Source organism: Chenopodium album, chromosome 21 (genome assembly GCF_948465745.1).
Source record: "Chenopodium album chromosome 21, dcCheAlbu1.1, whole genome shotgun sequence".
Classification (NCBI taxonomy): domain Eukaryota; kingdom Viridiplantae; phylum Streptophyta; class Magnoliopsida; order Caryophyllales; family Amaranthaceae; genus Chenopodium; species Chenopodium album.
Window position 1 is genome coordinate 25,870,220 of NC_137854.1, and position 72,089 is coordinate 25,942,308.

The following is a 72,089-nucleotide window of genomic DNA, read 5'->3' on the forward strand; positions in this document are numbered from 1 at the left end:
CTCATCAAAACAAAAATATGATCAAGAACAAATACTTCTCAAACCCACCCAAATTGTGCGAATAATGTGCACACTACAAACTCCCTCACCTCACTTACTAATAGCTCCCCCAAGCCAAGCTTGGGACTAGTAACCAATGGGGCAAACATGGCTTGTAATGTGGCTAAAAACAATAAAAGGGCACAAGCAACAACATGGGTAGCAAGAAGGGAACAATGTATCTAAAATCATCTGAAGGCTACCTAAAGAACAAATGCCTTCGTCCTCCACATGTGCATAATAGTGAGTTATAAAACACTACTCATAGTTGCAAACCAATACTCAAATTCATTGACATACCAGGAACTAATCACACATTCCTAACCAAATCAACTAGTCAAGCACTATATTCACAAGTAGTTGGGCAAAATTGACGCATGTTTAGGAATCCAAGTAACTAAACTTCAAATCATGATCAACAAATCCACAATGCTCAAAATCAAATACCAAGAATCAAAACAATTTTCTCAAGTATGGGGCACAGGGAAGCATGATTTACAGTTCATTGGTTCGTATTTTTTTATTTTTTTGATTTTTCAATTTTTTTTGTATTTCTCATATAAGGAAAGCAATAAACTAATCTAAAAAGCAATAAATCTAAACTAACAAAACACACCAAAAATAAACAAAAATAAAGAAAAAGGAAGAAGAAAAATATATACCAAATCCAAAAATCTCCCCCAAGCCAAGATCAGACAATGTCCTCATTGGCTCGAATGTAGCCCAGTTGGCTACTCATCCTCATCCTGGTCCATCCGTGAGGACCCACCTGCTCCACCACTGGAACCTGCACCATCTGCACCAAAGGAGCTACCACCAAAATAGTTAGCATGAAAAGTCCCCCCCCCGGCGGTCCCCCAAAAGGAATGTCCTGGTCGTACCCATGGAAGGAAGAATAGTCTGTGTAAATACCATGGGCAGTGGGATCCCTATCGTATCCCTGAGGTGGGGGCTGGAACTAGTCTGGGTAAATAGCATCGTCGGGAATGTTGCCCCGACGAGCGTAATCATCATAAATGGGTTAGAGTCCCCTACCCCAGTTCCTCTCTAGGTAGCCTAGCCTATGGTCGACAGAACCAATCATCTGTCTAAACTCGGTCTGGGTCTGCTCTATGCGACCTATGGCCTGGCCAATACTCTGCAAGTCCCAAACTGGGTCAGAGTCACCATGAGGGACGGAATAGGACTGTCGGGGTGGTGATGGTGGCTGTGGAATGGGCTGAACTACAGGCTGTGGCTGGGCCTAGGCCTGCTGTGGATCCTCGCCCCTAGCATGGGCAATTAACAGGGCATAAGTGTAGGACTCTTGCCCTGGGGGAAAGGCGGTCAGGTCTGGGTTGGGCAAAGAAAAAATGGGCAAGGGTTGTTCATGTAGGGATTTATAGGTACTACGCAGCGGAAATAAACATGAATCATATTCATACAGTACCTAATCCAAGGATCTAATGCATAACACATAAAGAACAAATAATTGTACCTTTGAAGCGTGATTCCACGTGCGATCGAGTAAGAACAAAGGGAGATAAAGAACCCCAATCGTGATTCCTCTACTTGGTCCACGGGCACAAATTAAGACCTCCACTAATGCTAGTTAGTTGCAATTGAAACCTTCAATTGACCTTCTATGGAGAAGAGCGACATACTAACCAAGAACCACCACGAACCACCACACGCGCCACCAAGGGGTGGCCGGCCGTGAGTCCAAAAGGGGGGGGGGAGTGAGAGCCGTGAATGTGAGAGAGGATTAGGGTTTTGGGATTGGTTGCCTTGATGTAAAAATTCACAGTGTGTGAATTATGACTACTCGCTGCAAACCCTAGGTATGGATCTTATTTATAGATCTCATCTCTAAATAAGAGCCCATGTCAAAAGCCCAAAACCTAATTCCAATCTAACTATGCTAGCCCAATCCAATTCATGATTAGTTAATTGCTCATGAGGCCCATGAATGGGCCTCTTATTACTTAACCCAATACCCTTGTGTGTGACCAATATAGGATCCATTCTAAAGGGCTTTGGACTATTTGACTAGCCCAAAGATCATCTCTCATAGTCTAGCAACAGAGGATGACGCCCCAATAGAATGAACTTATTATCTCCATAATAGTGATCCTTGATATATCTAGTAATTGCACTTATCGAAGACATAACTCCTTCAATCTCCCACTTGTCTGAGACAAGTGCGCAATATTCAAATTCCTTAAGTCAATGTGTGTCGATTTGATAATATGATTGCATCTTATGTCGTGATCATATTAATATACAAATCGTTTCTTGAAATCTGAGTTAGAATTACAAAACAAATGATTACTATGTAATCCATTTGAGCACGGCCATGCATTTTCTGAATTCTCCCTCTTCAAGGGGCCAAGACACATTCCTAATTAAATAGGTAGACTCTATCCAATCTTGTGGCAACCAAAACTCCCACTCAACTTCTGAAATAACCGGAAAACACCCTTTATAATCTCCAGTTACGGGCAGACGTTTGAATGTACCACAGTTATAACATCCATTGAATGAGATCAATGTTCCACTCATGTCAAAGGAATCCACTAATATATCCGGAAGCTCTATACTTGAACTTCAAAGTAGGTCAATAGTTCGATCATGCATCATTCATGCATATCCATGTGATTGACCGAACATCACTACGCTCCTATAGCCCATGAAACTGCGCTATCCAATCAATCTTAACATACTAGTCCAAATTGAAATCATTTATGTCCACTTTAATGATTCCGAACTAGGAACTTAAATAATATATGAATTTAGTTCACCTGTGGGGTTTCATTTAAAAGGTCATCAACCTAGTGAGCCCATCAATTCATAATTATTTTGGACATTTTATTTAATCTTGAAACCACGATTAAATAAGATTGAAACTTTGTTTCAATTGATAAACATAATTCTGCAAGCTAATGTATTTACTTTTGTAATATGCTTTCTCAAAACATACACAACTAAAATTACATAACTTGCTTCAATCCAAAAACCTTAGTATGACTCTCATACCTTGGTCATGGAAGGGGTTCAGTAAGTAGAGTTCATGAGACATTCTCATAAACATGAACTTTGCAATTTCTAAATCTTATAATCATTTTTATCTCCATACACTAAGAATTTTCCTTCGCCCTTTCGCAAGGAACTTTGGAATTTCTAATTTGTATTCCAACGTTACATTGGATTTCGATTGAAATCTATCATCACTTGTTCTTTAAAACACGCAAATCAAATAGACGAGTATAGTCCATGGCATGTGCATGATGCATCCTTTGCGAATTGCATAAGGATCATCACTCAAAGTCTTAATTTCATCAACCTTTCTCAAGGTATTGAATCATTAAGCAACGTGCCATGTCACATGGGATTGAAACTCTTTTCAATATAATGTTGAACCTTATAAGAATCTTATCAATATAAGCTTCTTAACCAAAACTCAAACATCCTTTGAGACCTATCTATATAGATCTTGAATCCCAAATGTACTCATCATCCTCTTCAAGGTTTTCATATAAAATGCATTAGCCATTACTTGATCCTTCAATAATTGCATTCTGTACTAGACCAAGAAGACTTCATAGCTCCCACTAAACATCTTGTACATACAAGACCTTTTCTTCATTTAACGAGAACATCAAACGATTTGATTAACTCACAAAATTAAGAACATTAACTCCCTGATGCTAATTTCAATCCATTATGGATCTTTTATGCATCCCTAGGATTATTGGATCTCCAAACTTTTGATTGTATCATATACAAATCTTATTTCATGAACAATTTCAAGAGAGTGTTTTGAAATCTATCTACCAAATCTTATAAGGTAGAAATCACTAAAGTATCTTTAATAGATCTTTGCAACATGACTAATGTAAAGGTTTCATCGTAGTCATAGTCATACTAAGAATCTCTTGAACCCCTTAACAAGTCTTTGCTTTAGTTAGAAAACATTTTTCTTTCTTGTCTGCTTTGCTTATATTGGGTTTCACCCAATTTAGGCAAATTACTCAATTGTCATACACTTGCTTACAGACTTAGGATCTATTTCAGATTTCCTTGTTTTAAACCACTTGGAGTCATAACTTGTCAAATCAACTTTATTACTTGCATAATCATAATGTTCCAAAATAAATATTTTAGAACTCTTAGTCAATATGAAATCATATTTCTCTGGCTAAGTTTTACATATGCTAGTCACCATTGTGGGTTTTTATGCAACAATTGAAACTCATACAACAACTTTGTTTAGTTTTCAATGAGAAACGACAATAGAGGATGTGCACTTGGAATGTACTACCTTCGACACATGGTTATTAATCCCATTACACTTAATGAGACCACGCGTTGTCATTTGTAACATGAGGTGAATGATGCTCATATTGTTGCTTTTATTCGATTACTTCTCGAATTTCTTCAAGATTTTCGAAATCACTTTTCTTGAAATCTTTCAAGGCTCTCGAACTTTTCGAGATTCTTATACTCCCACTTGCCTTTTGAGGAGGCATATTTAGCATAGGGTGAACCAATCATGGTTTGAACCACGTTTGTTTGTTGCTTTTCTCAAACTCTTTTGAGATTTACACTACTCCCACTTGACCTTTTGGAACAATTTCCATAAGGGCACCTACTTGAGCAACAAACATTTTGTGCTAAGTATGGTTGTGTAGTAGTACCCTGTGCTCTATATAGGAATCTAATGTGCATTAAACGTTTCAATACAACTTTTATTCCTTGCTTTGTAGAAAGACTTTATAAGAACTTTTCTTATCCATATCACATATGAAGCCTTTGCTACATTCTGATTTGACCTATGTAATTTTTGTTTAGTTTTGTAGCTTATCTTAAAAGTATATCCCTTGAACAATGGTTGGAAGATAGGTAATGTACATCCATTATCAAAATATATCTCATATAGATTGATGGCTTCCTTCGTAAACACTTCACAAGGTTTGTTTTCAGTGTTTGTTGTAAAACGATTTCACAACTCTTGGATGTTTATCAAGGTCTTGGCTTAAATTCTCATTATTACGATCATATTGCAATATTTTGAATGTGTTTCCAAGTACATGTCTTGACTTAAATTTTCACAATTACAATCATATTGTAGTGTAATCATTATCTTGTCAAGTTGATACTGAACTTCATACTGAAAATTTTTGAACTTTTCAAAGTTTCACTCTTATGCTTCAACTAAGCACAAGTAATGATCGTATCACAAATGAAGTTTCATTGTCCGTCTCTAACCTTTGAACCTTTGGCTTTCTTACATCGACATGTATTTGACCTTGAGTTCTCATCATCATTTCTCTAAATGGTGACTTAGTCAAAATTTCAAATTAGAATGATAATTACATATATCAATGGATTCATAATCCAATGATATTGAAAGTCCATCCCTTTGGATCTTCCGCATGCAATTTTCATTTTCATTTGAATTAATTGACATATTAGAGACAATTTATTTATATATAGAAATGGTTTAATTATTTCTATCATATAGAATTTTAAACCTATTTAGCAATTCAAAACATATTATGACTCAATCAAGCATAGAATAACATTTATTCCACGTTTTTGAATCTTCGATGTTTAGTCATTACTAACATCGAATGGTGTTTTGATAATGGCAAGAATGAATAACATTTATTTAATTCTAGCCAATTATTAGTGGTGAAAAACTGGTTCTACTTGCAAAGTTGCAACTTTTGCTTCCAAACTTGTAGATTCTACTTGTGAAGTAGCAAAATTTGCTTCTAAACTTGTAGATTTATTCCTCCTTTAGCTAAATTCTTCCTTTAGTTCAACCAGATTGTGCAATGAGTGATCTAAACAAGACATCATATGTCCAAGAAGTAGCAATATGCTAAATCAATTTCTATAATATAATTCTTAAATTGGAACATTTCCATTCTTTTACCTTCCAACTATATGAGGTAGTTTCTAATCAATTGAAATTGGTCCATTTAATTTGAAACATTTGTTGTTCATAACAACTTTTAGCATGTAGGTAGTTTTAGGTTTGAGAAGTAGCAACTTGTTTGCAATTCTTGGCCTATAACTTCTTAATGCAATCCTCATATATTCCTAAACCTTTCCCTTTGAGCCACTTAGAACATTTCTCTTAGGTTCAAAATGATACCTTGCTCAACTACTTTAAGCACTTTTCATGATTTTGCTAAGTCTATTCTACCATTATTTATATTTGAGTTTAATCAAGTATTAAACTCTATATAAAGTAGATGAAGAATATTGTCATTTGATCAACTTTTGATCATAGAGATTTCCAATCACTTTCTTATATTCAATCATATTGAGGATAAGAGATTTTATTGGATTTTTATACTTGTCTTTTGGAGGGTTTGTACCTCTCATCTCATTATATCCCTTGAAACATTTTTCAAAATGAAGATGTGTTGGCATTTTACTCAAACATTTTGAATGAAACCAACCTTAGACATGTAACATGAATTTCTAAAACTTGCCTTTTAGAATCACCTTAGCAAAATTAGAATATAGGTTCATGGATTATCTTTTAAACTTTTTGAGAACGTTTCTCAACTTTATTTTCAATTGAGGAGATTCTATATAATAATAAAATTAGAACGACATGTTACTAATAAGTAAACGCAAAATTCAATTATGTTTATTAAATTTAAAGTACCATAAGCGAATTAAATTGATAACTTTAAAGCATTTCATTCAATGTAAATTGATCCCAATTGAATTAAATGATTCCAAGATCCTTTATTTGTGCAATAATTGACCGGACTTTGGCCCTGCCATCAACCATTACATTTTCAAGGTGAGTAAACTCTTTACTGATTACAACTCTTGTAATTCTTGGTTGAATAATTAATCATCACATGTTTAATTATTACTCTTAGCTTCAAGGTTCTAAACGCTTTAGGTAACCTTGTTGAATATAACCAATTAAAAGTGTAGATATGCGGTCCTACCCCCACTTCCCCAAGATATATTATGATGCTCTGCTGAGGCCGACCCATCATAAACGATCAAGGTTTTCGTCGGGTTTTTAATTGGAAAAGCTGCATCAATATTACTGGGATCTAGATTTATTATGTTGTGATTAAATAGTGAACTCTAGCGCATCATCACAAAACATCAATAAAATCTAACATGCATAAAATACTGAATGCATAAACAAGATATAGCATGGCCCCTAGTCCTAAGAAAACTAATAAAGTAAATGCTCCCACTTGAATCATCATGGATCGCATCCACCTTGCTCCTTTGTGCCTTCACTTCATGGGCTTCTTGGATTAACTGCAACCTGTAATTCTACTCTATTCTATCTACTACTTAAATAAAATAAAATAAAATTACAAAATACTTTATCGGTTCGTAGACCGTACTAAGATTACAAAAATACATCACGATGCGCAGATCGTATTTAGCAATCTACTGGGCCATACTAGTCATTATATAGCAATAAAACAACATCATATATTATAAAATTGCCACATAATAAATCACTCATCATGCTTTCCTAAACTACAACATCGAATGTTCACAATTAAGGAAACATGGCACCTAAATATCTCATATTTTAATTAATGTAATTAGATAATATCATATATTATTCATGATCATCAATAAAATATCATATATTCTAAATTAGTCATGAGATAGAATCAAATCTTATTTTAATCTTAAAAGATAAATCATATTTATCCTCAAAGATTATCCTAACAAAGTTAGGAAATTCTATCCTAATTACTAGCCAATCACTATATTTTAAATCAATTATATCCAAAAATAATTGTGGGATAATCACATTATTTAAATCAATTATTATCCTTTTGGAATATGCTCAGAATATCCTAATCATTCTTATCCATAATTAACCACTTTAATTTAGGATAATTACCAATTTAACAACTTAAATATGGATAATATCAAGTATAACAACTTTTGAATATTTGATTTTATCCAAATAAAACCAAATTTATCTTTTAAAATAAAAGATCATATTTTCAAAATATTTTAACTTATCCAAAATAAAACTGATTTTATCTCAAAATAATTCGTAATTATCCTGAAATAATTTTTCAAAACAGAATTTTTTTTTTTTTGAAAATACCACAACCACCAACACCGGCCACCGTGGTTGGCTAGCCGAAGCTAGCCACGGTGGCTGGCTGCCATGACAGCAGCCACTGCCTCAAAGGGCAGCAGCGTGGAGCTGCTTCTGCTGGGCTGCAGGCCACCGTGCGTGGCCAGCCAAGGCTAGCCACGGTGGCTGGCTGCTTTGCAGCAGCCACTGCCGCGCAAGGCAGCAGCAGCACCAGCGGTGGCAGCCGCGGCAGCAGCCGTGCAACGGTTGCACGCTGCTGCCCACAACCACCATGGACCGCCGCCCTCCCTAACCTTCCCTCTTGGACCACCACCTGGTCGGCAGCCGCCGTGGCTGCGCCACCCAGCCGCGGTTGCCGACCAAATTTTTTTTTTTTTTGTGTTTTAATTTAATTAAAATAACATTTATCCTAATTAAATTAAATCAGTCCATAAGATTAAAATTAAATCACATTCAACTTTAAAATTAGGGTTCATCATAAAATTAATCCCAATTTAATTCTAACATTTAAAATTAAATCTATGATCATACATAAAACATTTTTATGCATAAATCAACCCAATTAAAATTATTAAACATAAAACAAATCGAATTAGATCAAAATCAAGCATTGTAAATCATATTTTAGGGCTAGGATTTTCGAAAATATTCGAAATTAGGGTTCTAGGGCTCGAAATTTTCGAACATATTAGGGCTTAATTCGGTCCTCTTCATGGCTATTTGAGCATAATTAAATCGCATTTAATCTATTCCAAAATTTTAATCACATTAAAAGTAACAATTGAACCATAATTAAATATTCTCCCTCCTAATTGAATTAAAATTGTGGATTATCAAAGAATTATTAGCAATATGCGTAAATGCAATAGGCTAACTGATACCACTGTAGGGATTTATAGGTACTACGCAGCGGAAATAAACATGAATCATATTCATACAGTACCTAATCCAAGGATCTAATGCATTACACATAAAGAACAAATAATTGTACCTTTGAAGCGTGATTCCACGTGCGATCGAGCAAGAACAAAGGGAGATAAAGAACCCCAATCGTGATTCCTCTACTTGGTCCACGGGCACAAATTAAGACCTCCACTAATGCTAGTTAGTTGCAATTGAAACCTTCAATTGACCTTCTATGGAGAAGAGCGGCATACTAACCAAGAACCACCACGAACCACCACACGCGCCACCAAGGGGTGGCCGGCCGTGAGTCCAAAAGGGGGGGAGGAGTGAGAGCCGTGAATGTGAGAGAGGATTAGGGTTTTGGGATTGGTTGCCTTGATGTAAAAATTCACAGTGTGTGAATTATGACTACTCGCTGCAAACCCTAGGTGTGGATCTTATTTATAGATCTCATCTCTAAATAAGAGCCCATGTCAAAAGCCCAAAACCTAATTCCAATCTAACTATGCTAGCCCAATCCAATTCATGATTAGTTAATTGCTCATGAGGCCCATGAATGGGCCTCTTACTTGCTTAACCCAATACCCTTGTGTGTGACCAATATAGGATCCATTCTAAAGGGCTTTGGACTATTTGACTAGCCCAAAGATCACCTCTCATAGTCTAGCAACAGAGGATGACGCCCCAATAGAATGAACTTATTATCTCCATAATAGTGATCCTTGATATATCTAGTAATTGCACTTATCGAAGACATAACTCCTTCAGTTCAGTCCCTGTCCTAATGCACCAATGGGTGACCTGGCTCCCATCTACCCGCAACCACCCAAGCTCCTCAAGGTACCTAGAGGTAATGTAGGTGTCGGGTCCCATGTTAGTCATGCGGTGGGGTCCACTCTCTACAAAACCGGCCTTCTTGATGGCTATCCTAGTGATAATGCCACCAAGACGGATGGGGGTAGTGGCCTGGCTACTGGCCGTAGCGTGCCTACCTAGGTGGTGGATGATATACCGGGCTATGTTCAATTTCCCGTACCCAAACATGTAATGGCCAATTACAGCTAATTCATTGGTCTGACAGTTGTGGGGTTCATTCCTACCTAGGAAACAGACACCGGCAAATCTTTGCCACATTTTAGGGACGGGGTGGTGGATAGGCCTAGCACTAGCATGTTGTGCAGAAACATGAGGAATACCAGTCAAAGCAAAATAAACATCCTCCATTTTAAACTCAGCATTCCATTGCCTATCTAATTCAGGTTCCAGTTCAAATAATTTACAAAATTCCACAAAAGAAAGAGAGATATTTCTATTATTAAGCCTAAAAATTAATTTTAGACCACTTTTATGATTTTGAATAACAAGAGAAGACAGAAATTCACAGGTTAATTCACGGTATGTCGAATAATGCATATCTACAAATTTACGCATACCAATATCATTCAGAAATCTCCTAACAAAACCATAAATACCTAAAGCTTCTAAAGTGGGACGGTGTAACCACCGTGAGGGAATTACCTCTCGTCCGTAGAGCACCTCCAACTTTTCCCTTTGTTCTGCCGTCGCGATCTTGATCGTCGGCCATTGAGGGAGTTGCAAAGCTGGGTCATATTGCTGAGAAGAGCCGCTCGAGCTTCCTCCTAGTAGGTTTCTTGCTCTTTTAGCCGCCATTAGTGGTGGTCGAAAATTAGTTTTTGTGGAAAATGAAAAAAATTTGATATAGAAATGTAGAGGATGAAGAGAGGAGTAAGAATATGTAAAAAGTTTTGGAATTTGGGTGAGAAATGGAGGAGAAATCTTAGAGAGAAGTTAGAGAATTTAAGTTTTTAGAGAGAGGAAGTTATGGTGGAAATGAGAAAAGAAGAAGAAGGAAGGAAGAAGAAGAAGAAGAAAAGGGGACGGGGGAATCGCGCCCGGCCGGGCGGTCACGGGCCCGGTCGGGCGATCTGCATTCTTCGAAATTGATAAGCTCGCACCCGGTCGGGCGCTCAATCCGCCCGATCGGGCGATCTGCCATACTTTGGGCTCTCCTTCTCGCGCCCGGCCGGGCGTCTCATCGCCCGGTCGGGCCATTTTCGTCCATTTTTCGATCTTCTTCTCGCGCCCGATCGGGCATATTCCCGCCCGATCGGGCCAATTTGAAGTTCGTATACGTCAACTCTCGCGCCCGGTCGGGCATTGACCGCCCGGCCGGGCCCGAGAACAAGTTTGGACGTCCTACTTTCTTCAAATTTTGGCTAACTCTTTTCCTCTAATCTGTACCAAAAACTCATGAAATTCATTAAATTCCCTCCTCTCTCCTCTCATAAGAAAAAGAAGAAAAACAAAAATAAAAGCAAGTAAAATACGGGTTGCCTCCCGCAAAGCGCTGGTTTATCTAGGTCCCGCACGACCTTCTTACCATAGTGTTCTCAAGGTGAACTGGAACTAGTCAGGTGTAGTAATTCAACTGCACCAATTGTAGCCCCATCATGATATATCTTAAGCCGCTGACCATTTACCTTGAACTCATTACCAAGCTCATCAAATAACTCTACAGAACCGAACTTGTTGGCCCTTTTTACCGTGAAAGGACCCGACCACCTTGACTTCAACTTTCCTGGGAACAGTTTAAGCCTAGAGTTGAACAACAACACCTTATCACCCTCTTTGAATTCTCTCGGAAGGATCATCTTGTCGTGCCATCTCTTAGTCTTCTCCTTGTAGACTCGCGCAGTATCATAGGCCATCAACCTAAACTCATCAAGCTGGTTAAGTTGAAGAAGCCTCTTTTCTCTCGCTAGCTTAGCGTCCAAATTGAGCTCCTTAATAGCCCAATATGCCTTGTACTCTAACTCCACCGGAAGATGACATGCTTTACCATACACAATTCTATAGGGAGTGGTACCTATAGGGGTCTTAAATGCGGTTCTATATGCCCAAAGGGTGTCATCCAACTTATCGCTCCAATCTTTCCTAGATTTTGCTACCACCTTCTCTAAGATGACCTTAATCTCACGATTAGACACTTCGACTTGGCCACTAGTTTGGGGATGGTAGGCTAACCCTGTCCTATGGTAAACACCATACTTCTTTAGGAGGGTATCTAACTTCCGCTCATGAAAGTGGGATCCTCCGTCACTGATTATGGCTCTAGGCACTCCAAATCTAGGAAAAATAGTCTTCTTGAAAAGCCTATGGACCACCTTGGCATCATTGGTAGGAGTGGCAATGGCTTCTACCCACTTGGATACATAATCTACGACGACTAGTATATAACGGTTCCCTCTAGAAGAAGGGAACGGTCCCATGTAATCAACACCCCAAACATCAAAAATTTCAACTTCCAAAATCCAAGTTTGAGGCATCTCATGCCGCCGCGAGATGTTGCCAGTCCTCTGGCAAGAGTCACAAGCCTGCACAAAAATGTTAGCATCCTTGAACATGGTGGGCCAATAAAATCCTGACTCATTTATCTTGGCCACTGTTTTAGAGGGACCATGATGTCCTCCATAAGGTGAAGTGTGGCAGCTAGTGAGAATACCATGCACCTCCCATTCGGGGACACACCTGCGAAATAATCCATCTGCACACTCACGAAACAAAAAAGGATCATCCCAAAAATAATGTTTAACATCATAAAGGAATTTCTTTTTTTGTTGGTAGGACAAGTCAAGAGGTAGAGTACCACCCACTAAATAATTTGCAAAATCGGCGTACCAGGGGTGTTGCTCTACAACTGCATACAGGTTGTCATCAGGGAATGAATCATCTATAGGGAGAAAATCCTTACCCTCATCATACCTGATTCGTGACAAGTGATCTGCCACTACGTTCTCTGCACCCTTTTTGTCCCTTATTTCAATGTTGAAATCCTGGAGCAAGAGAACCCACCAGAGTAGCCTAGGCTTTGATTCAGCTTTGGTTATCAAGTACTTTAGAGCTGCATGGTCAGTAAAAACAATAACTTTAGAACCAACTAGATATGATCTAAATTTTTCTAAAGCATAAATGACAGCTAAAAACTCCTTCTCCGTGGTGGCATAATTGACTTGAGCCTCATCTAAAGTTTTACTAGCATAGTAGATAGCATGTAAAACTTTGTCCTTCCTCTGTCCAAGCACGGCTCCTAGAGCAAAGTCGCTTGCATCACACATGATCTCGAAAGGAAGATTCCAATCGGGAGCACATATGATGGGTGCCGATATCAAAGCCTGCTTAATCCTGTTGAAAGACTCAAGACACTCGTCGGTAAAAACAAAAGGGGCATCCTTAAGCAAAAGTTGAGTCAGTGGTTTAGCAATTTTAGAAAAATCTTTGATAAAACGGAGATAAAACCCCGCATGACCCAAGAAACTCCTAACTCCCTTAACATTAACTGGGGGAGGTAATTGCTCAATCACTGAAATCTTAGCTTTGTCTACCTGTATGCCCTTATCAGATACAATGTGACCCAGGACTACTCCCTCTGTCACCATAAAGTGACATTTCTCCCAATTTAAGACCAAGTTGCATTATTCACATCTTTTAAGGATTTTAGCTAAATTAATTAAACATGAATCAAATGAAGAACCATAGACACTAAAATCATCCATAAAGACTTCCATGATAGACTCTATGAAATCAGAAAACATGCTCATCATGCAACGTTGAAAAGTAGCAGGTGCATTACATAAACCAAAAGGCATTCTACGATATGCAAAAGTGCCATAAGGGCATGTAAATGTAGTCTTTTCCTGATCTTCAGGGTGGATCGGAATTTGGAAAAATCCCGAGTACCCATCCAAATAGCAAAAGAACTTGTGATTAGCTAACCTCTCAAGCATTTGATCAATAAAGGGGAGAGGGAAATGGTCCTTTTTAGTGGCGACATTTAATCTACGATAGTCAATACACATACGCCACCCTGTAACAGTTCTAGTGGGAATTAATTCATTTTTATCATTTTTAATCATAGTCATCCCACCCTTCTTAGGAACCACCTGTACAGGACTTACCCATTTAGAGTCAGAAATAGGATAGATAATACCTGCATCAAGTAATTTCATAACCTCTTTCTTAACTACCTCTTGCATATTGGGATTCAACCTCCTCTGGGGTTGAATGCAGGGCTTGTAGTTGTCCTCTAAGTGTATCCTGTGCATACAAAAATCTGGGCTTATACCCTTGAGATCATCAATACTGTACCCTATTGCCCTTTTGTGGGTTCTGAGAACCTCTAGAAGTTGGGAAGTTTGTGGGTGCTCAAGTGCAGTACTACTGATCACAGGGTGCATCTCATGCTCATCAAGAAAAACATATTTTAAATGAGAAGGGAGAGGTTTTAGTTCAGGTTTCTTTACCTCTGCAGGTTTCGATTCCTGAACTAATTTTACTACCTTCTTATTCTCTTTGTCATCAAGTTCTTCTATAGCAAGAGCTTTCTCAATAATATCCAACTCCTTGCTCTAGACACTCGCATCACCTGCAGACAAATTACCACAAAGTATTTCTTCCAAGGGATCCCTTGCAAGAATCTGTGTCAAGCTATCATCACAAATATCATCCATTATATCGATAACATCGATCAAACAACAATTTTCCTCAAGCATAGGACCTTTTAAAACCTTCCCTAAATTAAAAGTAATATTATCGTCACTAACAGATAGGGTTAGTTTACCATTTTTAACATCTATAATGGCTCCTGCAGTATGGAGAAAAGGCCTACCTAATATAATGGGTATTTTTGTATCCTCAGCCATGTCTAAAACAACAAAATCAACAGGGATGAAAAATTTACCAACTCTAACAGCGACGTCCTCTAAAATACCTAGGGGATATTTAACAGAACGGTCTGCCATTTGCAAAGTAATATTAGTAATTTTTAATTCACCCATATTCAATTTAGAACAGATAGACGATGGCATTACACTAACAGAAGCACCCAAATCACATAATGCTTTATCTATGAAGACATTACCAATATGACAAGGGATAGAAAAACTACCAGGATCCTTTAATTTAGGGGGAGATTTATTTTGTAACAATGCACTACACTCCTCAGTAAAAGCTACAGTTTCTACTTCATTAAAGGCCCTCTTCCTAGTCAAAATATCTTTCATAAATTTAGCATATGCAGGAACCTGTGTAATAAGTTCAGTAAAAGGAACCGTTACCTGCAAATTTTTAACAACCTCCAGAAACTTACCAAACTGCTTGTCCAACTTAGTCTTTAGTTGGCGATTAGGGAATGGTAATTTGATAACTGGTGGTGCTTCCCTACTCTTCCCCTGGGGTGCATCCTTCCCTGAGGTTGTACCCTGCAATGAATCATCAGAAATATTAGTGTCAGGAATTTTACCCTGCAGCCCTGCAGGGGAAATTGGTACAACGGAATCAGGATTAGCAATGTTAGTTAAATCAGGTTCATCCTCTTTGGGCATTTGGGGCCCATCGTAGTGTGAACCACTCCTTAGGGTGATTGCATTAGCATGATCCGTAGGTTTAATTCCCTGTGCTGGTAAAGCTCCCTGCTGACGAGATTGAAGGGTAGAGGACAATTGGGCTATTTGGGTGTCCATGACTTTATTATGGGCTATAATAGAGTCAATCTGTTGGACTCTACTCTCCATATGTTTTTGCATAATGGTCAGCATTGCCCTAATTTCTGATAAAGCAGGGTCAGAAGATGTAGTAGGGGCTTGTGATGGGGGTTTCTGGTTAGCATGAGGGTGATAATATTTCTGCTGTGGAGGGGGTGCTTGTTGTGGTTGTTGTGGAGGTGGAGGATTTTGAACATTGGTGCTACGGTAAGATAGGTAGGGATGGTTCCCGTAGCCAGGATTGTAGGAATTGGAGTATGGGTTATTTTGCTTGTAGGTTTGAAAAGCATTAACTTGCTCCATTGAACTCCTGCAATCTTGTTCATAATGACCTACACTTCCACAATTTTCACAGAAAGCATCATTAGCATTATTAGAAACAGCAGAAACATTAGCAACATAATTAGGATTGTTAGTAGTAAGGTTATCTAGTTTCTGGCAAATAGAAGTAAGCTGGGCTTGCAATAGAGTTACTGAATCAACATGATGCTTGCCCTTGTTAGCATAACCTCTAGCATTCCCATATTGGGAATTGTGGATTGCCATATCTTCAATAACCTGACCTGCATCATCAACATTTAAATTCATAAATCTACCGCTAGCTGCGGAATCTAAAATTGTCCTAGATGCATTTCCTAAGCCATTGTAAAAAGCTTGAATCAACTGCCACTTTGCCAAATTGTGGTGGGGACACTCCCTCTGCAGATCCTTGAATCTTTCCCAAGCTTCATATAATGCTTCATCTGTTTCTTGGGCAAAATTCTAGATGGCACTTCTCAATAAAGCTGTTTTCTCTGCAGGGTAATATTTATTATAAAAATTCAAAGCAAGTGTCTCCCAGTTAGTAATACCAAGTGCAGCTCTATTCAAACCATTAAACCATAATTTAGCTTTTCCACATAAAGAAAAGGGAAAAAGAATCTCCCTGATTTGATCCTGCGTTACCCCATTCTGCCTAATAGTATTGTAGTATTGACAGAAATCTGCAATGTGAAGATTAGGATCTTCACCCGTAGCTCCACTGAATTGCTTTCTTTCTATCATCGTTATGAACTGGGGCTTGATCTCGAACTGGACTCCCTCGAGATCGGGTGTAGGAGAAAGATGTGGAAAATCCGTCAGGGATGGTTGCGAATAATCGCTAAGCTTGCGAGGTGGAGGTGGAGGTGGTGGTGGTGTACCCATCTCTAGTTCTGAATCAGAAGAGTGCTCTGAATCACTAGAAGTAGGTAATGGATTTCTAGGAATATTATTACTCCCAGAACCTGCTAGGATTTGCCTATAAAAATTCTTCTGTCTATGAAACGAGCGTCGATCTCAGGATCGAATGGAATGTAGCCTGATCTGGAACACCTGGGCATAAACAAAGAACTAAAAAGACAGATATTAGAACTACCTCAAAGAACTAATGTCCTTTGAGGCAAAAGGAGAAATAATCTAAACTACAAAAACAATTAGAAATAAAAATAAAACCGTTTCCCCGGCAATGGAGCCAAATTTTGACAGGCTAAAGTCATATCACCTAATCAAAAATAATTACCTAAGTCCACTAGCTTATGCAGATAGGGAAGTAGGGTCGAATCCACAGGGAAACAAGTCTTTCTACTCCTAATTGATTAATATAGTCTAAATTATTAGAGTAACCAATATTTGTTGTGATTATAAACTATGCTACGAAGATTATGAGTAAAGAGAATAATTAGGGAAGAAATCAATAATAATAAAGGCCTAGGGCATAGGTTCACTAATAAACAATATTCCAGGGTAAACACAATAACCAATCATCAATGCATTAATCAATCAGATCATAAAGGGCTTTCGCTACGTATTACAATCACAGAATTAATTTACCGGTATTAAATATCATCTCTCAAATCTCGACCTAACCATTTATAAATTAATCTGCCTATTGAAACTAAGCCTAAACATCAATTCTCATCTCTCGAATCTCGAATCAATATTGCTAAACTCATACAATTAAACCTGGCCAAATCTAATTGCATAGCATTTAAACAATCAATAGGAAATCAATTAAGCATTAATAATCAACAATCATAAAATCACCCCTTCATATTATTTATTAGATCCCCATAAACCCTAGAAGGAAAACTACTCAGACATAATTAAAACTAAGCAAAATATAATAATTAAACAAGACATGAAGAAATTGAATGAATAAAATACTGAGATTAATTAAGAGAGAAATCGTACCAAGACGGCGGAATTACAATAGAGTTGAGGAACAAGAGAGAATAAAAGTCTAGAGAGAGAAAGTCTAAGTAGAGAGAAGGAGAAAAAACTAGAGTAAGAGAGTAAAGAAGAAGTCGTACTAATCTTGCCTAATAAAATCACCTTAATACTAAGCAAGTTTATTCGCTAAACAAAACTAAATCGGAAAACTAATCTCCTAAAACCTACACGCGCCCGGTCGGGCAAGGGGCCGCCCGACCGGGCCCACCTTTTTCTTCACTCTGATGGCTTCTCGCGCCCGTCCGGGCGCGTCTTCGGGCGCATCTGGTGTTTCGCCCCGCCCGACAGGGCGCGCCTTCGGGCGGAGCTCTTGGTCCGGGAAGGTCTGCTTGGGCCACCAAACGAACCTCGATTGGGCCTCTTATCCTTAGCCCAATCCGAGTTCCCTCCTTGGATCTTCATAACCGAGCCCTTAATCACCGATTGGTACCTCCGATCGGTCTTGGGCTATCGAACGTGATCGCGGTCTTCCAATACTTGTAGATGCTCCTCGAAAAACCCGGGAAAATGCTCCAAGTACGCAAATTCCTACAAAACTCAAGCAAAACTACCAAAGCACTGGAAAACACAAATTAGTAATAAAAGTGGCTCGTAGGAGCCAAAAACACTACTAATTACGACCAAGGGACGGGGATAAATATTTATATAAAATGAACACATCATTTGCATGGTGACAAATGCAAAGTGTGTGCTAAGACTAATGAGTGTAGGTGACATGTTAAGACTTGTGTCATAACCATGTTTGTAGACTATGTGACTAGACTCAAGCAAAGACTAAGTTAAGACCTCACGTATATGCATTAAACTGGACAGACTGTAATATTTTAGTCATAACTTTTGATCTGTGACTCTGATTGGAACAAAACCAGCGCCAAATTAAATATAAAACTCGGGGCTACAGATCCATAGGTTATAAGACTCGTGGTTCTTCCTAGAACTCCGGCTATGAGAAAAACAAGTTGACACTTGTGCAGTATACGAGAATAAAAATCCGGGTTGACTCAAAGAAACTATGACTTGATTTTAGGCTTATTCATTAGTTCAAATTAATTAATTAATTAATTAAACAAAGTCCTTTAGGTATTGGTTAGTTTATTTAGTCTTAAACACAAGTCAAACAAACGGTTAGCACATATATAGTATGCACAAGCAAGGATGCACAAGTAGTTCAACTAGTCACAATATGATGCAATTAGTTTGCAACCTAACCATGGCTCTAGTTCTCTAAAGTTCAAGGATATGGGTTAAGTCAAAGAGGGTCCATGGTTATGAGTCCGGATGCATCGCGCGGAAGCCTAACCTTGAAGGGTTGGCGCGTATGGTTGGGACCCCGCAAGTTAAAAAAAACTTGCTTCCACGGTTTGGTGGATTCACTAACTCGCATGTACCCGTCGTTGCCAGGAGCGTTCAATTGGGTAGATGGAGCGTGAAACCCCAGAGGGTTATGGCCATATATAGTTTACATATGGGTTTCAGAAAAGTGAGAAAAACTCAAGCAGGAAGTAGAATCGAGCCTACAGTACTAGAAATGGTCAAAACAAGAAGGCAGAGTTCTGGCTCGGCATTGGAAGAACTTGGCGCCAGACTACAGGGACTGTCGCCACAAAAGAACCTCTGTCGCCAAGTGACAAAACTGTCGCCAGGCGACAGAAGCTCTTTACAGGCGACGGTCTCTGTTTTCTAGACGCTAGTTCCTACATGCCTTGGCAGGTATCTGTGCTCTTAGAATTTTTTAGATTTCGAATTATTATTTCGATTCTAGTTGTGAAAGATATTTTTCAAATTTCCTACGTTTAAAATCCTATGTTTTTGACTCATTTCGGATGGTCTATCCAATGAGGACCTTTTTTATGCATATGACAATAATGTTAATCAAAATTACGCACATGAAATACTTAGAATTTTTCGAGTCTCATCCGCTCATTCTAATCATTGCCAAAATAAATTTCAGGAATTAAAATAGAAATCCTCCCCATTGGAGTCGCCAAAAACTGTAGGGAATATTTCAAGCATCATAACCCCAAGCTTGAACCCCACTGTGATCATACACTAAAGTATGGTGGCGTTCCAAAGGGAAAGAAAAAATAGCAAAAGAGTCGCCAACAAGTTTTAAGAACTTGTAAACCCAAAACGATCCAGGAGATCGTCAACTCCATAAGGTCAGGAACCAAACAGGGTTCGGGGATGAGGGTACGAATCCAATCTACAAAAGAAAGGACCCGCCCTATAAAATAGGCCTCTACTTTGTTCTGCTCGTATTCATGTGCGCTTTTCGACTAACATGCAAACATTGTATTAATCCTAAACCTGTTTAATCTATGTTGGTTGAATATTAATGCACAAATGAATCTATCATTGGCGATCACTTGAATTAAAATCATATTAGCCTAAACCAAATTATTAATTATCTTTATAAGCGTGATTTCAAGTACAAATTCCCTTTAACAAGCATAAAGGTGTGATCAAGCAATAACAATAAATAAAAATAATATCAACCAACATAATAATAAATCAATAAATATGATCATGATAATAACAATCATAATCAAAATCATGTTAATAATAAAGCTTAATAATAGCAAGATCCTAGGCATGATACTAACAAGATTAATAACAAATCTTAGCATGTCACTAAGCAATAAAGATCAAAGCTTTAAACCTAACATGGTACTAACATGCTAACATGATATTAGAAATAATAAGAGGCACCCTAAACATGATTCTAGAAAGCATAAATAACATCCTAACATGATACTAGGATTTAATCAAATCTAAACATGCTTTCTACAAGAATAGAGCAATAAGATTACATACTTTGAAGCCTCGTACCTCTTTCTAATAACAAAATACACAAGTTAGTAAACTTCAATGAAAATAATAAAGAATTAAATTAAATAAATCAAAGTAAATAAAGTTTAAACTAGATTTGGACCAAACCCTTAGAAAATATTAAACCTTGCACGTCTAAGGCGAAGGCAACTTCGAACTTGGCTAGATGATTCTAAATCTTGTGTATGCAGAATTGTGTTTAAAAGGTTGGTTTAGAAAGAGAGAGAGAGAAAGCATATATTGCTTAAGAGAGAGAAAGAGAGAATCAAGTAATTCTTGATGAGAGTTGATGAATAAAAACGGAGGTCGATGACCTTATTTATAAGGAAAATAGTCCGGAAAATCATAAAATTTGATAAGGAATAAAACTACGCGTTGTCGCCAGAAATACACTCTGTCGCGAGGTGACAGGGTCTGTCGCCAAGCGACAGACTTGTCGTTTGGCGACAGCCTGGCTTGCACGCGCTTTACACGCGGAAGGCATTCATTCGATTATGGTTCGACGTGAAAGGCATTCATCACTGGGTTTGGTTTTGGGGAGTCACAAATGGGTGTCTACAGGGTTGCTTTTTTGCTGCTAGCCCTAGTGGATATACTGTGTCCCACAACCTCATATAGGCTCTGCCCAAGTTACGTCCAGCAACAATTGCAGCTGGGGACCCTAAGTCTTATGATTGGTGCTCCTTAGTGCTCGAGAAACTTATGTATTCTGTCTCAAGCTTTGCAAGGAGGTTCTATCAATCGGGGTTTTCAAAGGGTTGTGGTGGCTGTACAATTTTTCTTGCGGTTAGTTGTTTTATTTTTAAATTGTTTACTGTTGCATTTATTTTGCTGGACATTGTATGTATTTAAATAAAACTTGTATATGGGTGCTGATAATGTATCTTGATCGTTTGAGAAGGCCCCCTGTGAAATGGGGGTGTTTCCTCGGCTGAAGGCGTGGACAGAAGTTGAGATTAACAAGGCAAAGAAGGCATATCGCATAATCGGTGGAGATTTTGGGAAATTGGGTGTAAGTAAAATGAAGTCTTAATTCTGTTCTTAATCTTTGGTTAAATTGTGTTTGTGTGTTTGTGGAATATCAGTTTGCATTCGAGCAGTCTGAATCAGTTGCACCTTTTCACTTTATTTTGTGTAGTGTGTCAATGCGTCATACGGGAGGCCACATGAAAGGGCTGCATTAGACCGTATGCCGGTGAAAAGAAGTGATATGGCTGCAAAGGTGAGTTGAGTGTATATGTGGTTTGAGTTGAGTGTATATGTGGTTTGAGTTGGTAATGTGATTAATTGTGAAATTAAAACAGATCGTTGAAGTGTTAATGAAAGCTGTAAATGTTGAAGAGAAGGAATTAGAGTGTGATCTTGTATCCACTCAAGGTTTGAAAAAGCGTCCAAGGGAAGGACTGGGGTATTTTGGATGGAATAATAAGGCTTCAGGTAAGGTTTCTTAATTTTATGAAGATTAACTTCTAAACTTGTGTTGTTAATTTTGTGGTATCCATCTTTTTTTTTTTTTTTGCAAAATGTTCTTGTTATGCATCTGCTGTGCATGATATGTCAGAGCCGGAGCAGGAAGACATGAATGTGCATGACATGAATGCTAATGACATCAATGCAAATGACATCAATGTTGTGAATGACATCAATGTGAATGACTACATAGCAATTGGGTTAATGTGTTCAACATTTGTTATGACTAATGAGTGGGAGGACTCTCAAAGGAGGGAGAGGGAGGAGAAAGAAAGAGAGAGGGTGGATAACAAGAGGCTGGAATTAGAAGAAAAAGAGAGGACAAAGAGGCTGGCCATGGAGGAAAGAGAGAGGCTGGCCATGGAGGAAAAGGAGAGGCTGGCTGCCATGGAGGAAAAGGAGAGGCTGGCCATGGAGGAAAAGGAGAGGCTGGAAATGGAGAGGGCAGAGAAAGAGCAAGAGGCCTTGGAAAGGCTTGAGAAAGAGAAAGAGGAATATGAAAAGCTCAACAAGGAGATGGAGGAGAAGAAGAAAGAGAAAGAGGAATCTGAAAGGCTGAACAAGCAGAACAAGAGAGTAGTCCGAGGACCAGAGAGTCCGGAAAGAATCAAACAAGAGATTGGTTTCAGTTCAAACGAAGAGTGTGAGGACAACTGTGGGGGGTTATCATTGAGCTTGGTTGGTCATGGTGAACGAAGTCGTCGGAAACGGAAGAGAACGGTATCACCAAGCCAATTAGTACAAGCATATGTTCTTACTTGGCGGCCTAAGAAGAACCGAAGATACCGGCATGCAATTTCAGATTATGTTAGACTGAACATCAGTTGTTCTCTAAGGAGGTAGCAAATTGACATGTATGTACTATGAATTTACATTATGATGTGATTAAGTAAGTACTTGAACTAACAAACTGCTAACAAACAATTTATGTTTTGTAGGGGAGATGATCCGGTTATGCTAAGTTGTGATGGCCATATAGCAAGGCTTAGTCTTTGTGGTTGTATTGCTCTATCTAGGGGGCAGGTTGTAGACCAGGTAAATTTAAGGAATTTGACATGTATGATTGTTTTAAATTTTTTATTACGTGTTGATACGAGTTTATCTTTATGTGTATATTATGTAAGGGTTGCTGCTTAATTGTATGAAAAAGTTTGGGCTCATCGATTTGAAGGCTGGAGTCGACGATTCATGCTGGACCCTGCATTCTCGGTGAATGCCTGCCAATACATGCTTTTTTTAAGTAAATGCATGTCAGTATGTCAGTATGTATAAAAGGTTACAATTTTTGGTCATTCACTCTTAAGTAATACAACATGATCCTAAGAAATAAATTTGGTTGTTTAGTTGATTTTTATTGTATTTTAGTTAGTAAATTGCTTCTATGGACTCATTTTATAAGCTTAAAGAGTAGTCTTTTAAGCAATTTAAGTAGTCTTCTCAAGCTGCTCTTGTATCTGACCCTCAGGTGAGCTATTGTAGCCTACAATTGGATAAGGATCCTCAAAAACCTTTGTCCCCTTGCCTCTTGCTTATAAGCTGCTTTATCTATCTTAGACTTCTCCAGTTGTACACATTTTTGTAGGGGCTTCTTAGATTCTTGGCCATCAAATGCTTGCTCATGATGATTTTCATCTTTATCTCTTTGCTGCAAATTTCTTGTCTTGTTTTCTCCTTTGCTGCAAATTTTCATCTTCAAAAGCTTCCTTCAATCTCTTATCTGCAGCTTTCATTTGCTGCAAGTATCTTGTGTTGTCCTTTTCTTTGCTGTCACATGATTTTTGCAATCTATTAAAGATTCTTTATTAGATCTCTTGTCCGCTACCTCCTTAGGCTCCTTGCTCATTTTCTTCTTATGAGCCTCTGGCTGTCTACTCTCAGTCCTTGGTCTGTCACAAGGTCCTTCTGCTTTCTGCTCATATTCTCCTTTAACTACAGGATCATGCACTCTTAAGTCATCCTCATCCCTTTCACATGATCCACTCATTTCTAGAAAAATACAAAATAAACGGATCATGCACTCTTATGTATTAAGTTTTTGAAACGATTTTGCTAGAATGTTTGTGGCCTTTTGAAGTAAATGTCTGTTGCTTTGTTGTTGGTAGTACGTAGTTATAAGTCTGAATTGATTTCCGAATTGGTTTTTGCTAGAATCGTGTGTTAAACATGGAGTACCCTAAGGAGTTGGACAGGACCACAAGGGTGTATACTCGGCAAATGACAGGTTTATCTCCAAACCGCATTAATGTGGTAAGCAGTCTGAGGTTTATAAATATGTTATAAATTTGGTCTCATTGTTCTGTATTAGTTTCATAATTTTGGCAACACTTGTGTTGTATTAGGTTTTTGTGCCTGTAGTGAGATTGAATCATTGGTGGTGTGTGGCCTTTTCACTAAATCGGGAAGAGATACTAGTTATGGACTCCATGGAGACGTCAACGTACGGCTGCAGATGTCCACTCGATTAATGTTCACTAAATCGAGAAGAGATATAAGTCTCTCTTGTTTTCCTGACTTTAGGCATACACAATGGATCTGGTTTTTCAGTTGCTTGATGAAGATTGGCCTCTCGGCACTGTTGGTAATTTGAATAAGTCATCGCTAACAATGGATCAACAGGGAGACTTGTATGTGTTGTTGTTATCTGTGTCCATTTATGACTACTACTACAATTGTTGTTAATTAGATCGATTATTTTACCAAGCACGGCTGTGGAGTGCATATGCTTGCTGCAATAAAGAGAAATGCTGAGACACTATTGACCAATTTGAGATTGGTGAGTGAACCTTGGTTTACATCCACTCCCCTCCCCGTTTCTGTCTATTTGCTTTAGCTTCATTTTGCCTAAGTCTGTGGTGTTGCTTTAACCCAGGATCCAGACATCAACGTAGAGCGTTCGTGGCTGTTATATGAGGACTTAATGTCTGATTTCAACGAGGCTCGAGTTGCTGTGTTGGAAGCTGTGAGCAAATGATGGGGGACATGGCTGCATATTAGTGTAGAAGAAGGATGATTGGGTTTTATTTTGGTTTTTGAAAAAACCTGATTAGTAGTAGTAGGCCAGGCCTGTTGTTTGTAATTATTGGACTAAGGTTTCATTGTATATTTTGGACTAAGGTTTAAGTGTAATCATAAACTAAGGTTTGGAGGAAGCATCACCCCCTACAAGGTTTGGTTGTAAATTTTAGACTCAAAGGGTGGGACACTGTTGTAAAGTAAATATTGGCTAATTATGAATCATTATTAATTACTAAAAATATTGGCTACTTATTAATCATTATTAATTGTTATTATTAATTACTAATTCTTTGCCCGAGCAATGCTCGGATATTCACAGGAAAAAATTATATTTATATATTATTATAAGTTTGTATTTGTTTATAGATTGTGTATAATTTTAATATTTTATTTATTTAAATTTGTTGTTATTGTTCTATTATTTAGGCTATATATTCTTTTTTTTTCATCAATTATGTTTTTTTTGTTCTAAGGAAAATAATTTCAAAAAATAAAAAGTTTTTGGCGGGAAATTTTTTTATGTAAACGTGACACGTGTAATTCTAGAATATTCCTAGTGATTACTTTAGTATATAGTATTGATTATAAATATTGGTTAATTATTAATCATTAATAATTATTATAAATATTGCCAAATTATTAACTATATTATTGTTGTAACTAACTTGTACATCTGGTAAAATATTTTGATCATAAAATGCAATCACATATAACAATCTTTATCAAACAACAAATTAAAGTTGAACTGAACTCATTTTGTTGCAATACCATAACATATTAAACATCATTACAAAAGGCCTGAGTAACTCATAGTTGGGATTAATTTGGGAAGACATCTAATAGTTGGGATTAATTGTATGAATTTTTCCTTTTTTTTTTTTTTTTTTTTTTTTTTTTTTTTTTATGAAATTGGGAAGGGGTGATTTCATTAAATAATAAAGTCATTCGACACTTACAATCATCCCTTAACAGATCTTAATTTTCAATACAAAAATTAAACACCCTTAAACTAATGACAGTGCTTCTGAACTGCTCTGGATAATTTTAGATGTATTTGCATCGTTCTTGACGGAGTTCCATTAATGCAAATTTGTATCCCTGCACACATTATAAACAAACAATACTAAACCCTACATGAAGGAACTAACTAAGGCTCCGTTCTTTAGAGCTGCGCTGCTGTGCTCTGTTGAAATCTACTCTGCCCTGCTCTACACTGCTGAAATCTACTCTGCTCTGCTTCAATCTGCTCTGCTTTGCTTAAAATTACTATACTTAATATTGAATTAATAATAATAATAATAATTAATATTTAATAATAATAATAAATTATTAGTATTTAATAATATAATAATTAATATTTAATAATAAATAATAATATATAATAATAACAATATTATTAAAAATTAATATTTAATAATAATAAAAATAATAATAATAATTAAAAATTAATATTTAATAATAATTAATATTTAATAATTATAATATTAAGAATAATAATTAAAATTTTATAATAATAATAATAGTAATTATAATAATAATAGTAATAATAATACTTATAATTAATAATAATAATAATAATAAATAATAATAATAATAATAATTACTGATTTCTTATAATAAAAATTAATATTAAGATAACAACTCATATAAAAGATAATACTAATTATAAATTTTTTAATGATAATAATAATAATAATAATTAGTAAATAATATTTAATAATAATAATAATAATAATAATAATAATAATTAGTAAATAATATTAGAAAGAAAAAGAATATCTTTCAAAATTATTTTTTTTCGAATTAGTCTTGGTGGGAAATAAACTACACCATGAAAAGACATGAGTCATTCTTAATGTCTGTTTTAGAATTATGTTGTTGTTGATTAAGATTTGATGCGTGATTGCGTGAATTCCTAAGATTTCTTCAACCTTCTTGAGGAGTTTAAAGCCCCATTCGTAGTTAAAATAAAGAGGGCAAGAGGAATGCGGAGAGCGATGGAGGTGGTAAGGGTATTGTGATGTTTTTCGGTGATTTTGTTGAGCAAAATGGCCATATGGGGAAGATGATGAATAGTATATTAGCGGAAGAACCCACCGTCCTTGAGAGGTATGTGTAAATTTTAAAACATTGGTTACAGCTTATGAAAATCAGTAACATAAGGATCCGTATAATATAGAAATACAAGAAAAGAGAGAACTGATATTGTCAAACCACTAACTACTTAAAATACCAAACTAAGCTTGGTCTAGTGGGAATGTTTGCACCATCCTGAGGTTAGGGTTCAATTTCCACTAGACACTTTGAGGGTGGGGACCCCTAACCCTTATAAAGTGTCTAACGTGTAAATACTAGACCAAAAAAATCATGAGAGGTCACTCGGAATTCTTTCCTTCAAAAAAAAAAAAATTACTTTAAATACATCATACCAAAGTCGTTGGTGACTTGGTGCCTGGCCAGTCGGGCCTAGCCCTAAGCAAGTAAGCAAGGAAACTTGCATTTGGCTTTCCATGATTTTGACTATTACAAATATTCTGATCAGACTGTTAACCAACATTTCCAAACTACTAAGGCACCCAAAGCGATAGTGCAAAATTAGGTAGCACAATTTTTATCCAATCTAATCTATTTTGAATTTATTAAAATACTACCTTGTATGACTTTAGTAAGTGAAGGGATATGTCCCAGAATGGCAGAATGATTGTAGCAAGGCCGGCTACTTAATGTACTTCTTTAAATTTTATGCAAATAAATTACTGGAGTAGAAGTAGAACAATAAAAATTATTGTGATTGTTTTCTTTCCACTGCGTACCTAAATCAATCAAAATTTTATGTACAAAAGAAAAAAGAAAAAAAAAAGGAAAGAGCTGACCAGAACTTACTAAAGTAATCTGATCCAACCAGCATCCAGACCAAAACTCTTTGGATGAGGCACCTCAATAAAAAATGTCAAAATCCCATTACCTTAGAGCTTATGTTAAGCAAGGGCTCCAGAGCGCTTGGACGAAACTTTCGAGCAAACAGGTAACAAATAGGTGTTCTCAGAGAATTATACCAACATTCTGTCCCATTATTTCTGATATTCTGTATGAAACCTTCTGTAATATTTTCTCTACCAAAACTCGCCGGATGAGGCCCTCCCAAAGACCAATCAACCCATGTCACAGTTCGATTAGCGTTGAGGTATGGATGGAATATGTTGAGGTAAGTAGGAATATAGTGTTCATCAGGATAGCAAGATGGATGGCAGTATCTTCTGAAAAGATCATAGTACTTGTAATCAGATATGATTTCAATAGCCAAAGCTCGCTTGATTTCAAACCACTGAGATCCTTTTCTCCATTGATGAAGCCTAATATTGGGTCCCATTCTGCGGCTGTAACGGCCACGACCATAACGTGAGGGATCATCATAGGACTCCACAAAACTGTGAACAGATTCTATGAGGTATTTGTACACTGTTTGAAAATTGTAAACTGGGATGCAGCTCTCAGAAATAAGCACAAATCGTTCATTTGAAAAGTCAAGGAGAGCATTGGCTAAAAGCCTCTTCTCAGCATCTGCCAGAGATATATCACCCCAGGAAACTTTCTGCAAGCATCAACATCAAGATTAAATCTTGTCAAAAAATAAAACAGCAGATTAATCAGAAAATATTATACGAACAAACATTAGAACTTATCACAGACGGACCAAAGAAATACTTGTATCTAAAAGCACAAAAGCAGAGTAGCTTAGGATTTCATAGTGGCTTTATTTTAGCTGGTCAGCAAAATCTTAGCCCAATATAAGCATCCACAAGAATATTCAGTTGATTATTCTTCAAATTGACTCATAGAACACAGTTCAATGAACGCTAGAAAGGGAAAGATGGGAACCAGATGGAGGATGAATGGATGATTGACTGAGATCAAAGCTGTATTTGTATCTATCGTAGATAAGGCGCATATGGAACCTCAAATTTGGGAAAAGAAACTAAACAATCCAATCATTGCCAAAGATGTTACATACACCCATAAAGTGCTTCCTCTACAATTAGGGGTTTACAAAAAGGAAAAATTAACAAAATTAATCCGAACTATTGATGGTCTTTTCATTTTAATACCAACTGAGCTTTAACCTAGAATAATCCTAAGTAATGAGGTAGTCTTCTCAAAATAGTCTCATTTACCTGTAACCTTTTTAACCAGTTTTTTTTTTTTCCTTTTTTTTTTTTTTTTTTTTTTTGAGGGGTCATTTACTCACTCTCCCTCCTTTCTCTCTCCTCTCTCCACCTCACTTGACCACCAGTCCACCACCAGCCCATACTCTCTCCACACTTGAGTACTTGACCACCGCTAACTCATCCAGCCTAACCCAATTACACCACCTGATCAATCCCACCAGCCACCCAACCAACCCCTCCGCACCCCTCGTATCTGACCACCAGCAAACCACCCAACACCTCCGGCCACCCACGCACTTCCGCCATCCTACCCACAATAACTTTAAATAAAAGAAATGGCGTCCATGGAGGAATAAAGGGCAGAGGACTTCCCATATATTTTTTTTTTCCTTTTTGTATAAAAAGAAGGGGTCATTCATGGTGGAGGAAAAGGCAAGTGATGAAGGTAGGGAATCTAACAAAACTAAATGAGAGGAGATGATGTGAAATTGCGGACAAGGATACGGGTGGTGCAGAGAGGTGGGTGAGCGAGAGGTGATGCCACTCATGGTGATGAGCAGCCAACGACAGTGGAGGGAGTGGTCAGGTGGTGTGATGCCGTGATGGTGGGAGTGATTGGTGTGATTGATGCTCCATTTTTATTTTATTTTTGTACTTAAGAAATTTTAGCCTATAAGGAGTTGACACATCATCAATGTGACCGGTTACATAAGTTAACAAACAAGTGAGACTATTTTGAGAAGACTACCTCATTAATTAGGATTATTCTAAGTTAAAGTTTAGTTAGGATTAAAATGACAAGACCATCAATAGTTCGGATTATTCTTGTTAATTTTTCCTTACAAAAAAATACGTGTATTGAACCATTTATATTTTTAAACAAGTCAAAGAATTTGTCTAGAACATAGAGTGGGAAATAGTCCCAAATTTCTAAGACACTGCAACAACTCAACTACACTAGCATGACTGATGATTACTTGATTGATATTCAAGCCTCATGCTTACAAGGAGGTAAAAATCGAAAAAGTTTTAGCATGGCAAACAGGCAACAGCCAAATAGCCAATCAACTAAATTATAGGCGGATGGATGGACCATTTGGATGAAAATTGGGCATGGATGAGAAGGTAAAAAAAGTGGAAGAATAACCACAGCTGGAAATCAAATCTTCGTGCAGACACATATCATTGTTTGACCAAGATAATCATGTGAAGAAAGAATTATATACATATATTTAACAGGAGATAACAAGACGTCTCCCAATGACCCAACACCGTACTAGTGCCTACACAAATTTTTCCCCCACCACCTACATCAACCCTTTCAATCTTCAACAGCACTATCAGAAATAAGAATCAAACAAAGAGAAACTCTTTAACAGACTAACAGGTAAATGATGAGAGCACATGGGTAATCATCCTACCACAAGAATCGAAGACTAGTCCCTTTACAGAATATTTTATAGTAGTTTATACAGCTAGATGAAACTGCATGATCAAATTCTTTTTCTAGTGTTACCTCACTAATGAACCAAGTGACAGAAAGGATTGATTGCATAAGGTAGCTATTACCACTTTAACAGTCACACACATTGTGACAGCTCCCCCCCCCCCCCCCCCCCCCCCCCCACACCAAAAAAAAAAAAAATGAAGACCAGGATATTGGCATATAGATACCAGAAGCTAGTTGAAGGGAAAATGTACAAAATACCAATTACTCCCTCTATCTCCTTTTGTATGCCCAATTGGGAGTAAAGTCACTTTTTAACTTTTGGTTGGAAGGAATTGATGGAAGTGGAAATGTATGGGCGAAATATAGTGGGTGTTTTGACTATAAAAGTTGGAGGTGCAAACTTAGCGCTTAATTGGGGCTAAACTGAACTAAACTGAATAGAGCTGAAAAGAATTGTTTATGAGAGAATGAAATTAGGAACTGAACTAAACTAATCGGAGCTGATTGAGTTGAAGTGAAATTAAGCTAAACACAACAAGCCCTTAGATGATATAAAAAGGAAATTAGGAAAAAAACATTAAGGGATGGAGCAACTAGTAGATATAGGTCTAGTTTTCATTATTTCAATAGGTACATCAATTACAATAATTAAAAAAAAAAAAAAAAAACTTTTAAAGTTCTATACAAGTCAGGGGTCACTAATGTTTACGGATATGAAAAACAAAGAAATTAACATATTAAGCACATCCGCTAAAAATAACCAAATTCAGAAATTAATAATCAAGACTCCATAAACCAATCTACTCACGGAAGAATAGTTACATAACCACAGACAACCGATACTATATATTCATCTACTTTCAACAACATTCAGAATTAGAATGTCTTGAACAATGTCAATTGATGCTTATATTTGCTATCTACAGGAGCCATGACTTTAGCAGTAGGTGGCATAGCTAGTAAACAGAGGCATCTTTAAAATTCAAATATTTTTATTGCACTAACCACAATCTCATAAACCGCGACTAGGAGAACATTGCATATTACTAAGTGCAAACCAAGCTTCATTCATGGTGTAATGATCCATGGGAGTGAGTGCCAAAGTTTCACAAAAAATGAACACCAAACAATACATCTGTTACTCTCCAATACTACAACTGTAATCCTCAGACGGTGGTTGATTAACCAAGCACAAACACTCTAGAACCAAGCGCAAAACTCAATTCTAGCACTAATCAAATTCAGTAGTGTCTTCTCAATTAAGCATCACATCACTAAATTATCGTAATTATCTATACAATTAGATTGCAAGAAAAATCCATCCATCACAGAACAACACCAATCATTACGTCCCTCTATCGCTAGGATTGTAATTCTCAGAGAATTATAAATTATGACAAAAACTCAATCAGGACACAGAACTCGACAAATTCACTAGTGTCTATACAATCTAACCTTAAAGACCAATTCGTATAAAATTCACTAGTATCAAGTGTACCCATTAAACTCAACAGGGCTATATTATTTAAATATAATTAGAACATAAAACCACACTTCAAGTAATACAAACATATATTGAAATCGTATGTAAGCAAGAAATAACTAAGAATCAATGTACCTGACTAGGAATTTGGCGGCCGAAGAAGACGGAATAGGGCGAAACATTAAGTATAAACCCAGGAAAAGTATGCACATAAATAGAAAAAAAATCTTCATGCCCTACAAAAAACCTCTCCCACAAAGGCAACAATGGCAAAGGACCCCTTGTCAAGAACATGAACGCCACTTTAGGTACTCTTTTAAAAGGGTAGCCTTGAATTTGAGGCACCATTGATGCCCTCCAAAACAATTCCTGATCACTTAAACCATGAACCAACTCTTTAGGATGCAACAAATTCTCCAAACTCAAACAATCAATTTTCGGCTGTTTGTTAACAATTGTGCAGTTACTAATACTATGACTGCTACTACTAATGTTATTCTGTGGCGCGGCAGCAGCAGCGGCAGCGACAGCAACAGCTTGGTGGCTGTGCCGAGAATTTATATACCAGTTATCAACATCAATATGAGAGCCTGAAATTAATCCTATAACTATACCTGTAACAAATACCACTAAACATAGTACAAGTCTAATTATTTTGAATGATGTATCTTTCATATTTGAATTAGATTGATGATTATGACGTTGGGAATCCTTATTACTGTTAGTATTAACCACTGGTGAAGAAAACTTTTCTAAACCTTCCTTTTCTCCTCTATTTCGCACCATTTAAATTTTCCCTTTTTGGGAGATTTTAAGAGCCAATCATGTAGCGGTGCCGATTGCGGAGATTTGGCGACGGAGATCTCGATGGAGGAAGGATGATTTAGGCGTCGGAGGAATTGAAGCAGCGGAGGAATTCAGGCGGATATGCGACGGCTTGGAGAAGTAATTTGAGGGGAATTGGAAGTGGTGGAGGAATGGGGCCTGAGGGGAGGTGTGATTGTGATTGTGATTGTGATTGTGATTGGTGAGGAGGCGGAGATGGATTTGTTTTTTACTCCGTAACTAGCAATGCACGGGTTATTACTTGGGGTTAATTATACGAAATAATTGCTTTATTTCTAAAACTTAAAGGAAAAAAAGACCGAGGATGGTAAAACTGTGAAAGAAGATGAAGAAATTTATTTAGATATATGTACATGAAGATTGTGAAATATGAAAAGATATATTAGTTTAAATTATATTTAAAGTCTAGGAGATGAAAAGATTATATTTATTATAATTCATATGTTTATGTAATAAGTACTAATTAATTGAACTTTATTTTATTATGGTGGAAATGGAACACTTCATTTTCATACTTGAATATAAATATTAAGGGAGGTGACATGTGTTATATGGGGTATTGAGTGACTTATGATGCCATGTGTCATATAAAAAAATTGTGGTTTATGTTTTTAAATACTAAGTATAGATTGTTTTTGGGTGTTGAGGAGGACAAACAAGTACATACGTAGGAGTCAAGTAGTCAACAGAGATTTCATACAAGGAGTCAAGGAGTCAAGTAGGCATAAAAATAAAGTTTGACTTGCGAATTTGTGTCTTTGATAATGTTTAGGAAAAATTGATAGGAAATCTTGTTAAGGGGAATCATCTCACCTTTTGATTATCTAAAAGACGGTTAAGTATTGGTGTTTAGGGTAAAAATACCCCAGGTACGTGGTCCAATCTCATAGTGACACGTGACCCAGTAAAAAGGCGACACGTGGCCCTATGAGAGTGAGACACGTGTCCACCTGTCAGGGTGACACATGTCAGCCATCTCTAAATACCCTAATACAACATCAGAAAGAGAAAAAGGCCTTGATGACCTCAGACCCAAATCCCGAGAAACCCTTGAAAGCTGTAAAACGGCGCCCCCCATGACACGTGGCGACCTCTGATTGCGCAGCCAATCATGTCACGAGATTCTAGGGCATGAACCCTAGAGGGGCACATGTTCCCACCCCTATAAATACCCCAATCATTTATGATGGGAGGGGTGGATTTTGACGTAACATCAATATAAAGCACTAAAAGCTCCAACTTTTCTCTACTTTCTCTCTCTAGTCTTTTCCGGTTTCCGATCACTAACTTGATCGTCGGAGGCGAATATTCCGATCACCGGAATATTCGTTTTTTTGCAGGTGTCCGAGTCTCATTGTCGGCAAAGCGTGACCAGTATCCGAGGGAATCACAAAAAACCCCGAAACATTTGGCGCCGTCTGTGGGGATACTCGTCCGTTATGGCAATAGATGGTCAGACACCTAATTCTGGTCCTCGTCCAGGCGAGGATGGATATGTAGAAGACATACGTACTACCATACATTCAAGCAATCCTTTGACTGCCTCATTTGAAGAGGCCGAACAACCTCCTGTCACCCCAGCTACCCTAATGGCCGAGCTGACTAAGCTCCGCAAGGAGTTGGCGGCTACCCAGCAAAAGGGGGGAGGAGGCACTTCCAAGAAAGCCAACAACAAGACTAACGCAACTGATGCTGGTAACACCCCATTCCGCCGTCCGCATGGAAGGTCTCCCCGAGTCCCACGAACCAACCTCTCTAGCCTGCTGGCGAAAACACAGTCGGCTGGGGGGAGGGGCAGACAGCCGAAAAGAGTTGAGACTGAGCCGTCACAGCGTTTCAAGGACGCAAGGGATTACATTCGGCACAAGCAAAGGGAGAGGGCCGCATACTCTGACACGGCCTCCACCCCAACCATGCCGGATGAAGTCTCCAACCAATCTTTCTCCCAATACACCAACACGGTCGTTTCCAGCAGAAGTCAAGCTGCTCATACTATCACTCCCGTTCCAATTCAACCATCACAATATCAGCCCCCTCAAGTACTCAACGGGTTGATACAACTAACTCCCCAAGTCTTTGGGCAATATGGGCCGTCTGGTCAGATGTTCGGCCAAGCCCCCTACCTGGCCGGAATGTCCGCTCAGCCTCAGCCTATTGATTGGCAAATGCGTTTGTTGAATTTGGGAGATAAGCCGCCTCCGTTTTCGCAAGACATACTAGCGTCCCCTCAACCAGCAAAAGTGAAGAGTGTACTAGTGGGTGCCTATGATGGTACGGGCAACCCAGAGGAGCACATTACCTCATACAGGAACTTGATGTACTTGCAAAGTATAGATGATGCTACATGGTGTAGATGCTTCCCGGCCACTCTCAAAGGGGTGGCCCAGGATTGGTTTAACAACCTTCCAGCCGGATGCATCAATTGCTTTACCACCCTCAGTTTGTTGTTTGTGGGAAACTTCTCATACAACATCCCACCAAGAAAGACAAGTCTCAACTTGGCCACAATTGTCCAAGGAAAGAATGAAGGACTACGCTCGTACGTCCAAAGATTTAACCAAGAAAAAGCCCAGATTCATAATCTTCCGGACGAAATGGCTTACTCAGAATATCTCCGGGGATTAAGGCATAATGGTTTTAAGTTTGATTTGGTAAGAAAAAAGATTCGGTCATACGCAGGTGTATTGCGGGAAGCCGAAGCCTATATTGAGGCTGCAGACTTTTGTTCGCTCACCAAATCAGAACAGCCGGTCAAGGGGGCTGAGAAGAAGCAATCTTCTCAGCAAGACTCGGCCGGTCGAAAGAGAGAAGGAAACAAAAGAAAAGAAATCTGGGTAGCTGATGACAAGCAACACAAGTCAAAGAAAAGCAAGACGTACGAGCCTTAGTATGAGTTCAACAAGGATGGCTACTCCATTTTGATGGAGATAAAAGACAAGTTTGAGTTTGAGAAGCCTCAGCCTTTGAGAGGCTCGGCCCAGTACAGAAACAAGAACAAGTATTGTCATTACCACAAGGATGTGGGTCATGACACGAACGAGTGTATTAATCTGAAGAGGCTGTTGGATAAGTTGGCCGACAAGGGTCTGCTGAAACCCTATGTGACCAAGTCCAAATTCACCTTCAAACGGACAGACAACACGTCCGAGAAAAAGCAACAAGGCGATAAGAAAAACGACAAGGAAGATGATGGGAATAGCACTGATTCAGGTTTTGTGGCCGTGATATCAGGAGGCTTTGCTTCAGGCGGCCCTACCATGAAAGGAATCAAGCAGGACGCTCGAAATTTGTCAAATGTGATGCAAACGGACGCCGTTAAGGCCGAGCCATTTCCTGAAGTGATCATAAGTGAGGCTGACCGTGGAGAGGTTAGGGCTTTGCACAATGATCCCTTGGTCTTTGTAATGAAAATAGCAAATTTGAAGGTGGGACGGATATTGATCGATACGGGAAGTTCGGCCGATATCATCAGCCTGTCTACCTTGAGGAATTTAAGCTTCCCAGAAGATGCTCTCCAGGATATAACTCACCCTTTGGTAGGATTTGGGGGGAATATCATTCATCCAGTCGGACGGATTGACCTTCCCATCCGTTTCGGGCAGAAGGGAGAAGGAAGAGACATGGTCGTCCGTTTCCTTGTGGTAAAAGAGTTAACTGGGTACAATGTCATCCTTGGCCGCCCAACTCTCAATGCAGCCAAGGCGGTCATAGTGCCCCACTTGATGTTGCTGAAGTTTGAAAGGTCGGACGGAAAAATTGGAACAATTCAAGGAAGTCGGAAAATGGCTAAGGAATGTAATCAGCTGGCCGTGAAGCCAACAGCACGCGGCCCAAAATTGTCCGAGCCAAAGGAAGAAGGAACCTCACTCCCAGCATATCAGGTCGGCCAGAAGCGTAAGGCGGCCAGGGCAGAAGAAGCCTAGCAATTAATGACTGTCGGCCGGCCAGATGAGTTGAGGCCCCAGCCGGCCGGCAGCCACCAGGATATAGTGCTTGACTCCAACCACCTAGAACGGACAGTTAGTGTTGGCACTATAGCCTTGGGATTGCTTGGGGATGAGTTGGTTCAGCTGTTAAGAGAATTCAAAGATGTGTTTGCATTTGAAGTTGGTGAAATGCCAGGAATAAGTCCTGACCTGGCCGTGCACAAGTTGGCCGTGAACCCTCTGATAAAGCCTGTCCGCTAGAAGAAGAGGAATCACGGAGAAGAAAGGAATCAGGCGGCCGCAGCAGAGGTAAAAAAGCTGCTGGACGCCGGTTTCATTCGGCAATGCTTTTACCCAGATTGGGTGGCCAATGTAGTTCTTGTGAAAAAGCCGAATGGGACTTGGAGGATGTGCCTGGATTACACGGACTTGAACAAGGCGTGTCCTAAGGATAGCTTCCCCTTGCCTAAGATTGACCGTTTGGTTGATTCTACGGCCGGACACGCCCTAATGAGTTTCATGGACGCATACTTCGGATTCCATCAAATTCCTTTGTGGGAAGAAGATCAAGAGAAAACAGCGTTTGTGACCGAGCAGGGGTTGTACTGTTACAAAGTTATGCCATTCGGCCTCAAGAATGCCCCTGCTACATTTCAGAGGCTTGTTAATACAGTCTTTAGAGACCAGCTTGGCCGGAACATGGAGGCATACATTGATGACATGATTGTCAAGTCAAAAGAGTCGGCCGATCATCTCAAGGATCTACGAGAAACGTTCACCGAACTCAGGCGGCATAAGATGATGTTAAATCCAAAGAAGTGTGTATTTGGTGTTGAGTCCGGCAAGTTTCTCGGATTTTTGATTGATCAACGTGGAATTGAGGCCAACCCTGAAAAAATTCAAGCCGTCCTTGATATGAAGTCTCCAAGAACAATCAAGGAAGTGCAAAGACTGACCGGCTATTTAGCAGCCCTTGGAAGATTTTTGTCAAGGTCAGGGGATAAGTGCCGTTACTTTTTTCAAACCAATAAGAAAAAAGCCATGTTTGAGTGGACAGAGGAGGCCGAGGAAGCATTCGTACAGTTGAAAAGTCACTTGCATACATTGCCTCGCCTCGTTAGTCCGCTCAGGAATGAGAAGCTATATATCTATCTTGCCATCTCTGAACACTCTCTAAGTGCCGTCCTTCTTGCTGAAAGGGACGGCCATCAGGTCCCGGTGTATTTTATCAGCCATGTACTTCACAATGCTGAGCTTAAGTACCCCCCAATTAAAAAATTTGGCCTGGCCTTGTACATGGCATCAAAGAAGCTGCGGCCATACTTTTTGGCACATTCAATTGTGGTCTACACAGACCAACCCTTGAAGAAGCCGTTCTCAACATTAGAGGCAAGTGGCCGCATGCTCAAGTGGGCCTTGGAGCGCAGAGGTTTTGACCTTGTGTTTGAACCAAGGAAGGCAATCAAGGGGCAAGCCTTTGCGGATTTTTTGGTTGAAATGACACGGCCTAATCTTCAGCCGGCCGGGGACCAAGTCTGGAAAGTGTTTGTGGATGGTAGTGAAACAGCGACCGGATGTGGTGCTGGTATTATATGTGAATCTCCTGAGGGAGACAAGTATGAGTATGCATTGAGATTTCAGTTCCAAGCGTCAAACAATGAAGTTGAGTACGAAGCATTGTTGGCCGGCCTAAGGATGTGTAAAGCGGCCGGGGCAACCAAAGTTGAAGTATGCTCGGACTCCCGGCTAATAGTTCACCAAGTCAATGGTGGCTTTGAAGCCAGGGAGCCGGCCATGATGAAGTACATGTAGCTAGTTAAGGATGAGGCCAAGGGCCTAGAATATTTCTCTCTCAAACAAGTTTCTCGTTCAGAAAATCATCAAGAGGACGCCCTCTCCAAATTGGCTTCCTCGGCATCATGTGATACTCCAAGATCAGTGTTTTGGGAAGTAAAGGAGAAAAGGAGCATTGATGCCGAGCCCGTTCAGATAATAGATAGAAGTTCAACCTAGATGGACGGAATTATTTCCTACTTAAGGGATGGAATACTTCCGGACGATCCAAAAGAGAGTTGGCTAATGAAGAGGAGAGCGGCCTGGTTCGAGATGAAGGATGGGGAGCTATTCAAAAGAGCCTTTGTGAAGCCTTACCTTAAGTGTATAACTCCTGAGAGAGGGAATGAAGTATTGGACGACCTTCATCAGGGACATTGTGGCTCGCATATTGGAGGACGAGCCTTAGCTGAAAAAGCGACACATTTGGGATATTACTGGCCGAGCTTGAATTCGGACGCCATGAAAATGGTGAAAAAATGTGACAAGTGCCAGAGATTTTCAACCCTTATTCATCGTCTAGCAAATAGTCTATCAACCATCAGTAGTCCGCTTCCTTTTGCTAAATGGGGCATGGAAATTTTGGGGCTGTATACTCCTACATCCGGCTAGAGACGATATGTACTAGTGGCAGTAGACTACTTCACTAAATGGGTTGAAGCTGAGGCCGTCCGGGGCATTAAATGGACGGATGTGTCAGCCTTCATTTGGAAGAGCATAATCACTCGGTATGGGGTACCTCAGTCAATGGTGTTCGACAATGGACCCCAGTTTGAGACGCGCCAACTCAAGGAATGGTTGGGAGACCAAGGCATTACTCATTGTTTTGCCTCAGTCGGCTGACCACAAGCCAATGGTCAAGTTGAGGCCTATAACAAGTTGATTTCAAATAGGATCAAGCGCAAGCTTGAAAAAGCAGGCGGCCTATGGGCAGACGAGTTGGTCAATGTGCTATGGTCCATATGGACAACAGCAAAGAGTTCTACAGGGGAGACTCCATTCTTTTTGGTTTATGGAGCTGAGGCTGTACTCCCAATTGAAATGTACGAGCCCACTTTGCGGGTAATGCTTTATGATGAATCGGCCAATTGGGAGGCCATGAAGACCGCCCTAGATTTTCTTCCAGAAGCTAGGGGCAATGCGGCGCTTAGGCATGAAATTTATCGCTTAAGGATGACAAGGGCATATAACCGCCGAGTGTCTAAGCGGCCGCTCAAAATGGGGGATCTAGTGTTCAGAAAAATGGAAGCTGTTGGCCGTGCCAATGAGGACGGCAAGTTGACTCCAAACTGGGAGGGGCCGTACCGAATCAGGGAAGAAGTCTGAGACGACACATATCGCCTTGAGGCAATTGATGGCCGTCAGATCCCACGGACACGGAACACGGACAATTTGAAGAAATATCATGTTTAAGTTTTTATTTCTTTAAGTACTTAGCCGAAAAGCTGTGTATACAGCTAGGTCTACTGACCGAGCCTTGTAATTAAAGCCATACGGCCACAACAATGTACTTTTGACAAAATTAATGAAAAGTCAGGAATTGTTGAACTATTTGTTGTTTTACTTATATATATTTTCATATTAGTATTTATGATTAAAGGCCGAATGAAACGATTTACTAAGTTGCTTCCAATATAGCAATACGGTTTATCTTTCTTACTAAATGGCCGAAGTGAAAAGGAAGCAAGGTTGCTCTCAATATAGCAATTCGGCCACACACAAAAAAAAAAAAAAAAAAAAAAAAAAAACTGATTTAATTTAGAGAACAATGCGTCCGCCCAATTCTAGGCGGACGACTGAGGCAAGGTATTCCGAGCTTGTGTAGAAAGCAAGTGTCCTTTACAAATAGGGCAAGGGTATACTTAGGCGTTTGGCCTAGCCGAGCGAGGAATCTCTAAGTTGAGATAATACTTAGGATTTCTAGGGTGCGTCCGAGCGATAGATTCAATGGACTACTCGTACAATGATAGTCGAACGACCAATTAAATTGATTCGGTGCTTCACCTAGTCCAAGGGCAATCATTACTATGATTTGATTAACTTGCTAGTCGTCATACCCTTTAAGGCATAAAAACTACCAAGTTAATCAAACCACTTAGAGAATGGACTAGGCGAACACCGAATAAAGGGGCATACCCCTAGGAACGTACGAAAAGGCATAATATTGAGACGTACGAAAATCATTCAAAAAACACAAAATTGCAAAAAAAATTGCTAAGTATGAAACAGAGTTGAAAAACCTCTCAAAAAGCGGACAAAATTCTCATTGATTAGACCGCTCTAAAGGCGGCCGGAAATGTTTACAATACCGCTCTAACAGGCGGCTTCAAATTAAAAACAAAAAAAAAGGTACAGAATAAGCTAAGTACAAAGTAAGCTGAAAAAAGAAGGAAAGCTTGAAAGTTGAGCAGACGGCTGCTGGAGGACCTGAGCTCTATTTAGCCGTATTATCTTTGGCAGGCTCCTCCGCATTCTTGGCGTCCTCGGCCTTGGTAGCCCCGTCGTCCGCCTCCTCCTCCTCATCCCCGTCCTCTTCGGACTCGGGGGAAGTAACTACCAGCTCAGGAGGAGGCATGCCGGCCTTCTTTGCCTCTTCTCTGAGGCAGACGTACTGAAGCCGCTTCTTGAAGCGTTCCTCATAATAGGCGGCTTCACCTTCGTCCACCATTAAGTCAAAGGCATCAAAGAAGTATGCCTTAAGTCTGTGTTCAGCATTTTGCTCTATGCGGACGACTTCTTCCGCGCTGGGTGGCCGAGGAGTTTTAAGTTGCTCCTCATAGTCCGCAATGGACTTCTTTAAGGTCTCAACCTCGACCTTCAGTGCGTCCGCTTCATCTAGAGCAGACTTAAGGTTGGCTTGGGCCAACTTCAGCTCACTCTTCAAGGCTTCAGACGCCTCGAAGCCCAACCTCCACTTCTCCTTCTCCAGGACGGCCTCGTCCCTTTCAACCCTCAAGGCCTCCCTAGCCAAGGACTCTTGTTCGAGTGCCTTGCCCAGTTTGACCAGGTCCTTTGTTTGCTGCGCCGCTTTGTCGGACAGCGCGGTTATTTGGGTCTCAAAATGTACCCTTTGGACGGCGGCCGTCCCAGTTACATCATCCTCGGCCTTCCTGATTTCGAGCTAAGCTTGCTTCAACCGCTCGTTCTCTTTATCCTTCCAGTCAAGGAAGGCGTTCAAGCGGAGGAAAAGCTGCGGACAGTAGAAGGAAAATTAGTCAAATAAACAAGAAAATACGCTAAGTGTTGGAAAGGAAAATGTGATGAAATAGAAGCGTACCTCGGCACTACAGTTAAGCATGGGGCCGAGGAACCCCTCATTGATCCCCCGTAGCTTGTCACGCTGCGCTTGGGGGACCGCGCGAACCATGGCCTCGCGCATGGCCTTCCTGTCCGCACCAGTCAGTGACTGGCCGGGCATCCTCAGTTGCATCTCCTCTGATATATCTGCGGACGACCGTGCAAGAAGAGTTAGCTAAAATTTACAAGTATAAGTAAATAAAGATGTGCAAAAATAAAGAAAGAAAAAAGGCTAACCAGTGGAGAAGCTTGGAGGAGAGAGATTGATGGGAGGAGGCGGCAAAGAGGCCTCCCCGTCGTTTTCTGGATGACCAGCATCAGCATCGCTGGCCGACTGACTGGCATTTAGCCGGTCAGATTTTTTGACTATCTCGACCCCCGCAATCGTGAAGGGCCCGGTCATTTTTTCTGGGGTTGACTTATCCCCACCGTCCGAAGGGACGGACTCATCATGGACCTGATCAGCAACAGGTTCCACGGGCTTGGGGGCCCCGCTTTGTGTCAGCCGGGGTTGTTCTCCTTGAGACTGCGTTGTAGCAGTCTGCGACTTCGCCTTGGCCGCGGTTTTTGAAGACGTCTTGGAAGCAACCGTCTTCCTCCTTTTGGATGCGTTCGCATCAGGAGTGGACGTGGCCGGCTGCTTCCTCCTAGCCTTCGGAGTATAGGAGGATTGCAAAAATACAACTAAAGTTAGAAAAATTTTACAAGGGAAAGTATATACTTGCGTCCGTGTGAATTGGGGAAGGAGCTCCCTTCCAGCATGCCTGAACGGACGTAAAGCGTCCGTGCAAACTCAGGAAGCAGGCTCCTCCCAATATAGCAGAACGGACACAATGAGGAAGGAGAAATTCAAAAAATAAACTAAGTGTTTACCTCCTTGAGTTGCTCGTACATCTTAAAACGAGCCTTGTATCTGGCCAAGTCCACCTCGGACATCTCCACCTCCCCTTTCTGGGCCGGGTCAAGCATTGCGTACGCCTCCGCTGCAAAGAGAAAAAAAAGCAAAAGTGTTAGAATATTTTTCTAAAAAACTCTACGTGCGTACAAAAAGTATATATATCTAAGTGTCCACCTTGGGGCATGTTCCGGTACAGGCCGTACGCAGACATGAAGATAGGGTCCCTAAGCCAATTGGTAAGAGGAACCCAATGGCTAGGGACCCGTTCAGTTTTGTTACCCCGCTTGACTCGTTGACTTTGAAGTACTCAAGCTGGTGCTCGTTGCTTGGATGGATGGGCGGCTTGTCAGGCCCATGGTCTCCGCGTCCGAGCTGAATAGGTTTTGGACGGCACTTGTTCATGCGGAGGTTGAACTCCGCATCTTGAGTTTTGACGCGGTAAAAGCGGTGCTTCTAGTCCCTCCATTTGCTGACACGGTCAACCACGACCATGTAATCCCTGGTCGCGCTCAAGATGAGCCAACCATCCACATCCTTTTCCAGCCTAGTGAGTGAGTGCATCTCACAGAAAACTGCAAAGTCTGGCGTGAAACCCTTGCAGATGCACGTCACTAAGTACCCAAAAATATTCATCCAACTGTTTGGCGTCAGTTGGAAGAGGCCGATGACGTATTCGTCCAGAACTGTCCGGACGAATGGATGAAGGGGGAAGCGAAGTCCCACGTCCAAGGCGGCCCTGTACACGCAAAACGCCCGTTTGCGCGGCCTCTCCTTATCCCAGGTAGCCACAGCAATGGCTTTCCTGGGTACTTGTATTTCAAATCCCTCCCCCAAATGGAGGGACTCCTTATACTTCTCAAAATCTTTCTTCAAAAACTTTAGGGCTGTCTCCCCAACTGTACAGGCGTACGGGTCCCTGAAGTTGTCAATATTGGCGACGTTTTCCTCGGCCACCGCCTCACCTTCGGTCGTCTCACCCACGACCTCTTTCTCAACTTCCTCTTCCTCCATTTGGTGAGAAGGAGCACTCCCAAACTCTGAAGACAGCACCCTGTCCAGGTCTGCTGCCTCGGCCGAGCTTCGGCCTCTTGAGCTTTGTACGCCCATGGAAGAAGGAACGCCCTCCTCAACTAATGGACGCTTGCCTTTGTCCTTGGCAGCGTCCGCCTGATTTCCCGAAGGAGGGGCGCTGCGAATAGGTAGGAGGGACGGTTCTCTGATTGAGATTCCCGTTAAGGGTCTGTCCACCCCGCCCAGTTGAAGCAGAGGTTGAGAAGAAGAGGGGACGGACGAACCAGAAGCGTCCGCCCCAGGATTGGAAGGATTGTCTTTGCAGGCTACCAGTTCGGCCCCATCCATGACTGAACTGGCAAATTGAGGGAACCTAAGTTCCGGAGAAGGAGCGGATGAGGCGCCTTCAGCTTGAAGGCATTCCTCGAAGGAAGAAGTGACCTCCACGGCCAAGTGATGAGAGCTAGTGGAGGCGGTCGTTGTTTGGGTGGTGGAGTTAGTCTCCACCATTGTACTTGGGTTACTAGGGTCATAGGGGACCCTAGGGTGAACCAGACTGCCGTCTGGGTTCCTGGCCGCATAACGCTCACGTGTACGCATTGTTCTTGCCATTGCCTGTTGGGACAGAGAAGAATAAGTGGGGGTGAGTATGTACACATCAGACATAGACTCATTCCAAGGAGGAGACAACTCTTCTCCGTCCACTCTAGATTCCTCAGTCCCAGGCGAACGGCCGGCCTCATGAGAAGAGTCGGACGAAGCCGAGTATGGATCCAGAATTGAAGTAAAGGAAAAAGAAAACAAGTAAAAATAAAAGAGGAAATGTAGACGGCCTACCTTTGTACGTTCTGAAAACTTTGAAGGTGGTGGTGAAGTTCTTGAAGGTTGACCGGAAAACTCAAAAATGCCCGGAAAACTCAAACTCACGGCGGCGCTCTTGAAGATTAAGGGAAAAATAACTTTCTCTCACTAGAATGCTCTGACTTCTCTCTAGAATTCACAATTGGGTAAAGTGTGAAAATGAGAATTCACTTCCCATATTTATAGAATGAACTCATAGGGGCAAAATCGTAAAATCATTTTTCCCGCCTAAACATTTAAACAGTAATTTCTTGAGAAATTACTCGAAGAAAGGGACAGAACGACGTTAGGGTTCTGTTAACTTGTGAAAAAGATCAGACGGACAATTGACGGCACGTCAAAGTGAGTTGAAATGAGTTAAGTGACAAATTCAAGAGTTTTACACCTTCAACACTTAGTCTCCAAAACTCGAGAATATCTAAGAGGAAGAAACGTCCGCCCAGTTCTCAGACGTTTAGTCCAAAAGGAAAAATTCAGACGTACGAAGCATGATTAAAGAGCCAGAGAGTACGTCTGAAATCATAGAAGCCCAGTTTATCTAAAAGAAAATATGTGGACGCTCTGGGTAGTTAGGAGATAAGCTCCTCCCAGAGCATCAGAACGTCCAGCCTCATTTCTGTGGCCGCTCTGGGTAGTTAGGAGATAAGCTCCTCCCAGAGTGTCAGAACGTCCAGCCTCGTTGCTGTGGCCGCTCTGGGTAGTTAGGAGATAAGCTCCTCCCAGAGTATCAGAACGTCCAGCCTCATTGCCGTGGCCGCTCTGGGTGGTTAGGAGATCAACTCCTCCCAGAGTATGAGGATGTCCAGCCCAAAGTAAGTGGACGTCCAAATGAACTCAGAGGTTAAGCCTCTCTCAGAGTACGAGAACGTCCTGTACAAAGTATGGACGTCCAAATGAGCAAGAAGCCAAGCTCATTCCAGACTACGAGGACGTCCAGAGTAAAATATATGGACGTCCAGGTAGCAAGAAGAGCCTTGAGTCAAAAGTATATGGACGTCCAGGGCGGATGGGAGGCAAACCCAACCCAGAGTACCAGGACGTCCAGAATGCAAGATCAAAGGAGGCGGCCAGTAAGTGTACGAGCCACCCCCTCTGAGGGGCAAATGTTTAGGGTAAAAATACCCCAGGTACGTGGTCCAATCTCATAGTGACACGTGGCCCAGTAAAAAGGCGACACGTGGCCCTATGAGAGTGAGACACGTGTCCACCTATAGACACCCATTTGTGTCTCCCCAAAACCAAACCCAGTGATGAATGCCTTTCACGTTGTACCATTATCGAATTAGGTGAAAGTGGTTGAAAGTCAAGTGTTGCGGTTTAGTTTTAATTAAAGTTCTCTTCTCTCTGTTTTTGAAAATGACTTTATTTATTTGAAAATAGCCGAACCAGTTTAGTTTGGTCCATAATTAAGGTCCAATAATAGTGTAGATGGATGGGGCTCGAAAAGACCTTTCCAACGATATATTATAAGCCCAATTCCGATGAATATTGAGGAAGTTATGGCCAAAATACTAAACTGGGCCCGGTTAATTATTTAAATACGGCCCAATGATCTAGAGGAGGGCCCAATGTTAATTATTATTCCTAAAATTATTAGGATTAATTATAGTTTTCTAGAAGTTTCTAGAAAGTTCTTTTTAATTCTAATATTATTAGATTTAATAATTAATTATTTTAAAATAGACTTTTATTTGGAGTAAAATATCGTTTTATTATCTTAAAAATACATATTTTATCTTCTGTACGGATTCCGTAGATCAAGTTGATTAAAGATCGGATTCCGCGTGAAGAAAACGCGCTAATACAGGTTGTCGCCAAACGACAAGTCTGTCGTCGCGCGACAGACCCTGTCGCCTCGCGACAGACATCGTCGCGTTGCGACAGAGTTGATTCCTGGCGACAGCGTGTAGTTTTATTCCTTATCAAATTCTATGATTTTTCCGGACTATTTTCATTATAAATAGGGTCCGAATCCTTGTTTTCAGAATCATCAATTCTCATCAACTCTTCCTTAATTCTCTCTTTTCTCTCTTGAGCAATATATGCTTTCTTTCTCCCTCTCTCTTTAAATTAGTTTTTTACAAACAATATTCGGCATTCACAAGATCTTGAGTCTCTTAACCAAGTTCGAAGTTGCCTTCGCCCTAGACGTGCAAGGTTTGATAATTTCTGAGGGTTTGGTCCAAAACTAGTCTAAACTTTATTTAATTTGATTTCTAATTTAATTCTTTAATTATTGTTTATTATTTTCATTGAAGTTTACTAACTTGTGTATTTTGTTACTAGAAAGAGGTACGAGGCTTCAAAGTAAGTAGATTAGCTTACTTCCTATTTCTTTCACAATGTAGAAAGCATACTTATTATCGTTTATAATTCCTAGTATCATGTTAGGATGCTTTTATTGCTTCCTAGTATCATGTTAGGATGTTTTTAATGCTTTCTAGTATCATGTTTAGGGTGCCTTTGCTTATTTCTAATATCATGTTAGCATGTCAGTACCATGTTAGGTTAAAGCTTTGATCTTTATTGTTTAGTGACATGCTAGGATTGGTTATTAATCTTGTTAGTATCATGCCTAGGATCTTGCTATTACATTTAAGCTTTATTATGCCTTATCATGCTATTATCATCATTATTGTTATTTGGTTTATTATTTTGTTGCTTGATATATTATTTATTTGTTATTGTTTGATCACGCCTTTTATGCAGGTTTAAAGGGAATTTGTACTTGAAATCACGCTTAATAAGATAATTAATAATTTGGTTTAGGCTAATGTGATTTTAACTCAAGTGATCGCCAATAATAGTTTTATTTGTGCATTAATATTCAACCAACATAGATAAATAGGGTAGGATTAATATAATGTTTGAATGTTATTCGAAAAGCGCACATGAATACGAGCAGAACAAAGTAGAGGCCTATTTTATAGGGCGGGTCCTTTCTTTTGTAGATTGGATTCGTACCCTCATCCCCGGACCCTGTTTGGTTCAAGACCTTATGGAGTAGTTGATGGTCCTTTTGGATTGTCTTTTGGGTTTACAACTTCCTAAAACTTGTTGGCGACTCTTTTTGCTCTTTGTCTTTCCCTTTGGAACGCCACCGTACTTTAGTGTATGATCACAGTGGGGTTCAAGTTTGGGGTTATCATAATGCTTGAAATATTCCCTATACCACTTGTCAGGGTGACACATGTCAGCCATCTCTAAATACCCTAATACAACATCAGAAAGAGAAAAAGGCCTTGATGACCTCAGGCCCAAATCCCGAGAAACCCTTGAAAGCCGTAAAACGGCGCCCCCCATGACACGTGGCGACCTCTGATTGCGCAGCCAATCATGTCACGAGATTCTAGGGCATGAACCCTAGAGGGGCACATGTTCCCACCCCTATAAATACCCCAATCATTTATGATGGGAGGGTTGAATTTGACGTAACATCAATATAGAGCACTAAAAGCTCCAACTTCTCTCTACTTTTTCTCTCTAGTCTTTTCCGGTTTCTGATCACTAACTTGATCGTCGGAGGCGAATATTCCGATCACCGGAATATTCGTTATTTTGCAGGTGTCCGAGTCTCATTGTCGGCAAAGCGTGACCAGTATCCGAGGGAATCACAAAAAACCCCGAAACAATTGGCGTATTGGGCCTATATGTTTTAGAAGTAAATAGGATGATATTTTTGTGAATAAAGGAAAGATGAGTAAAAAAAAAATATTGGTGGAAATTAGACTCGGCAATCCTGACTCAAACCTCATTGACCCGATGACCCAACCTGAATGACCCCGACCCAAAGTGAAATTGACCTAACTTTGACTCGAAACCCGAAGTTGAACTGATACCCGAAGTGACTTGACCTGAATTTAACTTCAATTGATTGACCCCAATAGACCGAAACCCGAAGTGACCCGAACTAAAATTACCTTATGCCGAAGCCAAGAAGGGCAGGGTAAGACCGCCTAACCTGTTTTCTTTATTTTCTGATTTTCCAAAGTGTTTGTTGGCTGTGACTTTTTGTTTTTTCCTTTGTAGGGCGCCAACAAAACTATTCCCCATTCCATCTCCAAGCTTATCTAAAGGCCGGGTGACGAGTTGAACAAAACTCCGGCTGCCAAGACCCCAAGGAAGAACCCTTCCCAAACAACTTCTTCTGCCAACCCGGATCGTCCTACGACCGGGGGTGAATCGCCTTCAGTTCTTAGGGCTCTAAGTGACAGCTTGGAGCGCTCTGCGAAGAAAGCGTCGGATGCGGCTCTAAGGCGTCGAAGAGTGGCGAGCCACTCAATGCTGCAAGCGGTGCTACAGCAGCTGGGGAGGGGGAGACTCCGCTGCCCCAGACTTAAAGTAAGATCAGTATTGAACTTCCTTGGCCGCTTGACTTCATGTGAGTCAAGACTATGGTCGACCTTTCTGGAGGTTCAGTAAGCAGCCGACAGCGAATGAATGCTAACTATGCTGCAGCCCTCTCACCAAGTACTTCTTATGGTGCAGAGTTTACCTCCGGGCCACCTTACCTGCCGGCGTTCGCCAAAAGAATCGTGAGGACCCTCACCCGGTCAGAGAAGAACTCCTTGCCTGATCTGCAGGTGGTGGATTTCGACCGGATAATGGGCCAGCTGGCGGAGGTAAGTTGATCTGAACTTAACACTTTAATGTTTTCTTCTTTTATTTTGTTAAGTATTAAACTTTCCGGCTGACCCCCCTTTTAGGTAATGTTGAGAGTGAACGGGTTGCGGGGCCCTTTTAGGCGGAAGCAAGAAGAGGTAAATGATGCCAAAAAAAGGGCCACTTAACAACTCAACTCTGCCGAATATGCTAACTATATGTCTGAAATTAAAATTAAAGCAGTAGAGTTGAAATAGGAGGAGCTGATCCGAAATCTGACGGATGCTAACGATTCCGCCAACAACCGGGCCAATGACCTTGAGCTGCAACTGAAGAATGCTCAATCTGATCTCAAGGCATTGGAGGGAGCTAACCAGGAGAAAAAAAAGCTTCGGGCGGACGTCCTCCGGTTGGGGATAGATCTGGTTAATCTGAAGAACCAGCATCGGGATGAGATTTCCAAGGAGCAGGTCCGGCTGGTCGAGGAGAATGAGCGGGGCAATGAGGCCCGCTTGAAGATAGCTTGGGGGCTCCTCTACCCATACGTAGATTTCGAAGTCTACAAGCTTAGGTATGATTACGCCACTACGGTGTATGATGCTCGAGTTCTAGGAGAGGCAGCTCCGCCTCAATGCAAGGCCTGGGCTGCTGAGCTGAGATATGAAGTCTCGGATGATGAAGGGGAGCAAGCTAAAGGCCAAGAGAACCAAGACATCCAGCCACAGACGGCCGAGAATCAATCAGGAGCCCTCCCCGCCGGTCAGGTTCAGCCGGAACAGCTACCTCAACACCTTTAAGTCAACCACCCATTTCTTCTGCGGCAGTATGCCATCTTTTTCTTTTCTGGCTTGTATGCCGAGTATCTTTATAATTTACCGATTGTGGAGTCGGGTAATGTAGACACCCATTTGTGTCTCCCCAAAACCGAACCCAGTGATGAATGCCTTTCACGTTGTGTTATTATCGAATTAGGTGAAAGTGGTTTGAAAGTCAAGTATTGCGGTAGTGTCACAAATAGTGGAGATGGCGAAGCAAGGTCAACTTCGATGGTCCCTCAAGGTAAAGAAGAGATTGTCTACAGCGGCGACGTACTGCCGTGGCGACGTACGGCCACACCTAGAAGATGACGACATACAGTTATTTTCGACGATGTTCCCGAAATACTGTGGAGGATTGTCACCAAGAATATTGAAGACGACGACATATGGTTATCTTCAACGATGGCGTTCACGAGGCACTGTGGGGGTTGTCACAAACAAATGAAGCAACAACAAAACGGTTACTTTCAGAGACGTGTGCTCGACGGTGCAAGATACGCGTTTCTTAACTCTTTTATCTGTTTAACTAATGATTAGTTTGCAGGTATCGGTGTTATAAGAATGATTTGGAATCGCAGAACATTTTGAATCATTCTCCGTCCCTATCGCTACTTTGACTTTCGTTTTCGAAACATAAGTTTCTCCAAACTCAGTCAAAGTGGGGGCTTCTGTAGACACCCATTTGTGTCTCCCCAAAACCAAACCCAATGATGAATGCCTTTCACGTTGTGTTATTATCAAATTAGGTGAAAGTGGTTTGAAAGTCAAGTGTTGCGGTTTAGTTTTATTAAAATTATTTTCTCTCTGTTTTTGAAAATGACTTTATTTATTTGAAAATAGCCGAACCAGTTTATTTTGGTCCATGCTAAGGGTCCAATAATAGTGTAGATGGATGGGGCTCGAAGAGACCTTTCTAACGATATATTATAAGCCCGATTCCGATGAATATTGAGGAAGTTATGACCAATATACTAAACTGGGCTTGGTTAATTATTTAAATACGGCCCAGTGACCTAGAGGAGGGCCCAATATTAATTATTGTTCCTAAAATCATTAGGATTAATTATAGTTTTCTGGAAGTTTCTAGAAAGTTCTTTTTAATTCTAATATTATTAGATTTAATAATTAATTATCTTTAATAGATTTTTATTTGGAATAAAATATCGTTTTGTTATCTTAAAAATATATTTTATCTTTTGTACGGATTCCGTGGATCAAGTTGATTAAAGATCGGATTCCGCGTGAAGAAAAACGCGCTAATACAGGTTGTCGCCAAACGACAAGTCTGTCGCCACGCGACAGACCCTGTCGCCTCGCGACAGACATTGTCGCGTCGCGACAGAGTCGATTCCTGGCGACAGCGTGTAGTTTTATTCCTTATCAAATTCTATGATTTTTCCGGACTATTTTCCTATAAATAGGGTCCGAATTCCTGTTTTCAGAAGGGAACTTTTCATCAATTCTCATCAACTCTTTCTTAATTCTCTCTATTCTTTCTCTAAGCAATATATGCTTAATTCTTCTCCCTCTCTTTCTAAACTAGCTTTTTACACACAATTCCGCATTCACAAGACTTAGATTCTCTTAGCCAAGTTCGAAGTTGCCTTCGCCCTAGACGTGAAAGATTGATATTTTCTGAGGGTTTGGTCCAAAACTAGTCAAAACTTTATTTAACTTGATTTCAATTTAATTCTTTAATTAATCTTTATTGATTTTCATTGAAGTTTACTAACTTGTGTATTTTGTTATTAGAAAGAGGTACGAGGCTTCAAAGTAAGTAGATTAGCTTACTTCCTATCTCTTTCAATGTAGAAAGCATGTTTATTAATGTTTAATTCCTAGTATCATGTTAGGATGTTTTTAATGCTTTCTAGTGTCATGTTTAGGATGCCTTTGCTCTTTTCTAATATCATGTTATCATGTTAGTACCATGTTAGGTTTGAAGCTTCGATCTTTATTGTTTAGTGACATGCTAGGATTTGTTATTAATCTTATTAGTATCATGCCTAGGATCTTGCTATTATTTTCAAGCTTTATTATGCCTTATCATGTTATTGTCATTATTATTGTTTTATTGATTTATTTTGTTGCTTGTTTTATTTTATTGTTATTGCTTGATCACACCTTTTATGATTGTTAAAGGGAATTTGTACTTGAAATCACGCTTAATAAGATAATTATTAATTTGGTTTAGGCTAATATGATTTTAACTCAAGTGATCGCCAATAATAGTTTTATTTGTGCATTAATTTCAACCAACATAGATAAACAGGGTAGGTTTAATATAATGTTTGTATGTTATTCGAAAAGCGCACATGAATACGAGTAGAACAAAGTAGAGGCCTATTTTATAAGGCGGGTCCTTTCTTTTGTAGATTGGATTCGTACCCTCATCCCCGGACCCTATTTGGTTCAAGACCTTATGGAGTAGTTGATGGTCCTTTTGGATTGTCTTTTAGGTTTACAAGTTCCTAAAACTTGTTGGCGACTCTTTTTGCTCTTTGTCTTTCCCTTTGGAACGCCACCGTACTTTAGTGTATGATCACAGTGGGGTTCAAGTTTGGGGTTATCATAATGCTTGAAATATTCCCTACAGTTTTTGGCGACTCCACTGGGGAGGATTTCTATTTATATTCTTGAAATTTATTTAATTTTGGCAATTATTTAGAATGAGCGGATGAGACTTGAAAAATTCTAAGTATTTCATGTGCGTGATTTGATTAACATTATTGTCATATGCATTAAAAGGTCCTCATGGGAGCACCCCATGAGTCAATCCATAGGAATTTTACACGTAGGAAATTTGAGAAATATCTTTCATGACTAAAATCGAAAAGATGATGCGAAATCTGGAAAATTCGAAGAACACAGAAACTTGCCAAGGCATGTAGGAACTAGCGTCTAGAAAACAGGGCTTGTCGCCCGTAAAAAGTTTCTGTCGCCTGGCGACAGAAGCTTTTTTGCGGCGACAGTCCCTGTAGTCTGGCGCCAAGTTCTTCCAATACCGAGCCAGGGGTCTGCCTTCTTGCTTTGACCATTTCTAGTGTTGTTGGCTCGATTTTGCTTATTGATTGAGTCATTTTCTCACTTTTCTGAACCCATATGTGTTCTACATATGGAAATAACCCTCTGGGGGTTCCTGCTTCACCTGCCCAATGGAATATTCCACTATCATGTGCAAAGTTCAGATTTGGGTACGTGTAATGTTTGTGAATCCACCAAACCATGGAGTCGAGTTCGATTTCATCACGCACTCGCAGAATCCTGTCCATTCGCTCCAACCCTCCCGGTAGGCTTGTGTGCAATGCATATGGATTCTTAACCATGGACCTTTTTGACTTAACCCATATCCTCGAACTTTAGAGAACTAGAGCCATGGTTAGGTTGCAAACTCATCTTGTGACTATGTGAACTACTTGTACCCCTTGTTTGTATTTATTATGTATGTGTTAACGGTTTGTTTGACTTGTGATTAAGACTAAATAAATTGACTAATGACTAAAAGGACTTTGTCTAATTAATTAATTAATTTTGAATTAATTAAAGGCTAATAAATTAATCAATTCGACTTAGTACGACTTTAGGCATGTCCATTTAGAGTAAAATTACTGGAAACAGTCCAGATTAATGTTCCAGCAATGGCGCAGGAATTTGGACTGTGGCGCTGGAGTCTAGTGTCTGTCGCCTGGCGACAATTTTTTCGTTTGGCGACAGGCTCTAAACCGTGGCGACATTCCTGTTGTTTTAGCGACAGTCCAGTTTTCTTGCTCGAGTCACCACGACGAGTCTAATTAACAGTCTACTAATCAGATCAATCGATTTATTAATGGTTCAAACCATGTTTAAGTCTTAAATTGAGTTTAGGCACTTAAAGTCCCATGGTCATACACTAAGAGTCAAAGCATGTCACTCACATACACATAAAGCACACACACATAACATGTTTGTCACATTATGACCATGTCTAGAGGGTCTTGAATGCGTGTTTTCCGTCATTTTTTTTAGGGGGGTAAGTCGGATATTAATCCTCCAATATTCTAAATTCCCTTAAAATATATACCCCATTTTTTTTTTTGAACATAAAGTCAAGTCAATTAGAGTCAAGTATTAAAACAAATATGGTTTAAATTGCAGCGCGTGGTCAAGAAAGGAAGGGCGTTTAATTAAGGACAACACTTTTGTTCAAGTCTTACTTTTTGACAAACCAATCGGTAGGAAAAGGAAAGTTAAAAAGGCAATGGCTAGTCAAGAAGAACTTAATGAAGTCAAGGGACAGGTAGCCAACTTGGCTGAGATGTTGCAAAACCTATCGCTGCAAATAAGTAATCCTGAAAAACAAAAACAAATGGACCTAATCCAGGAAAGCTTGGGCAAACTGTCCAACGACTTTAGATTTCAAGAGATTAGCTCCCAAGGGGTCTCGGTGGATAAGGACCTTCTCCCACAAAAGTTCAATCCCAATGACATCCCTAAGTTCAAGGCTATGGACAATCCTTATTTTCATTTAAGAGCTTTTGAAACTGTAATGAGTATTAAGGGGATAGATAGAAAAGCATTTCATTCTGTATTTTTATTATCCTTAGAAGCTGTATGTCAACAGTGGTACTTTTTACTTGATAAAGAGAAGACCTCTAGTTGGGAATCCATTGTGAGCGCTTTCATTGAAAGGTATAAATGCAATATACAAGTTGAAATCGATCATAGAGAACTAGAAATGCTAAAACAAAAAGAAAATGAAGGTTTCACCTCCTTCTTTAATAAATGGAGGGAAACTACTGCAAAAATGGTTGAAGTGCCCAGTGAAAAAGAATCTGTTAGGATGTTCATTAAGAACCTCCAAGAAAAATACTCTAAGCACCTTAAGTACAAAGCGACTTAAACACTTTCAAAGCTGTATATGATATTGGAATTAATATTGAAGATGACCTTGCTAAACAAAAAGTTGCTAATAACAACTCAAGTAGTGGCTGGAAAAATAAGAAGAACGACAATCCTTCTTCATCCAAATCTACCCACTCAAATAATGTTAGCACTTTTCCTCTAAACGAAGTTTTGGCAATGAATAATAATCAAGGACAAAAGAAACCATTTAGGAAGAATTATACTCCTATTGGTATGAGTTATGACATCGCATTTGATCAGGTCTTATAACTCCTATTGGACCATTTGGGGACCCACCTGTCGAAAGGAGAATGGCTAGCTGGAACCCAAATGCACATTGCAAATATCACCAATGAAGGGGTCATCCTACCGAAAATTGTTGGAGACTAAAGGAAGCCATTCAAGACTTGATCGATAATAACAAGCTCCCATTGCCTCCTGCAAGTAAGAAACCAAGTATCAATACCGCACCGCTGTCGGATTCTTTGGCCATTTCCGACAAAGAAAACCAAGAGGATCCATCTATCCTCATAGAGCCTATCGAGACCATTGAAGAAGAAATCTTCGAAGATGCTCTCGAATTCCATGGCCAGGAACCTGCAACTAAGCAAGAAGTAGTGGCATTGACATTAATATTGACAGAATTGAAAAAGTTGATCTCACAAACCTTTGAGGCTATAAAAGAGGAAAATGAGTTACTTAAAAGTAGACCCCCACCTAAACAAAAGAAACCCTTTTCTCTCCAAGTAATTGACACTCCCAGAAAGAATAATAGAAAATATACTCCAATTGGGACGTCATACACAAACATGTTCAAAATGCTCTTCGAGAATGGAAAAGTTCAACCTCTTGAACCAAGACCATTTGAATCACTGAAAAGGATAGACAAATACTATTATTTATATCATCAATCAGGGGGACATACAATAGAGCAATGCTTCAAGTTTAAGGACTTGGTTCAACGTTTGATTGATGAGAAGAAATTAGTTCAACTTCCACAAGATGCCATGATTAATGGAGTATGGGACAGTGACGATGAGGATGTTTACCTTAAAGACATTGAAAAAAACTCCTCTATCAACAATATACCCAGTAAGTGACATTTGGGACGAGGAGGATTCACCCATAGATGTCCTCACTAGGTTCGGGAGAATACAACCTCCCATTTCAACACAACCTATACCTTCTATTCAGCAAATTCCCGTACCTATTATAGAAGACAACGATGTTGTCAAACAGTTAAAAAAGACTAAAGTGGAAATGAATGTATGGAAACTTTTAGCCACATCTCGAGAACATAGAGTTGCAGTCATGGATGCGTTGGCTAAAGTAGGCATAGATTCGGACACTACTCCTGAGGGACTTGCTAACTTCCTCACGAGTGACCTTCCAAGTCCAATCAATTTAGTCACCTTTTCGGATAAAGATATACCACCGGAAGGTGACAAACACAATAAAGCTCTAAACCTCACAGTCATATGCAAAAGAATGAACGTCCCCATGACTCTTGTGGATAACGGTTCAGCAATTAATGTGTGCCCACTTAGAACCGCAAGAATGTTGGGAATAAGAGATGAGGATTTATCCCCATCAACTCAAGGCATAAGAGCTTATGATAACTCACGTCGTCAAGCACTAAGGACAATTACCATGAACATAACGGCGGGTGCAATTGAGCATGCCACCACATTTCAAGTAGTGGATATCAAGGCATCTTTTAACTTGCTATTGGGACGCCCTTGGCTTCATGATTTAAAGGCCGTCCCTTCATCTCTTCATCAACAAGTAAAGGCCATAGTTGGAGGCATTCCAATTACCATTGATGCTTCATCCATGAGGATCAAAACAGTAGAAAATCCACTAATTAATGTGGAACATGATGAAAATGATGAGGATTTGTGGGGTTTTAGCGAAGAGGTCTCCTTAATAGAGGAAGATGAAAGGACCCCTCTTCATTATGACCTCCACTCAAACATGACAACGAATGCTATCCTAAGAAAGCAAGGACACTTTCTTGGAATGACTCTAGGAAAGAAGAAGGGAATAGCTAAACACATGGGCGTACCTGGCCTCCCTAAATTGGATACTTTCGGACTTGGTTTTGAACCAACTCGCGAAGACCTTAAGCGGGCCCAGGAAAAATCAAGAGCACGAAGAAATGCCCGCACACAAAAAAAGGAGATACCCATGGACCAATATCCTCTCACTTTAAATGGACAATTTATAAGAGAAGGAGAGGACTATCCTTGTCATGAATTTCCCGAACCCTTCGTTGTAAATGGTATAAGACAACCTGGGTTCGAAATCTTTTTGGATTGTTGCTTCCTAAACGAGATCCCAGCTCCAATTTATAAGGAAAAGGCACCTCCTTGTTTTGACTTTAATGTCATGGGACTCCTCTTTGGAAGAGAAAAGAATGAACCAAAATACGCGGAGGATGATTCTTCATTTATCCAAGCGGTTCTCCAAAGTGAAAGTTTTGATCCCTCCGAACTTATCACTCCAATAGAAGATCAAGAGCGTGGATGGCGCAAGACGGTGAAGATAACCACTACAAATGGAAAGAAGATTTCAATAACTACAGGACATGGACCAATGTTCGAAGAATCGTCTAAGTCAGAGTCTAAGTTAGAGTCTTCCCCTATCGAGTCTTCTAAGTCTTTAGTTATAGCACCCTCATCTTCTATTTCTACTCCTAGGATAGTTAGCAATCAAGTCCCGACGGACATTTCTTTATTTGATGTAATGATTCCTGAATTTAATAATATGTCTTCTTCCCCGTATTCCTCTTGTTCTTCTTTATCTAAAGATGACGAGCATTGCTTAACTAATGATGAAAATGATAAAGAAATAATTAAAGTAGTGGAAACACATGAAAATAAGACACCAATAATTGAGGATACAGAAACGGTTGATATCTCAAAAGATCCAACCATTAAAAGAGAAGTTAAAATCGGATTAACACTAAACAAAGAAGAAAGAACCGATTTAATTAATCTACTTAAAGAATTTATCGATGTATTCGCTTGGTCATACGAAGATATGCCGGGCATTAATAGAGAAATAGCTCAACACACAATACCATTAATTCCAGGAATGAAACCTGTAAAACAAAAGTTACGTCGAATGAAACCCGACATGGCTCTTAAGATAAAAGAAGAAGTACAAAAACAAATAACTGCAGGTTTTATCAGGGTATCCAAATACCTCGAATGGGTCGCCAATGTTGTCCCGGTTCCGAAAAAAGATGGTAGAGTTCGAATGTGTGTCGACTATCGAGACCTAAATAAGGCAAGTCCAAAGGACGACTTCCCTTTACCACACATCGATATTTTGGTAGATAACACAACAAATCATGCACTTCTCTCATTTATGGATGGGTACGCAGGATACAATCAAATCCTCATGGCTGAAGAAGATATGGAAAATACAACATTCATAACACCTTGGGGTACTTATTGCTACACGGTAATGCCATTCGGGTTAAAAAACGCGGGTGCTACTTACCAACGAGCAGCAACTGCCCTACTCCATGATATGATGCATAAAGAAGTGGAGGTCTATGTGGATGACATGATTGTAAAATCAAAAGACCGCAAAGGACACCCAATAGCCTTAAAGAAGTTCTTCGAAAGACTAAGAAAATACAACATGAGATTAAACCCCTCCAAATGTGCTTTTGGAGTTACCTCAGGGAAACTCTTAGGATATGTCATAAGCTCTAGAGGAATAGAGATAGATCCCACCAAAATTAAAGCAATCATATCCATGCCACTGCCCAAAACCGAAAAGCAAATTCGGGGATTTATTGGCCGGTTGCAATACATAAGTAGGTTCATATCCAAGTTAACCACGATATGCGAACCAATATTCAAGAAGCTTAAGAAAAATGTACCAATCATATGGGACGATGAGTGTCAAAAAGCCTTTGAAAAGATCAAAGCCTATCTCTCGAATCCTCCTGTATTAGCTCCAGCACTCCCTGGAATACCCTTAAGACTATACTTAACCGTCACAAAGGAAACAATGGGAGCTATGCTTGCACAAGAGGTAGAAAACAAAGAAAATGCTATTTATTACCTAAGCAAGAAAATGCTCGAGTATGAAACACGCTACACACCATTGGAAAAGCTGTGCCTCGCACTGGTGTGGGCCACAACTAAATTAAAACATTACATGCTCGTACATATCGTTTACGTAGTCTCGCGAATGGACCCCCTTAAATACCTATTCGAAAGATCTACACTTAACGGGCGTATCTCAAGATGGATAGTAAATTTGGCCCAGTTCGATATAAGGTTTATGCCTCAAAAGGCGATTAAAGGATCAGTGGTCTTGGATTTTCTAGCAGATTTCCCAATAGAAGATTCGACACCCTTAGAAGAGAATGAATTCCCAGATGAAAGTTTAATGATGACAGAGGATGATACATGGACTCTATATTTTGATGGAGCCTCAAACCAAAAAGGATGCGGCGTAGGAGTCTTGTTAGTATCACCTAAAGAAGAACATGTCCCTATATCCATCAAATTAGATTTCGACGTAACCAACAACGCAGCCGAATATGAAGCATGTGTGGTAGGCCTCAAAACCGCTTTAGCCTTAGGCGTAATGAAACTCCGGATATTTGGAGATTCCTCCCTAATTATTAATCAAATTTCCAAAAGATGGAAGGTTAGGAGTGAAAGCTTAGCTCCTTACCAAACGTATTTGGAAACTCTCACCGATCAATTGGAAAAAGTGGAATACACTTACCTACCTAGAGAGGAAAACCAATTCGCCGATGCCTTGGCAAGACTAGCCTCAATGGTCAGAATACCCAAGGAAACTAAGCAAATGCCTTTAACCATAGAAAAAAGGCATAAACCAGCATATATTCAAGCTATAGAAGATGATGAAGTGATTCAAGAAGAGGAACCTGAAGAAGAACCATGGTTCACAGATATATTAAATTATGTCACCAAAGGAGAATATCCTCCTCATGCTGACAAAAGAGCGAAAAGAGCATTAAGACTTTTAGCTTCCCAGTTTGTGCTCATAGGAAATGAACTACACAAAAGGGTACCTAAGGGTCGAGCTCTATTATGTGTAGACAAAAAGGATGCTCAACGAGTTATGAGAGTAATCCATGAAGGTATATATGGAACACATGTTAATGGCAAAATGCTAGTCCAAAAGATAATGCGAGAAGGATATTACTGGACTACCATGAATAAAGATTGTCATCAATATGTAAAAAGATGCCCAAAATGTCAAATTTACGCAAATTTGCAACATATCCCACCATCTCTTCTCTACACCTACACTTCACCATGGCCTTTCTCTACACGGGGATAGACATAATTGGAAAGATCACACCTCCCGGAACAGGAGGTCACGAATACATCTTAGTCGCAATAGATTATTTCACAAAGTGGGTGGAAGCACAATCATATGCCAAGATCACTGCCAAACATGTAGCACTCTTTATCGAAAGAAACATAATTTGTCGATACGGAGTCCCACATGAAATGATAAGTGACAATGGAACTCACTTTCAAGCCAAATGTGAAGAATTGCTACAAAAGTATGGTATTCAACATCACCATTCCTCCCCTTATAGACCTCAAGCAAATGGAGCAGTTGAGGCCGCTAATAAAAATTTGAAAACGATCATTGAAAAAATGATTGAAAATTATAAGGATTGGCCTGACAAACTTCACTTCGCACTGTGGGGTTATCGCACGTCAATCCGAACATCAACAGGAAATACGCCATTCAACTTAGTATAATGGAATGGATGCCGTACAACCTGTAGAGTTAGAAATACCTTCTCTACGCATTGCGTTAGAAAGTAAACTCGATGAAGTTGAATGGACTAGAGCACGATATGAAGAGCTAATCCTACTCGATGAAAAGCGACTAGAAGCTCTACATCATACTCAATGTTATCAAACCCGCATGGCTAGACATTTCAATAAAAAGGTCAAGACTAGAAATATCAAGGTTGGGGACTTGGTATTGAAAGCATTAAGAAAATTTTTTTTAGATCCAAGAGGCAAATTCAGGCCTAATTGGTCTGGACCATATATTGTCAAAACAACCCAGACAGGGTGCGGCCACTTAAATCTCTTCAAATTCTGTATCCCTGAAGTAAAAAACGCATGTCTACAAGATTTCAAGACTGGCGCCAGAAAATAAACTCTGTCGCCAGACGACAATTTTGTCGCCAGGCGACAGAGCCAAATCGTCAGCGACAGTGAATCAGATAGCAGCGCCAGCTTTCTGCGAGTGTCTAGATCAGTTTCGCATGTTTTGGAAATTTATTCGACTTCCGTACTCGAATTAATTCTCCGAAAAATAAATATTGTAATTGTTTTCATTGCTTTAATTAAAAGTTAATTAAAATAAAAGCTGGAATTTTATTAATTAATAAAGAAAATTACATTATTGATAAAATAAAAGCTGAAAAAATTAACTAAAACAAATTAACTTTGTCTAATAAATCAAATGAAAAGCAATGCTCTAGTCTTTTTTCTCTTTCTTGATTCTCTTCCAATTTGTGTCTTCATTTTCTTCCTCTTGATCCATAACCTTTGCTAGGAGACAACCATTAGAAGACCTACACTCTATTTTAGTATAGATAGTTTCTCCCTCCGCTAGAACTCCATGTTTCTTCTCTACCCAGGCCTCTTTCTTTGTAGAGTCAACTTTTCTCTTTCCTTGATTTTTCTTAGAACTTTTCTTTCCTGGCATAATAGGAGTTTTGAATTCAATCCTTTCCCCTAGACGTTCTTTAGCAGGGACCTTTTTGTCACCTAGGCGATCCTTCACATTGGTCTTCTCAATTTTGACTTGAGATTTTTGGAATCTTCCATCAAGCCATTGTTTCACTTTATGTGACAAACAAGGTGGTTCCTTGTGGGTAATCACTTCCCATAAGGGCCTACCACTCCAGTATCCGTCAAAACGCTCAATCTCTTGTGACACAAGAAATTCATAAGGACGGTAGAGATCTCCTATAGGGATGGTTTGTGCAAGACCATATTGTCTCATAACTCTACAAGGAAAATAAAAAGTTAATCTTGACAAGCTCGGGAGACGACAATATGCTTGGTTACCGCAACCAACCATTGCCTCAATCTTCCACCAAGGAACAATCCAGTTTATGGTAAAGTCACCGGCAGCGAACACCTTGCTCCACTCACGGCGACCTATTTTCAAAAATCGTTTCTTTCGCCGGACTATGCAATTTGGAACATATGTGTGTATATCGTCAGGAGGATTAATAAGCTTTAACCTCTCCATGAGCCATATCTGTAAAATATGTATTTAATTAGCATTACAGTGTAAAATAATATTCTTTAATTCTTGGTAAATTAAAAATAGCATTATTTTATACCTGTAATAAAATTGGAGAACCTCGAAAAGGTGCTCTTGGATTCTTTCTTAATGCATCCAACCATAGCATAGTCTCTCCAACAATTAGCGGCATTGGATTTCTCCCAGATTCAACTTGTTCTATAACAAATATTATCATTGATTGGCCTTCATTATCCTTACCACTAACTAAGAGTAATTGGCTAAACAAGCAATAAAGAAAAGCCCTTCTCTTATAGACACGGAAATTGGGATTAGGATTATCATAAAAATAGTGTGCAAATTCTGTCAAATCAACTATGTTACCATACACTATATGCTTTAAAGCCGTACCCCTCAAATAAAAAAAACGTTCAAAATCCTTATAATAATATTCATTGATTCTAGGCATTACCGCAAGACCTGTGGAATAATAACCTATAATGGCTCCAAATTCTTCCGGTAAAGGACATATTTCATCATGGAAAAATCTAAAACAATGAGTATCAATATCCCAATAGTCTATGGCATAATAAATAAAATCAATGTCAAGACTCACCCCCTTGATTCCAAACATACCCCCCATATGACAAATATCTAAGGCTTTTTTATCTTTAGCAGTTAAATGACGACACCATTCATCCATATATCCACAAAAAGTTCTTTTAGCTAAAGGCATGATTTCTAGTTAATTAACTAATTAATAAACTGGTTAAATTATGCAGTAAACGGATGATTCGGGGGCTATTTATAACTTTTTTTTTTCATGAAAAACTTCAAATCCTGTAGGAAACAGGAAAGCGCGTCTGTCGCCAGGCGACAAAATTGTCGCGTGGCGACAACGGCGGTCGCTTGGCGACAGACCCTGTCGCGTGGCGACAGGATGAATTACGCGGCACCAGTTTATTTCTTTGCAGCGACACCTATTACGCGTAGGAAACCATGTTTTTACGTACTTGATTTCGACTTTGACTTGACTTACTGTTCTATTCCTATTCATACACCCTTAATATTATTATTATATCATATTAAGCTTAATTAATTTTAGGCTTATCATATTTTCTTCCTTCTTTTTTCTTTTTTCATTTCCTTTTTTGGGGGAGAGAGTCGGTACCCTCCACTAATATTAAAATTGACGGAAATTTTGCGCAAAAATTACACTTTCTCACACACTCATATGCACAACACATTTGTTATAAAATAATAAATCAGGCAAATAAAATGTTAATAATAATAAAGTGCATATATATACAAGTGTCCAGTACATAGATCATATGAATAAAATAGACAAAGTCCTACAAAAGTCAAAAATAAATAAACACAGGTACAACTATGGCGCCGGAGGTCGCAAGTCGCGAGGGATGCCGAAAGTATCGAAAAATGTCCTACTCCATGGAGTATGTCCATCATCGCCCCTTGAACCACCAGGTGGCGCGAACTGCAACCTAGGGCCAGGCCACCTAACCTCACCCTGAAATCCGACGGAAAGAGGCTGAGGCTGCAAAGGCTGCTGCGACGACGAGCCAAACTCGTATGTCCCACCACCCATCCCACCTCGAACGGTCGGCCCGGTCGGAACCTCCTCAGGTGATGACGCCGAGTCCTCTACCGCTGCGGCCTCAGAACGACCACCCCGGCCACTTGAAGTAGTCCGGCGACGCCTCGAGTCGGACCTAGTAGTCTCTCTCCTAGGCTCGGGTCTCGACCGAGTGCGTGGAGAAGGAATAGGCTGCCCCTGCAAAAGTAAATCAAAGTTAGCAAGAGCAAATGAAAAAAATAAAGTCAAAAATGATGAAAAACAAAAGTAATACCTCCTCAGCATCGTTGCTACGACAGGTAGCTCGGTTCCGCAACCTCACAAGCTGGCTGCGAAAGGCGTCTATGCACCTAGCCATAGCCGTCACCACCTCACGAGAAAACTGCCAAAGTAACCAAGTCAGTAACAATTATAAAGCAAACATAAAGATGATATGGGAAAAGCTACTTACTCGAGTCTGGTGACGAGAAATAGACCGCTCCACAAACTGCTCACCCTCTGGAGCTAGCGGAATAAGCTCCTTGATCGGCCCATACGTGCCCTGATAGCGTATGGACATCCTCGGAGGGATAAACTCCCTAGGGCCAGCCTGCTAAGAATGAAAAGATCAGAAAAATACTTGGGGGCTACCTAAAAAAAAAGAAGAGATAAACTAAATAAATAAAAGCATACCGCTGCCTCCTCTGAAAGAACGGGAGCCGGCGCTAGCAACGGTAGCAGGTCCTCCTCGTAGCTCTGCTCGAGGAGAACGTAAGACCTCCAAGGAGTACCCCGAGTAGGTCCACCAGCACGATCCCGCTATGAGGCATCGTGGAACATATGCCGAGGTGGAGGAGCGGGAACAACAAAGGTATCTGAGGAATGCTGGATGGCTACCCTCTCCCCTAGGCAGACCACCGCGTTGTACGTCCCCAGAAAGTAACGACGCTCAGCTGTATACTGCGCCGCCAGCGCAGAGATAGGGAAAGCAGCCCAAGGTCGATAGACCGGGCTAGGCTCCTGAAAAAATTGCTAAGTAAGATACTAACACCGAAAGATGATAAAAGAAAAAGTATGAATTGAAGAAACCTACCGTGAGAATCATCTCTCGAAGGCGCAGCACCTCCGGCGGACCTCTGCGGCCTCCCCAACTGGAAGCAATAGGGAGCACGCGAGGAGAAGGTCTCGCAGGTGCAAGAGAAGGAAAGTACTCGTAGAACCAGATCTATACGGAACAAATGAAAATCAGTAAAGATTGTGCCTCTAAATCTAGATTTAAAACCTCAAAAAGGAAAGGAGATGTACCTCTACGACCTTCCAAAAGCTGGAAAGAGCTACCTCTCCAGACAAGGCCTTGTGACGACAGGAGCGCCGCAAGCCCAGTAGAAAATCCGCATAGGCCATGCTGGCCTAGTCATATGTCCCGACCAACTAGAGGTCGCGAACAGCGGACAGGTAGTAAAGTAGTACTCTACTACCTCGATCAGGGGAAAACATCCCTGATAGCAGAATCAGCACAAAGATGCGTACCCGCTGCTCTCGGGTGGTCGCATCATCCTCAAAGGCTGCAGCCAGCGTGCAGCGACGAATAAATCGGGAACTCAGCTGTCCCGACTGAGCCTCAGCCCGGGCCCGAACAACGATCGGCCCCAATAACTCCAGAACCTCCGGCGAATAGATAGTAACACCGGCATCGAAAGGCAGAGGAGTAGACTGAAACTCTAGCCCCATAATGAGGCTGAAGTCAGCTGGAGTGACCGTCATCTCACCCCAGGGAAAGTGAAAAGTGTTGGTGGTGTCCCAAAAGAACTCCACCAAAGCCCGAACGACGAGGTTACCCCCATCGTATGAAAACATGGCCCGGGTGGCCTGCAGCAGAGGAGTCAACCCGCACGACTCCCATAGACGACGAAGTCCCTCATCGCGACTGATAAAGTTGTCGTACAAAGAAATGATGGTGGAATTACCCGAGACATGGCTACGGGTCCTCCCACTCGCAAGACCTCGTCGGATCCGCTCCGACAAATGATGAACCGGTGCATGAAACAGGGTGCGCTCGTCCCAATCCGGCATGAGACCCAGCCTGGAAGTAGAAGGCACGCCCTCGCCCTCGCTGGTGGGCTCGTCCTCTCGACGCGTGTCCCTCGACCGGGAACCGGAACCACGTCGTCTAGCCATGCTAAAGTACGTAAAAGTAATTAAGTTTAAGGCTCTACAATATCTAAAGTTCGCCTAGGCCGCATGATACTATGTTCGCAAAACAGAGTACGTAGTACTAAAACAGAGCAAAAATTTCAAACGAGCATGGAAGCATTTTTCAAGAAAATAAACAATTTCTTGCAAACATATGATGAATATTGTGACAAATTGTACAAGTAAAAGCAGTAAAAATGCAAAGTACGACCCACATTGTTATTCACGACCTTAGGAGGTCCAACAATGGTGAATCCTTCGTTTCTTCACCAAATTGAGTCAACCAAGTCTCAAAATACTCCCAAGGTAATGTACAAGCATAATTAAACAAGTTCAAGGCGTAATATTTAACGAACAAAGCAAATTAAGCAAGAATATTTTCGAATTTTTCGAAAATTCGCGAACAAGAACGGATAATTCGTCAAAAACCGAGTAGAGTTTGAACAAAACTTACATGGATCGGGAAAATAGATGAGAAAAGCTTCGATTTGCAACAAGTTTGAGCGAATTTGGTTGAGAAATGAGCGAGAACGAGTGAAGTGAAGATTTCGTAAGAAGCAGAGCAGCGAAATAGAAATGAAGAAGAAGACGGGTTTAAAACCCCGATTCTGTCGCCAAACGACAGAATTGTCGCGAGGCGACAGACTCTGTCGCGCGGCGACAGATGCAAATACTCGCGACAGGCATTTCTGGCCAGCGCTGGAGCGGCGACAGAGTGCTGGGCCCCTCCTTATGGTTCTGTGGGTCTAGTTTAGTAATTTGGGTTCCTTGGTACGGCAGTTAGCCCCTTTAAGAAAATTGACATGATTTAGTCAGCTTGATTGCAATACACTGAGTGATCGACCTGATGAAAGATCGTCTCACTTAGCTTAAAGCGCCTAAGTATTGGCTCATAATAAGGCACCGAAATATTGGTTCAACAGATACACCGAAATATTGGTTCAATAAAGGCACCGAAATAATGGTTCAATGGATGCACCAAAGTAATGGTTTACGAAGGCAAAAAGCACCAAACTACTGGTACAAATATACAAAGCGATGATAAATAACAATATGTTAAGGGTCAATAGGTAAAATGATTCTTTGGCGATGTCCCAACATAGAGAGGAGTTGTCTAGTGGCGAAGCACGGCCATGGCGAGGTAGTGTCACAAATAGTGGAGATGGCGAAGCAAGGTCAACTTCGATGGTCCCTCAAGGTAAAGAAGAGATTGTCTACAGCGGCGACGTACTGTCGTGGCGACGTACGGCCACACCTAGAAGATGACGACATACAATTATTTTCGACGATGTTCCCGAAATACTTTGGAGGATTGTCACCAAGAATATTGAAGACGACGACATATGGTTATCTTCAACGATGGCGTTCACGAGGCACTGTGGGGGTTGTCACAAACAAATGAAGCAACAGCAAAACGGTTACTTTCAGTGACGTGTGCTCGACGGTGCAAGATACGCGTTTCTTAACTCTTTTATCTGTTTAACTAATGATTAGTTTGCAGGTATCGGCGTTATAAGAATGATTTGGAATCGCAGAACATTTTGAATCATTCTCCGTCCCTATCACTACTTTGACTTTTGTTTTCGAAACATAAGTTTCTCCAAACTCAGTCAAAGTGGGGGCTTCTGTAGACACCCATTTGTGTCTCCCCAAAACCAAACCCAGTGATGAATGCCTTTCACGTTGTGTTATTATCGAATTAGGTGAAAGTGGTTTGAAAGTCAAGTGTTGCGGTTTAGTTTTATTAAAATTCTTTTCTCTCTGTTTTTGAAAATGACTTTATTTATTTGAAAATATCCGAACCAGTTTATTTTGGTCCATGCTAAGGGTCCAATAATAGTGTAGATGGATGGGGCTCGAAGAGACCTTTCTAACGATATATTATAAGCCCGATTCCGATGAATATTGAGGAAGTTATGACCAATATACTAAACTGGGCTTGGTTAATTATTTAAATACGGCCCAGTGACCTAGAGGAGGGCCCAATATTAATTATTGTTCCTAAAATCATTAGGATTAATTATAGTTTTCTGGAAGTTTATAGAAAGTTCTTTTTAATTCTAATATTATTAGATTTAATAATTAATTATCTTTAATAGATTTTTATTTGGAATAAAATATCGTTTTATTACCTTAAAAATATATTTTATCTTCTGTACGGATTCCGTAGATCAAGTTGATTAAAGATCGGATTCCGCGTGAAGAAAAACGCGCTAATACAGGTTGTCGCCAAACGACAAGTCTGTCGCCGCGCGACAGACCCTGTCGCCTTGCGACAGACATTGTCGCGTCGCGACAGAGTCGATTCCTGGCGACAGCGTGTAGTTTTATTCCTTATCAAATTCTATGATTTTTCCGGACTATTTTCCTATAAATAGGGTCCGAATTCCTGTTTTCAGAAGGGAACTTTTCATCAATTCTCATCAACTCTTTCTTAATTCTCTCTATTCTTTCTCTAAGCAATATATGCTTAATTCTTCTCCCTCTCTTTCTAAACTAGCTTTTTACACACAATTCCGCATTCACAAGACTTAGATTCTCTTAGCCAAGTTCGAAGTTGCCTTCGCCCTAAACGTGAAAGGTTGATATTTTCTGAGGGTTTGGTCCAAAACTAGTCAAAACTTTATTTAACTTGATTTCAATTTAATTCTTTAATTAATCTTTATTGATTTTCATTGAAGTTTACTAACTTGTGTATTTTGTTATTAGAAAGAGGTACGAGGCTTCAAAGTAAGTAGATTAGCTTACTTCCTATCTCTTTCAATGTAGAAAGCATGTTTATTAATGTTTAATTCCTAGTATCATGTTAGGATGTTTTTAATGCTTTCTAGTGTCATGTTTAGGATGCCTTTGCTCTTTTCTAATATCATGTTATCATGTTAGTACCATGTTAGGTTTGAAGCTTCGATCTTTATTGTTTGGTGACATGCTAGGATTTGTTATTAATCTTATTAGTATCATGCCTAGGATCTTGCTATTATTTTCAAGCTTTATTATGCCTTATCATGTTATTGTCATTATTATTGTTTTATTGATTTATTATGTTGCTTGTTTTATTTTATTGTTATTGCTTGATCACACCTTTTATGATTGTTAAAGGGAATTTGTACTTGAAATCACGCTTAATAAGATAATTATTAATTTGGTTTAGGCTAATATGATTTTAACTCAAGTGATCGCCAATAATAGTTTTATTTGTGCATTAATTTCAACCAACATAGATAAACAGGGTAGGTTTAATATAATGTTTGTATGTTATTCGAAAAGCGCACATGAATACGAGTAGAACAAAGTAGAGGCCTATTTTATAGGGCGGGTCCTTTCTTTTGTAGATTGGATTCGTACCCTCATCCCCGGACCCTATTTGGTTCAAGACCTTATGGAGTAGTTGATGGTCCTTTTGGATTGTCTTTTGGGTTTACAAGTTCCTAAAACTTGTTGGCGACTCTTTTTGCTCTTTGTCTTTCCCTTTGGAACGCCACCGTACTTTAGTGTATGATCACAGTGGGGTTCAAGTTTGGGGTTATCATAATGCTTGAAATATTCCCTACAGGTAACAATATTTTTCTTTCTTTTATTTCACCGGATGTGTATCCGGCTAACAATATTATTTGGCTTTTGTGCCAATTTTAATTGAAGTATTTTGACTTAGTCAGTTTTTGCATTTGCGTTTGAATTTTGAATTTTGCATATATATACTTGATATTTTGCCTAACTTATAAAACGCATGCGACAGATAGTAATCCGGCTGTTCTTGCCCCTGGGCGGCTATATGGTTGGTTTTGTCTTAGATTGATTGATTGGCTTGGAAACGTTTGATACTTTGATGAGTATGAGATGTTTGTAAGCCAATCACTCACAATGGTGATTTCCCCAAACCAAGTGCACAGCCAGCCATTGAAACAAGCATTTCAGCCTCTTACTTCGGCGGTAATTAACTGTCTGGGTTGGTTTCGTATCCATTACACAAAGCTCATTTATCCCACTAGGGAAACCTGTGCAATTTTGGAATAAATAATCTAAGCAGGAACTTCGGTCGATAGCCGGTTGATGTGCTAGAAAATCCGGTTTTTTGCATACTTGGTCGTTCCCTAGATTATTCTAGTCCGACGGCTATGAGTTGACCAATTAGATCGTTCAATCGTTGCCGTCTGCATGCGTACGTAGAGCAAACAATAGAGTGCTTTCTGCGACGATTGCACCCGGAGGGGTGTCACCGGACGCCAAGTTCCGTATTTGAACAGGCGATTTTATAAAATAAGCAACCCTCCGACCATAGGCCTCATGTCTTAGTCAAGACCGGTTGTGTAGCCACTAAGCCTTTTTGTGCTTAGCTTATTTGCTGCTAAGTTTCAAACTTAGCTTTTTTAATAAATGTGAATTGCCCAGACGGCATAAAAACAAATAACAACAACAGTAATAAAATCGAAAACAAAAAGCAACTTTTCATTGATAGACTTCTTGTTTACAAATAACTTAAAATTCTCAGAAGTAATACTTTTTCAAGTTATCTACATTCCAAGTTCTAGGCAAACGTCTGCCGTCTGGAGTTTCCAGGTGGTAGGTGCCATCCCTAACTTCATCATAGATCAGGTAGGGTCCTTACGAATTAGGAGATAGCTTTCCAAGCTCATTGGCCCTACCGGTTGCCTCCATTTTTCGTAACACAAAGTCGCCAACTTTCAAAGGGCTCTTGTGTACTTTCTTGTTGTAGGCTCTCGTCATTCTCAGAAGGTAGATCTCATGACGCAAGGCAGCACTGCCCCTGCGTTCCGGGAATGAGTCCAATGCCAGCCGCAGGGCCTCCCAATTTGCCTCTACATCGTAAAGCATGACTCGCAGAGTCGGCTGGTAATGTTTGATGGGTAAGACAGCTTTAGCACCGTATACCATGAGAAATGGAGTTTCATCAGCTTCCTCTTTTACAGTTGTCCAGATGGCCCATAGAACATGAATTAATTCCTTTACCCATAAACCACCGACTCTTTTAATTTTCGCTTTGATGTCGTCTGAGATGAGTTTATTGAAGGCTTCAACTTGGCCATTTTCTTGGGGTCGGCCGACTGATGCAAAACAGTTTGAGATCCCTTGATATCCCAACCAAGTTTTGAGCTGAGGCCTTTTAAACTGAGGGCCGTTGTCAAACACCATAGACATAGGTACCCCCTGGGTAATGGTGTTCTTCCAGATGAAAGAGATGACATCCTTTTGAAAGGAATGTTATCCTTCGAACAAGTGTATTATTCTGATAGTGGGTTCAGAATTATTAGAAAGCTAATTTATCCAGCAAGGTCAAGTGATCGGAATGCCTGGGTGGAGGCCGCTTCCGATCAGTAATATTAATATAATTAATATTACAGCTTAATCTTGACTGAACCCTTCGGGTCACACCCAAGCAAAATATACGAACCGACTCGACGAATTAATTCGGAAGAAATTAATTCGTCGCCCGAGTGATAAATATTTAGACGTCGTTAATTCGAGCTTGGAACGTCGGAAGTCGAGTCAAAAATAATAATAAATCGACCATATTCCCAAAATACCCCTAGCATCGGAGTGCCCCGAGCATCCGAATGCTAGGGGCAAAAATATCCTAGCATAGGTGGCTAGCAAGTACCAAGCCGAGCCTAGCATGGCTGGCTAGGTGCGTGCTAGCGCATCGTGCTAGCAGCCACGCACAACAGCAGCTAGCAGCCGCAGCACGTGGTGCGTGCAGCAGCTAGGCGTGCTAGCACAGCAGAACTAGCAGCCGCACAGCAGCAGCCCGCAAATTGGTGCGGGGCTGGGTGCGGGCTGGGCTCGG

At 40.1% G+C, this 72,089-nt stretch overlaps 1 protein-coding gene and 1 non-coding gene across 2 annotated transcripts; one reads left to right on the forward strand and one right to left on the reverse strand.

Annotated features, from left to right (window-relative positions):
* The first annotated feature begins 16,279 nt into the window (after window positions 1-16,279).
* Window positions 16,280-16,386, forward strand: LOC145603290 (small nucleolar RNA R71). The gene has a single exon (XR_014104807.1). It is a non-coding gene; the product is annotated as a small nucleolar RNA R71 (small nucleolar RNA).
* Window positions 16,387-27,910: 11,524 nt separating this feature from the next.
* On the reverse strand, window positions 27,911-33,254 carry LOC145602121 (glycosyltransferase BC10-like). The gene is made up of 2 exons (XM_081658282.1): window positions 32,402-33,254; window positions 27,911-28,759 (listed from the first exon to the last, which is right to left on the reverse strand). Exons 1-2 carry the CDS (start codon window positions 33,050-33,052, stop codon window positions 28,118-28,120), a joined length of 1,293 nt encoding a protein of 430 aa, XP_081514408.1. The 5' UTR covers window positions 33,053-33,254; the 3' UTR covers window positions 27,911-28,117.
* Window positions 33,255-72,089: the final 38,835 nt, after the last annotated feature.

Excerpts from the sequence above, each read along its gene's own strand:
- LOC145602121 (XM_081658282.1), bottom strand. The coding sequence starts at position 33,052 with ATGGTGCGAAATAGAGGAGAAAAGGAAGGTTTAGAAAAGTTTTCTTCA. Across the intron at positions 28,760-32,401 it reads GCCGCCAAATTCCTAGTCAG|AAAGTTTCCTGGGGTGATAT; the intron begins GTACATTGATTC and ends TGATGCTTGCAG.